The sequence below is a fragment of the Physella acuta genome, unplaced genomic scaffold (assembly GCF_028476545.2).
Source record: "Physella acuta isolate Inbredline_101_S28 unplaced genomic scaffold, ASM2847654v3 ptg000255l, whole genome shotgun sequence".
Taxonomy (NCBI): Eukaryota; Metazoa; Mollusca; class Gastropoda; family Physidae; genus Physella; species Physella acuta.
In genome coordinates this window covers 136,090-208,178 of record NW_026731774.1, presented here as the reverse complement: position 1 = coordinate 208,178, position 72,089 = coordinate 136,090, and the positions used below count along the sequence as shown (strand labels likewise).

At 35.1% G+C, this 72,089-nt stretch overlaps 4 protein-coding genes and 3 long non-coding RNA genes across 7 annotated transcripts; 2 read left to right on the top strand and 5 right to left on the bottom strand.

The window, feature by feature from the left end:
- Positions 1–19,564: 19,564 nt before the first annotated feature.
- LOC131938694 (mucin-2-like) lies at positions 19,565–24,040 on the bottom strand. Its single transcript, XM_059296824.1, has 3 exons — positions 23,857–24,040; positions 20,645–22,282; positions 19,565–19,773 (listed from the first exon to the last, which is right to left on the bottom strand). Exons 1-3 carry the CDS (start codon positions 24,038–24,040, stop codon positions 19,580–19,582), a joined length of 2,016 nt encoding a protein of 671 aa, XP_059152807.1. The 3' UTR covers positions 19,565–19,579.
- A 729-nt stretch (positions 24,041–24,769) lies between these two features.
- Positions 24,770–27,173, bottom strand: LOC131938671 (uncharacterized). Its single transcript, XR_009386335.1, has 4 exons — positions 27,080–27,173; positions 25,894–25,958; positions 25,646–25,793; positions 24,770–24,832 (listed from the first exon to the last, which is right to left on the bottom strand). It is a non-coding gene; the product is annotated as an uncharacterized LOC131938671 (long non-coding RNA).
- A 6,296-nt stretch (positions 27,174–33,469) lies between these two features.
- LOC131938693 (uncharacterized) lies at positions 33,470–41,700 on the bottom strand. The gene is made up of 8 exons (XM_059296823.1): positions 41,659–41,700; positions 37,262–37,417; positions 36,632–36,797; positions 35,986–36,023; positions 35,606–35,636; positions 35,375–35,461; positions 35,114–35,203; positions 33,470–33,573 (listed from the first exon to the last, which is right to left on the bottom strand). The coding sequence occupies exons 2-8, from the start codon at positions 37,412–37,414 to the stop codon at positions 33,470–33,472; spliced, it is 669 nt and encodes a 222-aa protein (XP_059152806.1). The 5' UTR covers positions 37,415–37,417; positions 41,659–41,700.
- Positions 41,701–45,022: 3,322 nt separating this feature from the next.
- Positions 45,023–46,008, top strand: LOC131938662 (uncharacterized). The gene is made up of 3 exons (XR_009386321.1): positions 45,023–45,132; positions 45,331–45,439; positions 45,844–46,008. It is a non-coding gene; the product is annotated as an uncharacterized LOC131938662 (long non-coding RNA).
- A 6,014-nt stretch (positions 46,009–52,022) lies between these two features.
- Positions 52,023–54,349, bottom strand: LOC131938692 (uncharacterized). The gene is made up of 4 exons (XM_059296821.1): positions 54,316–54,349; positions 54,185–54,230; positions 53,821–53,979; positions 52,023–52,376 (listed from the first exon to the last, which is right to left on the bottom strand). The coding sequence occupies exons 3-4, from the start codon at positions 53,974–53,976 to the stop codon at positions 52,149–52,151; spliced, it is 384 nt and encodes a 127-aa protein (XP_059152804.1). The 5' UTR covers positions 53,977–53,979; positions 54,185–54,230; positions 54,316–54,349; the 3' UTR covers positions 52,023–52,148.
- A 10,516-nt stretch (positions 54,350–64,865) lies between these two features.
- On the bottom strand, positions 64,866–67,527 carry LOC131938709 (uncharacterized). The gene is made up of 3 exons (XR_009386339.1): positions 67,444–67,527; positions 67,198–67,323; positions 64,866–65,121 (listed from the first exon to the last, which is right to left on the bottom strand). It is a non-coding gene; the product is annotated as an uncharacterized LOC131938709 (long non-coding RNA).
- A 1,595-nt stretch (positions 67,528–69,122) lies between these two features.
- LOC131938711 (uncharacterized) lies at positions 69,123–70,428 on the top strand. Its single transcript, XM_059296842.1, has 2 exons — positions 69,123–69,278; positions 70,087–70,428. Exons 1-2 carry the CDS (start codon positions 69,132–69,134, stop codon positions 70,270–70,272), a joined length of 333 nt encoding a protein of 110 aa, XP_059152825.1. The 5' UTR covers positions 69,123–69,131; the 3' UTR covers positions 70,273–70,428.
- Positions 70,429–72,089: the final 1,661 nt, after the last annotated feature.

Sequence of the window (72,089 nt, the reverse complement as noted above, 5' to 3'; positions counted from 1 at the left end):
TGTAAAGAGGGATTTCCTATAGATCTGTAATGAATTAGACCTTTTTGACTATGACTTGTTGCCAGGTGTTGACATGATACACTTTTTTGAGATACATGTACACACACACACACACACAGACAGACACACATGCGCGCGCGTGCGCGAAATTCATACTAGGTCGGTAAAGGCGGAGAGAACTTATAGGTATACATTATCATGGCGACAACAAAAGCGACCCTTATTTTATTTACATGAAAGCGTGTTTTCCAAAAAGTCTCACCAGGCCGTTTAAAAATTAAAATTATAATTAAAATCCACCTCCCCACCCACCTCACTTAGGTTATGGAATCTTTTACTATATATCCTTTACTCCTACTCCTGTCCCCCTTCACCGACCTGCTCACCCCTTCACCTACATGCTCACCCTTCAATCACCTGTTCACACCGTCACCCGCCTGCTTACACCCCTCACCCATGTTACTATAAGCGATTATGTATTGAACATTTGTTAAATTTATCTGGCTCAGGGTGGTCAAATGGTGGTCAGATCAAAAGAAAATCGGAACGGTCATAAAAAAACGTAATTACTTTTCCAGACTTGTAAAAAACATGTCTACCCCGCATACCTCACGTACCAACGCACCCAAGTCGCCCTGTCGCCCGTTAAAAAAAAAACACGAACCTACGGAGACTTCGTTTCGTCTCAAAACCTGATTTAACGGTGGTTGAAAGAAAATTCCAACCCTTAAATATATATTTTGTTTTCGCTGACCCTCGCTATAAGCGAATAGTTACAACCAAAGTCCTTACTCAGCGTAATTACAGCACCAGCTGTTACGTGATGGTTTCCCACTCTAGTAACCGAGCGGGGAAAAATCAATTAAAGTGGTACAGCTGTTACCACACTTAACGCGGAGACGCGCTTAATGGACCTCATTAAACACCGGACCCTACGGTGTTCGCTTCCGTGAACAACACATAAAATCGACGATGCGTAACAAAATTTAATTAGGCGGGACATCATGCTGTGATGGCCCGTGGGTGCGATCAATATTAAAAACTTTGCTGGTGAATCGATACGTAACATCTGTTACATGTCTGGATAATGGATGTTATTCACAAAGTACACGCTAGCGCACCCCTACCCTCAAACCCCATCATTACTCCCCCTCTCATCCACCAACACCCCTATCCGTTTACTATTAAACATACATACAATCAAATAAACAGTGTCTTTTATTTTAAATACCATACATCAAAGAAAAGAAATATATCCAATAAATAAATTAAACAAAGTAATTAAAATCAAATTAATTAAAATGAATTTCAAACAAATAATAAATTTAAATAATTAAAATTTAAAAAATTAAACTAATTAAAAAATCAAATTTAAATAAAAATCAAATTAATTAAACTTATTAAAAATAAACATACAAAACATAAACAAAGTAATTAAAATCAACTTAATTAAAATCAATAGTTACAACAAGGTAGTAAAAAACCCCGTTTGTTCAGCCTAATTACAGCACCAGCTGTTGTCAGTGAACCCACATAAATCGCTGATGCGTGATTAAATTTAATTAGGTAGGCTCTCATTTGATGGCCCAACGGGTGCGATCAATACATTCCCATTAAAAACGCGCAGCCCGGAAAAATTCGCGGGCGGTCGATACGTAACAGGTGTTACATGACTGGTTAATGGATGTTATTCACAAAGTACACGCTAACGCACCCCTACCCTCAAACCCCCTCATTACTCCCCCTCTCATCCACCAACACCCCTATCCGTTTACTATTAAACATACATACAATCAAATAAACAAACCAACAAATAAATAAATAAACAAAAGTAATTAAAATCAAATTACGTAACTAGTTAATAATAATTTAACTAATTATAAAATAAAATTAAATTAAAAATAAACAAAATAAAAATAATTAAAAAGTAAATAAATAATCAAATTACGTAACTAATTAATAAAAATTACAAAATTAAAATTTAAAATAAACAAAATTAAAATCCAATTACGTAACTCGTTAATAAAAACTAATTAAAATTTTAAAAAAACTCATTAAAACTCATTAAAAAACGCATTAAAATTACGTAACTAGGTCAATGATTACGTCACAAGGTCACTGATTACGTCACAAGGTCACCGGAGATTACGTCACAAGGTCACCCCCACCACCTCTCCCACCCTAGGGTGGGGGAGTATTTTACTATATGTCATTGTCCCTCCGGCTCCACCACCCTCACCCACCTGCTCCCCCAGGTGGGGGAGTATTTTACTATATAACATGTTTAACCCTCACCATCCACCTCCCCCAGGTGGGGGCGTATTTTACTATATGTCGGTGTACCTCCACCTCCCCCAGGGAGTATTTTACTATATCTCGTTGTACCAGGCTGCGGCAGGCTCCCTCTCCACCTCCGAGTATTTTGCTATATTTCATTGTACCAGGCTGGGGGAGTATTTTCCTATATAGCCTTTGTTCCACCTCCACCTCCACCTCCACCACCACCACCCCCATACGCTCCAAAAGTGACCTAATATACTACTTACATGGAAGTAAAGTTTTGAAATTACCCATTAATTTATGTTTAATCCAATGGAAAATGTGAATATACATAGATGTAAAGTATTTAAATTACCCATTAATTTATGTTTAATCCTATGTAAAATGTGAATATATATGTATAGATGTAAAGTATTTAAATTAACCCTTAATTTATGTTTCACCCAATGGAATGTGTCAATATACTACGTTGTGGCTGAATATGTTGTTGTTGAAGGTGATGGCTCATTTGTTGTTGAAGGTGATGGCTCATTTGTTGTTGAAGGTGATGGCTCATTTGTTGTTGAAGGTGATGGCTCATTTGTTGTTGAAGGTGATGGCTCATTTGTTGTTGAAGGTGATGGCTCATTTGTTGTTGATTGTGTAGGCTCCGTTGTAATTGAAGGTGTTGGATTTGTCGTAATTTGAGTTGTTGGCTTCGTTGTAATTAGAGGTGTTGGCTCCGTTGTAGCTAAAGGTGTTGGCTTCGTCGTAATTTGAGTCGTTGGCTGCGTCGTAATTTGAGTCGTAGGCTGCGTCGTAATTTGGGTCGTTGGCTTCGTCGTAATTTGAGTCGTTAACTTCGTCGTACTTTGAGTCGTTGGCTCTGTTGTAATGGCAGGTGTTGGCTCCGTTGTAATTGGAGGTGTTTGCCCCGTTGTTATTGAAGGTGTTCGCTTTGTTGTAATTTCAGGTGTTGGCTTAGTTGGTTTTGCACCTGATGACCCAGTTGTTTTTGAAGCTGTTGTTGCTCTAGCTGAAGTAGTAACGATCTTCTTTGTGGATGATGGTACATTTGCATTTAACGATGAATCTGAAACAACAATGCAAATCTAAATATCCTAGTTTTGTAACCTAGCTTGTGTACATGTTCAAATGCATTCCCATTGTCAGTATTTCATCTCTCAAAAGTCGAAAGTAAATGAACCAAATAAGCAAATACATATAAATCTGCATTGACACGTCCACGGACACTCACACACATAATACTAATATACACAAATAGCATAGTCAGTTATTGATAGGTATTAAACTAGTTGTATTAACAACCGCCACCATCAAATAACTGGACTAAGTGTTTTCAAAGGATAAATGTCATCCACTCACCTAACACAATGTCCAATTATATACTTGTATGAGAGATGCAAATGAAAACAGTTTCGGAAATAAACAAAAAAGATGGTGCTGGATTGGGCATGTCTTAAGAATGAATCCAGATGATATCGCAGGATTGGCGTTAAACTGGACGCCCCAAGGAAAAAAAAGCAAGGAAGACCAAGAGAGACATGGAGGTGTACGGCGGGGAAGCAGCTGGCAGAGGCAGGACTGTCTTCTGGCATTGCCAGGAATAGGGCTGGTAAGTAGGTCACCAACCAGTTCTACATCTCAATAAAACCTGCATGAGCCATAAACCTGGTTGGTGACCTACTTACCAGCCCTATTCTGCCAGAGACCGCCAAAAGTGTACAGCTCCGTGCTGTTTAATTCGTATGTTGAAATAATTTCCCTTTGTGCCACCCACTTGTCTCGAACGATGTAGGCAGTGAGGTCTAAATCCCCTGCATTCATTACTTCCCTTTGTAAAGTCTCTCTTATCAGTGTATGCTATTGCGGACAGCAACTCCTCTAGGAGAAAAAAAACTCCAAAATCAAAGAACTACTACCTTGTAGTTTGTTCCCGATTTGTAAAAGCTGTTGGGAAGTCTTGTTATATCAGATTAGTTGCTGTTTATCACTGATTTTAGTTTTGAAATTCTATATTCAAGTACACGAGTAACATCTTTCTGCGCATCTAGCATATATTTTAATAAAAACATCAAACTGGCAGATCATATAGGATCTGCCACAGTCTAGCAAAACACAAAGTTAGACTACATTGGTTTTACCTATCATGATCACCAAGTACACAAATGAATGTAATAGCCTCATCCTTGAAGAAATGTAACCGATGGTATTAGTGTTGCTGCCCAGTCCTCAGGCAAGTAAACACAAGCGTCTGACGTCAAGATGTGTTTTCTTTAATGGCAAGCCATGGGCGTGTCTTCAAGAATTAACTTTACTGTTTCAGACGACGTTATATTTCAATGGTTAAGTATTTTATTTTTACAAGATAACCTATTCACTTTGTGATCTGTAGAATTAAAATAGTGTTAAACTAAATTTATTAGATTTAGCTAGAGAATTTGAAGAAATATATAGCCAGTGTTAGTAGTCATAGTTTTAAAACGATACAAATAAACCAATGGTTTATTTCGCTTTCCAGACTTAAGTAAAACCTAATTGATTTCAGTTGTTATAAGATTTTAAAATTATATTTTAGATTATTATTATATTATAATATTATTTTAGATGATCATTGAATATAACGCCAATCTTCATTTTAAACATTGCTATTTATTATTGATCTTTTAATTGCTTTTTTGTCTTTATTTTTTCTGTTCTAATGACGATATTAAAATAAATGATATTTATCAATAAATGTTACATTACCTCGATATTTTACTTCTTAATTATTATATTATTCGTATTTGTGTTTTAGAAATAAGCCTCTTATGGTAGCTACATAAAATATTTATTAAATATCTAATTATGTCACAATTTTGTCACGATGCAGTTTTATCAAGTCTTGTGATAAGCTTGAAATAATCGATTCGATTGAAGTAGTCGAAATTTCGTTCTCAACTTTTAGACCTTTACAGAGGAATCAAGTTAAATTAATGTGTAGGGTTTTTGTTTTTAAGGAAATCACTCACAATTTTATAAAAACCAGTGAAAAATATCTCATACCAATGTAAAAAATTTCATCCGCATAACTAAAACGGTACGCAAAATATCGGCATTTTAAAAATCAAAAATAGAGTAAAGAACCACTTCTTGTTATCAGAGGTCACTCGAAAAGAAAAAGAAATCAAAGAAAAATAACTTATTTTATATGTGAAATTTTGTCTACCTAACTGAAACAGTACTATAGATATCGTGTTAAACGAAAACAGAGTCAAGTTCCACTTCCGGAAATTGAAAATAGATAAAATGCTGAGAGAAATCTGCACATACAATGTTATATTTAAATGTTAAACTTAGACCCGTTAAATCAAACGGTTCTATAGATATTGACTTTTGATAGACCTGAAATAGAGTAAGTACCTCTTCCTTTTAACGGAAATCGCTCAAAAGTTGAAAGAAAACTACAATTTGATTTAATACTTATACATGAAATTTCGTCAACCTATCTAAAAGGGTACTCACGTCTTCGTGTTTACATACAATTAAAATTGCAAAACTAAGATTTTAGGACTCCTGAATGTAGAAAAACGTAGAGATTTGTCAAAATCTCGATTTCAATTTTTTACACGATTACAATACTTCCTTTATGCGCATTACACGAGAAAGAAAAACAACTCAAAAGCTGTCAGTTTATTATAAATAATTATTTGCAATAGTTGCGAATTACATTTTTTTTCTATTATGCTTCCTTTATGCTCAGTACACGAAAAAGAAAAATCTACTCAAAATCTGTCAGTTTACTAACGAGCCAACCCGCAGCGTATCATACTCTATTTAGTTGTTTTATTTTCTACTTTTCAGTAATTCATAATTTGTGAATCGACAGTACCACTGCTGTCACTGAAAATATTTGCTTAAAACACTATCAGTAAGTCGTTAAGGACGAAAACACCCACGCCCTTTCCACCAACCCCTAACCCCCCCCCCCCCCAACCCGTGAAAGCAGCCTCCTCTTAGCTACCTCCCCTAAGTTTAAAATCGTTTCAAACTAAATTGCCTGCCCCTAATAGCCGTCACTAAACCCGGCTTTACGATTGTAAACATTTAACGTGAACACAGCTCACCAGACTTCGTAGAGAGGAAGAGGACTGCAATGCGCGCTTACAGCTTCTCCAAGAAGAGAATTATATATATATAGATTATTTGCAATAGTTGCGTATTACATTTTTTTTTCTATTATACTTCCTTTATGCTCTGTACACGAGAAAGAAAAACAACTCAAAAGCTGTCAGTTTATTATAAATAATTATTTGCAATAGTTGCGTATTACATTTTTTCTATTATACTTCCTTTATAATATGTACCCGAGAAAGAGAAACTACTCAAAAGCTGTCAGTTTATTATAAATAATTATTTGCAATAGTTGCGTATTACATTTCTTTCCGTCCAGACCCACCACCTGACAACGACACTGTGTCTACACCTGTTTTTGTGTAGCCAATAAACATAATGCTAATATTCTTCTTGGTGTAGTGACAAGATAATACATTACCTGCTGTAATTATCTTTTGTATAGCAAGCGGCCGTTCTATTACACGTGGAATACATTTTAAAGATTTTCTCGCATTAGAACGTACCATTTAAAATTTACAGTTTAAAGTTGCTGTGTTGTTTTTTTTTTGGGGGGGGGGGGGGGGGAGGGGGAATTTCTTAGAATTTTTTTTTTAGTGAAATCAAAAGACAATTTGACTACAGATTATATTTTTATATTACAAAACAAATTAATCTAAAGCTTATATCTCTGTTTAGTGTAATGTAATAAGTATATATATTGTCTATCCATATATCCATTATATATATATATATATATATATATATATATATATATATATATATATATATATATATATATATTGTCTATCCATATATCCATTATATATATATATATATATATATATATATATATATATATATATATATATATATAAAAGTATGTGTGTGTGTGTGTTTCTCTTTTATGCATTACTACACCTTTCATTCGATCGCCATGAAAGTTGTTGAGTATACTCCAGAATAGGTTTCAATTTTGCAGTGGCGGCGCACCTGCAGTGTTCGATTTGGTGCCCCGGGCTTTCCCGTGATCGATATAGCCCATTTGTTTCTTTTAAACTGCGATAGACCATGGATAAGATGTGGCGTTATAGTCGTTCACTAAATTGAATCATGCGGGTCCCCCGGGCCCGGCAGGGTGAGATTTAGCTCCCCGGACAAACCTGTGAGCACTATGGTGCCTACGTTCGTTTTAAGGAGCACCCTACAATATTGACAAGGTGGCACACGACATTCAATGATTAAATCGAGACAGGGACTGTACACGGTGCCACTGCCGTAGTTTAACCGACGGGCTACATCCTTGACATCTATGTGGTCGCAAAAGTGTGTTCTACCTCAATATTATGGAGATTGATTGACGTACACTGCAGGCTTTCATACAGCGCAGGCGTGTTGGACGGTAGTGTAGTCAAACCCGTGCCCCAACAAATATGATCCATATAGCGCAAGCATTGTTAACATTTAAATAACTCAGTTTTAGAAGACAAGGTCACACGTCTAAGAATATAGGAATGGTAACGCATTGATGAAACCCACTTAAAATATTGCGTCAGACTTTCTTCTGAGACTGCGGCAACGTACGTGGACGGGCATACCAGAGAGAGAGAGAGGCAGACACAGGGAGAGAGAGAGATTAGCATATGTATATGTAGTGTATACATATGTATATATACTCACAGATATTTATATATATATATTTATATATATATATAATTATGTATATATATATATGGGGGGAGGCGCCAAATTGAACGTTCACCCCGGGCGCCGGGATGGGTCGCTCTGCCCACTCGTCTCAAAAGATGTAACCAGTGAGGTCCCGATCTCCTGCCTTGCACTTTCCAACATAAATTCTCTGTTATCAGTGTATGCTATTGCAGACTGCAGCTCTTGTTGGAGAGAAAATTCCAAAATCAAACAACTGCAGCCTTGTAGCTTTTTCTCGTTTGCAAAAAGGCTGAACCAACTACATGTTGGCACGTAATACATAATTGTCTCGGAGAAAATCGCTTCCAAAGTTACCATTAAGAACGAAGAAGAAGATTTTTTGCCATTTAAAAAAAAAATCATCCACACTCTTAAATTTGAAACGGAGATTTTTTTAAAATAAATATAAACTAGGTGAAAATATTGTTCCTATATTTTATGCGTTATAATTACTGACCAAACGTGCAGAAAAACATTGCATTGTTCCCCTGATAGTTGGCACTGACTACGCCATCTACGGTAGCCAACAAATTGTAACACTCGCGGAAATAATTGTAAAGTAGCATCTCGGATTAGAAGCGCATTTGTGAAAGCAATCCTGAATAAACTGTTTTCTTTAAAATTATATAACTATTAAGTAGTTTAAAATAATTGTAGCATTGTGTCATTAATTCATTAAACAATCTTATAAAATTACTTTACATAAACCACGTATGCTGCTAATTTTTAAAACTAAATTGACATAACATACATAAATTTGTCTATTGCAATTAGATTCAACACCGAGGCTAATTAATAAGTACAATTATAAAAATTGACAACAGGCGCTTCATTAATAAATTTAATATAGGACAGTCCAAATCTTTACTTACTTTGAGTTCAAATCTACATAACAAGACCACTTAGTACACAAAAGATGTAACAGAAGAATTGTAACCGATGGTATTAGTGTTGCTGTCCAGTCCTCATGCAAGTAAACACAAGCGTCTGACGTCAAGATGTGTTTTCTTTAATGGCAAGTCATGGGCGTGTCTTCAAGAATTAACATTACTCTCTTCGACGACGTTATATTTGAATCGTTAAGAATTATTTTACAACAAAACATAATCATTTTTGAAATATTTAACAGCAATTTGGTGTCGAATTCACAAACTATGACGTACTGAAAAGTAGAAAATAAAACAACTAAATAGCGGCGTATGATACGCGGGTCAGTTTTTGTTCTTTGAACACCGTGAGGTATATGCACGCTTCTTTTTGCGCAACAGTTAAACATATCCCAATATTATTGTTAGCGTTGTACCGCAATAAAACACAAAGCTGTATGTGTAATCTAATACAGTTTATTTTAAACCTATTTTATTCACATAATTTAGAAATGCAAACGTCTACAACGTTTTTGTATGGAGAAAATATTCAAGACTTTTTAAGCCAAGTCTATATTGTGACCATGTTTCTTGTGTTACAGCGGTCTCCAGTACAAAAACACATGAACATAAAATTGTGTGTCAGACAGTTGTTTGTAGGTCTGGACGTCAGGTCAGGGAAGGCACCAACAGAACATCCTCGGACAACATCTGGAATATGACAATTTTTTTTTTAAAAGGCATTAGTACTTTTCTAGCAGACAATGGCTATATGTTAGATGTGTGAACATTAAAATTGTTTTTTTCCCCATAGATGACATGGTGTGGCTTATGTAGCTACTAAAAACGTGTATTTCCATTGCTATGAAAATAAATGAAATTTTCCGGATAAATGTTACCAGTAATTTTCGCGTGGTCGGACCGTAGAACGTATGGCTACTAGCCCGAAGGTCTAAGGTTCAGATCTCACTCCGGACTAAAGGACTAAAGACTGTAACATGCCCCTGATTCCGTACAGTTATGATGGGTACCTGACTCTCGCTGGGGAAGTAAGGGCGGAATGGCGTAGTGATCCCCACACCAACTTTTCATACGCGGAGGTCAAGAAGTATCTAGTTCATTTTCCGTATTGATCTTTAGGTCTGAAAGAGGAACCTACATTTATGAAGTCGGGAGGTTGTTTGGGTGGTTGTTTCCAACAAAAGTAGGTGACAGATTGGGGTAATTATTTTACCTGTCTCTGACAACTAAATTTTATTAGCCTTATATTTATTAAACTTTATTATTAACTTATGCTTTTCTATTAAGCTTTTAGTATTAAATGAGTATTACGCTTATTCTTAGTCGTCTTTTAGAAACAAAAAAGTTTGTCATATCCCTTTACGTTTATGAATAAAGTAGTCTATATTTATGTACAGTATGGCGATTTAATATGTATGTGAGGTGTGTGTCACAGGTGTGTATCTTTATTATATTGTGTTTTACATGAATTTGCATGAATGTAGAGTACCTGGCTAGCGGAAGGACTGTCTGAGCGACTCGTCATGTATTTTCCCATGCTTTTGTGAGATCGCTCATGTACGTAAGGGGAGAGAATGGACCGTATAAAAGGGGGCGCAATGTGAACGAAAGGAGCTTGTGCTTGCTGTGAATATGATGTAGGATGTCACCACGTCACTTTGATTCGTGATTGTGATTGTACTTATACCAGTTGTGACTATGGATTTACTATGGATTTATTAATTCTCTGTATAAAGTGTAAATAATGTTATAGTTGAAGTTACTACTATTGCTCGTGTGAGTTTATTAAACGTACCCACAATAACAACAATGAAATTGATGTTGTTACAGTGTGTAAGTGGGGCGGAGTGTTATGTGTTTTGTCAGGTTTATTGACGTGTGTATCTATGTACACCTTACTAGTATGTTGCGCGGCAGTGCCGTGTCCATGCTTGTTGACTTGTAAGTTGTTGTACGGAGTGAATTATGGTAACAAGGGAAGCGACTGGTCGAGTGACAGCGGGTGTGTCGTGAGCGGGAGGAAGAAGATGTGTAGTGGGACCGTTCTAGGTCACGGTTGGAAGTGAGAGGTAGGATGATTGTGGCTTGGAACAGACAACTAGATCATATTCCACTGAGTTTAACCTCAATTGATTTATATTGGTTTGCACCTCCTGGTGTTGGTACAAAGAGAGCCCTCACATACATTTTTTTAAAATTCAGATTGATAAACGTTTAGCGATTGTTTAAATAACAAAAAAAAAGTAAATCCATACATTTACTCTGAAGTGACTTTACAAGTTTTGCTAAATACTCCTCATTTACATGAATGTTAACTATTTATTCCACTACAAATCAGCATTATATTCTCTGTATTTTATTTCTGAAACCTAAAAGAATTTATGAAATTAATTCCAGTATATCTAGAAAGCTTTTTTTAATTAACCCACTATACATCATAGCGGTATATTTTATGTATTTCATTTTTTTTTTAATCTAAAAAATTCATAAAATAAATTCTAATCTATCTAGAAAAAGCGGTCACCAAAACAAGTAAACTTCTCCTTACCTGTCAAATGAACCGTATAGCTCGAAATGGTACTTAATTTTTACTTATCTTGAAAAGCGTTATGCTCTGATCGTCAGTTATCAATTTGTATTATCTACTCACTGGTTGTGTTGACAAATGAAATACACGGGCCGGTGCACTTGATGGTCGGTGTGTTGAACTTCATTTTACCGTTGGCGGGACACTTGCGGTTTGGTTTGTTCATGTTGCAGCCACTGTTACATTTGTAACACTCGTATTCAACATTAGGTGGGGCTTGTGTTGTAGTGGGCTTGCTGGTTGTTGCTAGTTTAGTTGTTGTGTCGGCTTTTTTAGTTGTAGTAATGGCTTTGATCGGTTTGGTGGTGGTCTTTGGTATCTTCATAGTCGTGCTCGTCTTTACGGCTACAGATTTTTTAATTTATCAATTGAAAACAAATACGACAGGTTCGGTGTTTTTATGTTAAACTATATTATAGCTTTGTCTCTTGAACAGCTACTTTAATTATTATAATTTTTTAAATCCAAAAGAAAATGTTGGCAAACATAGATGTACAGTATTTTTAAATTTGAAAATTGAAAAATGTAAATTACCTAGTTTTTCAATTGTGGCGTTTGTCCCTGGAGATATGGATTCAGTTATGGTTGTTAGATTAATTGTAGTTGTGGATATTTTCGTAGTTGTTGCTGAATACGATTGTGCTGTTTTTGGCTTATTTGTTGTTAAATGAGTTGGCCAAGTTGTTATTGGATGTGTTGTTCCAGTTGTTGTTAAAAATGTTGGCCCAGTTGTTTTTGAAAGTGTTGGCCAAGTTATTATTGGATGTGTTGTTTCAGTTGTTGTTAAAAATGTTGGCCCAGTTGTTTTTGAAAGTGTTGGCCAAGTTGTTATTGGATGTGCTGTTTCAGTTGTTGTCAAAAATGTTGGCCCAGTTGTTTTTGAAAGTGTTGGCCAAGTTGTTATTGGATGTGTTGTTTCAGTTGTTGTCAAAAATGTTGGCCCAGTTGTTTTTGAAAGTGTTGGCCAAGTTGTTATTGGATGTGTTGTTTCAGTTGTTGTCAAAAATGTTGGCCCAGTTGTTTTTGAAAGTGTTGGCCAAGTTGTTATTGGATGTGTTGTTTCAGTTGTTGTTAAATATGATGGCCCAGTTGTTTTTAGAAGTTTTGGCCAGGTTGTAAAGTATGTTGCCCCGGTTGATGTTGAAAGTATTGGTACAGTTGTTAAATATGTTGGTACTGTTGTGCTTGCAGAAGTAATGGCCTGCTTTGTGGTCGACGGTACAGTTGTGGTTAAAGGTGATTCTGAAACAATAATAAATAATCTGAATATCCTAGTTTTGAAACCTAACGTGTGTGCATATTCAAATATATTTCCTAATGCAATGCATGCTTCTTCTAATGTCAAGCGTAAATTAAATTAATTAACGTATACATATAAATCTACATTTCCACATCCGCGTCCACGCACACGCACACGTAGTCAGCTATTAATAGATATTAAACTAGATGTGCATTTTTTTGTCTTATGTTAGCACCACATCATGTGACCCTTCTTTTCTCGCTAGATTTTGTTAGGACAGAAAGGAATGAGTACACATTTAGTTTACTTTTTCATTTTGATTTTCTAGTTAAGTGAAAGTGAAAATATGCATATCCACACCAACATGTGTATCACGGTAGAGAACAACTAAATTTGGAAGGCTCTTTTAGACAGTATCACTGTAAAGCTGTAGGTCCGAACAAGTCCGAAAGAATATCCATATCCACACCAATGCGACGCATACACAATAGACGTGCTACCGCCACCCGCGCTCAGCGCAGAGCGGTGCTCTGCTATTAACTATGTAAGAACGGGTTTGGGGAGGGTGCAAAATTGATAGTTCGCCCCGGGGCGTCGGTATGGGTCGCTAGCCTCACCCAATATCTACTTTAAAAGGTGATACCCATTCTGGTCACCACCCCTTCCTTTCCTTCTACCATTGTGAAGCTACTTTAATCCAACAACTGAAATATTTTTTTACCATACGTTTGTAGAAGGTGTAAAGAATGTTCCCATTTTTTATTCTACATGGCAACTAACCACAAGTACAGTACATGTAGGCCTTCCCATGGTAACTGGACGGAACAACGTCATCTCCGCTAGCAATATAATTGGTACACCCGGTAATGTAAGTGTAACGATAACATCGTGGATCGGAAGCGCAATTTTGAAAGCAATCCTGAATGTAAAAAAAGAATATATAAAACTGTTATAATAATAAGCTTTAAGATCAATGAAAATTAGACAGTAAAGTAAACTTGCTTTATTTCATTAAAGACAGTGGCGTAGCGAGGGGGGAGGGGGAGGGGGCGGGGGGTGCGGACCGCACAGGGTGACACCGTTTAGTGGGGTGACCCAAGGCAAAAAATAGCAAAATATATAGAGAAAAATCATAACTCCACTTAATTAAGTGATTAATTAAGTCTTTAAGAGCCAATTTGATAAATCCCGACAAGGGTGGAGGGGGGTGTGCAAATCGAAAGCTTGTGGGGGGGTGCCAATCGACCTTTGAAAGTTTGTCCCCGGGAGCCGGGAAGAGTCGCTGCGCCTCTGGGGTTGACTTCATTAAGTGCCGCATCGGGTAACACCCGACCTTGCTACGCCTCTGATTAAAGCATTGGTCGTTCTTAAAATCTCTTACATATTGTAGTTTATCATTATAAAAGGTTGTTTTTTTTTCTACAATTTAGTATTCATAATGAAGTCGACACCACATATGGTTTAAAATATTTGCTTTAAAACTCGATCAGTAGCTTTCCACCTCTGGAAGACAATTAGCTGCCCCTTCTTAGTCGGTGGTCGACTTTCAGGCACAAATCGCGCTATCTCTAGAACTTAATATTGCTATCTCCCCTCAGATTATTGAATTCAGTAGTATTTTAATAAAGAAGTTTTTTGTACTAATCGTATGTATTTGAAGATAAAAAAAATTAGACATCCTTGCGTTGTCAACGAAGTTGAATGTAAATGGAATGTTTGAACTGAATCAAGTGGGTTAAAATTTAGTTTGTTTTATTGTTCGTTTTATTAGAAAACTATAAATTAAAAATAACAAATAATAATCGAAATGTGGTTGTTTAGTAAAAAAATAAAATAAAAAATAAAATAAAGTGTAATCAAATGAACATAAACCGCGTAAGAAAACTAACAAAATTTTCAAAAAATTATTTGATTGTTTAAGTCTCACTTTTTCTAAATTTAAATAAATGTCTAAACGCGGCAGCCCCTTTAATCTATTACATTTTCCTTCAATGCTTATGTTTTATTAAACAATACGTTAACTCGGGTAAAACACAACAATAGAGTTATCATATAATAAAATGGCAAGCCATTTGTTACGATTTACTGTTGTACTTACTGCGTGACTGTTTGCGTTTGATATTCTGCGTTCGTCTTCATTCGACGATGCTTTACAACACTCTTTAACTGTTTATATCAAAATATTTATAACTATTTCATTAATTCCTTTATTTATTAGTTCATTAGTTCATTCCTTCAAGCATTTCATTTATCGGCCACCAATTGATGAAGTCGGCTTTTATTCTATGCACACTGGCCAAAGTGCACCAAAACACAACGCTCTCAACAAACAGTTTCTAACGTGTTTATTCCTCTCCTTTACATTCTTGAAATCCGCCTCCCTAACGCTATCTTTATCTCCACCAACTACCAAACCACTTACAGATCCCAAACAGTCGTTCACACACCTTTTTATATTCTAATCTAACCTCCAAATGACCCGTAACACTCACTACGATTGCAAAAGAGGAAAGCGTCTCCAAATATAGTATCCGTGCTGACTAGGAGTTGGTTTGCAAGTTCGTGGTAGCATACTACGTCATAAGTATAAGCGAGGCACGCTGGGTCAGAAACGCATGCGTCGAAACAACCCTAAAAAGACATTAAGTAAATAAATAAATGTAAGAGTTTTATTTCAATTGAAAAACAGGTTTGTTTTTGTCTTTATATTCGTGTTTGTGTTTATGCGCTCTTTTGTGTGTAAGTGTGCATGTGTATTTTGGTATGTGTAAGCTTGTGTATGTGTGTGTGCTTGTGCATGTATTTGTGTATGGGGATGAATAGTATATTTTTTTGCTGATTCGATATTCACCTGTGCGGAAATTCCATACGTATAACCAAGATTCGAACTGCTTGATGGTTCACAATGTCGTGCTGTAGAAAATATAAAAGGTTACGTTGGGTTTGTGGAACGGCGGGGTCTGATGGTAGAGTAAACAAAGTTCTTGAGTTTAGTCCCCGGAGGTCGAGACCGTAGGACTTCCTTGAGTCCGGACAGCTCTAATGGGTACTTGACTTACTACACGCGGCCGAGCAAAAAACTTACCATATAATTCCTTCATATGCCGCAGTAAACATTAACTGGTGTACTCTTTGATGGCAGGTCTTTAAGATATAGCAATACAAGTAATAGGTGTTTGGCTGGTATTTTTTTTTTAATTGCAAATACCACTAAGTGGTTTAGACATAATATAAACATCAAAGAATGTAAATGGCGATATAGTTATTAGTGTTGCAGGTTTTATATTTAATTACAGTTTGAACAACGCATAAGATTTAGTGTAGAAATAAAAGAAACAGAAAAAATAATTTAGAAACTCATGTAGTTTCGATTAAAACAGGTTTACGTTTATATATATATATATATATATATATATATATATATATATATATATATATATATATATATATATATATATATATATATATATATATATATATATATATATATAAGTGAGTGCTAGAGAGTGAGCTAAGAGAGGAAAAGAGAACTGTTTCTATTTGCTACTTACCAATCGCTTCTGATCTACAAACATAGTCCGATGCTGTAACTATAGCAAAATATATCTTTAATTACACATACAAGTTATATATAACTATTTTTTGTTAATCTGTTTACATCTGTTTACATTACATTATGCAAGAACTTTAATAGCGTGATTTCATAGTACTGCTACTTGGAAATCAGTTTACTCTTTTCTGAAAATAAGTTGTTATTTTTTTTAAAATTATGCGTCCAACTAATTGTACATATTGTAAAACAAAAAAAAACCCACTAATAATTACCTATCCAAATCACTAAGTATGCAAGTAAATTTACTAGCCTCATCATTGACAGATTGTGACGCTGTTCAGGCCTCAAACTAGTTCACACCAGTGTTTCTTCCAGACTTTTTTCTCCGGGGGGGCACTTGAAATCTTCGGGGGGGGCGGTAAACTTTCTTCGGGGGGGCGGACACTGTTAAAAGTATATATTTTCTATATAAATTATATAAATTTCATTTCGTTCAGGGGGGCGGTAAAAATTTTTCGGGGGGGCTTCGCCCCCCCGAAGAGATGCCTGGAAGAAACTCTGGTTCACACAAACGTCTGACTTTGAGCTTTGTTTTCTTTTTTATAGACAAAACAAAGGCGTGTCTTTCAGAGGAAAATACAGCTGTTTTCGTGAAAATGTGTTTAACCAGACACATTTTTCACTTATTCATATGCGGAGTTAATGTGTCCCTAATCTTGTTTTCTTACATTTAGTTTGGAAATATCAAATAGCTACAAAACTAGTTTTATTGTCTAGGTTAAGCTTACGAAAATTTTGATGGTAGTTTTATAACAGTAAAAAATAACCCAATGAAGATTCATTTGTAGATTTTAAGAATTTAGAAATTTCTAAAAAAAAAATTAAAATTTAGTTTATTGCAAAACAATCTAAGCTACTGTTTTAGTTGTGGGTTAATTTAAAAAAAAATCAAAGTTAATTTTTTAGTTGTTTATATTATATGCGCATCTTTTTTTCTTAAATCTCAATGTTTGTATTGATGTTAAAATTTTTTTTTTCCAAATCGTAGAGTTTTTCTTCTCTATTAACGATATCTATATTTGTAATAGTCATAATTGCACATTAATATATCTGTAACAGCAAAACTACCAAAAAATCTATGAGACAGACAACGCCTCTGTCTCTACAACTGTTTTTATTTGACCAATGAACAAAATGCTAATTTTCTTCCAAATGTTATAACAAGATAATACATTACCTGTTGTGCTTTTTTTAACTAACGTGTGGCGTTTAATTACACGAGGAATAAATTTAAAAGACTTTATCTTGCATAAGTACGTAAATTCTTCACTTTTTGGCAATTTATTTCATTTTTTAAAATGTTAAATTGAATCAAAAGGAAATTAATTTGACTACAATTAAATCTTTGTTTTGCAAAATGAAATTTGTCAAGAGATTATGTTTTTGTTGTGTAATAAAATGTTCGTTGTATATTAACATTTATTTCACTAAAAGCACAACTATAAATCTGTTGAGTTACTAAAGCAAAAATATAATCTTTTGAGCTACTGAAGCAAAAAATAATCTATTGAGCTACTGAAGCCGAACTATAATCGAATAGGCATACTTCCGAGCTTCGCATAGATTTTTTTTTAAAAATGATAATTTGGAAGCTTAATTAATTGGTTATTAGATGTTATGTGGAATGCTTAAGTTTAAACAGTAGTTTAATTTTTAAATAAAAGCTTGTAAAAACAAAAATGTATTACCAAAATTATTATTTGCAAGGTAATTAGAACTACTGAGACTCACTTAATATTATAACTAGTATAATTTATATTATATTTATTTTTTAAGTTCATTTCTACAATTTTATTGGGATACATACTTTAATGAAATTCTAACTCAAACGAATGCTAAATTGTGTCATATTGTGTGCTTAAAATAGTATAAAGTCGTTAAACAAATTATTATTTTAGAAAGTTACCTCCCTTCTGCATAGACCGAATGACGTCGTCTTTGTTTACTTTTTTTCACCAAACATTGCTAAGTTAATATAAGAAAATACAGCATATGGTCGGATCTAATGGTCCTCAACGATTTTCCCGACGGGCAGACATTTTTTTTTCCCCCCAGGGTCGGTCTACGACCTCGCGAAGCGGCATATGAGGTCGTCGAGCAATTTGTTTTTCGATGTATAGCACATATAAGACAAATTTCACTCACGGTCACTTTTCCCAGAAATGACATATGACACGTTATTTCTGGCATTCATGGTCATTGGTCTGCAAGCTCACGAAATATCAGGGTTGGGGTGAGGGGGGTTTCGGCAAAAAAACATCTCGGTATATAGCTCATTTAAGGTGAATTTTTCTCACGGTCACTTTTTAGCCCTTATCTATATATTATCTTTCAATTTGTTGAATCAATACTAGACTAAGCATTTTGTTTAACATTTCCAAATGTATTAATTCTTGCTTAAATTGTTGTTAAGCATTGCGGAGCTTTAATCGTAAAAATTAATGCAGAAAAAAAACGTTTTACTTAATCATCAACGACATTTTAAAAATATGTTAATATGTCGAAAAGGCTGTACCAAAGTGAGCTGTACGTCTGTGTTTATGACGCGGAAGTATGTTGACGTAAAATAAAAACATTTCTTGATTTTTGCTGGTGTTTGTCTAGACACCGTAGCTAGGTTGTGTCCTGACTAAATTATATTTTGCTGCACTAAACATTTCGTTTCATCTGACGCGAGGTTGTGCAGGTTTTGTTTGTGTAAATATTCTAAGACATGTGTTTTAGTTGACATTACATTGGTAACAGTCGGTGTCGAGGTGTATGTCTGCATTTACAATGAACCTAACGTGCCCCGATTGTTAATTAGACATTGTTTTGTCCTATAGCCGTGAATATTTGCATTATTATTCTCATTACTATGTGTTGAAATAATCATGTAGCCATGATAATGAATTGTTATTTAAAAATAATAATGTGTTAATTAATTTCATAATCGACTATTTCAGCTATTTTCTAAATTAATAACTGAGGTCATTGATTTAAATTAAGTGTGTTTAAACATTTCATTTAATTGTGTTTTAATTTTAGAAAATATGTTGGATACTTTTGTTTTCTTAGTATACGATTTAACACAAGTAATGAATGGTTAGCTGATATGTTTATTATTTGTATTTAGTTTTTTACACATTTTCCGTGTGCGCTTATCTTAACACTTATAAGTTGTCACAATATCAAATGTATTTTCTGCGCTTTGAATTCTTCTCGTGACGTTCCTCTCCCTTTCTGCTCTGCTCCTGCACCATGTTTCTAGTGTTACAGCGGTCACCAGTACAAAAGCACGTGACTTCCTTCTTGTAAGTCAGGCAGCCATTGGCTGGGATACGTAGACCTGGGAACTTGCCGTCTGAACATCCACGGACCACATCTGGTAAATAGGAAATAAAAACGAAATTTGGTTGTTAGTATATTTTTAAGTCACAGTGGCTGTGTATTTATTCACGAGGTCAAATATTGTATTCAATTTCGACCTGATTCAACTTTAGTAGTTTCTTTCTTTGAAACACTGAAGATAATTCTATAACCTATAAAAATGAATGAAAAAAAGGTGCTAGCGTTCAGTAAAATGAGCTGATGTTCACGATCTTTGTTTACAAATCTCAAAAACCGAGATAGATCATAAACAATGGGTAATAAATAAGTATTATGTAGAGTAACTTTCGTAACTCAATATTGTCAACATAACATTACAATTTCAAGTAATTCATAAATAAGCATACCCTGTTAATACTGGTATACAATCGGTATACAATCGAATGTAATACTTTTAGTTTGAATTAGAATTAAGAATTGTATAGAATATTGATGAGATTTTCTTTTTGTAAATCAAATTTTAATAAATGCAGTCTAAAATTACATAAACGATGAGTTAATTTGCTTCTTAATATAATGTTTGACACGTTTTAAAGTTCCAACTACTTTTAAGTAGTTTAAAAACAATAACTTTTTTAATAAAAATTAAATGTGTTCAGTTAATAAAAAATGTGTCTAAATGGACAATCGTTTTATTTGCACTGAAACATGTAGCCTACATGATCAATATGATCCAAAAAATAAAAATGGTTGGCTTATATTTAATGCCTTCTTTTATTTCCATTTTAATGTATAATTAATATCTTAATTGTTAAAAGTACAAAACAAACTGAAATTATTTTTAATTTAATTGTTTTTAAATATGTTTACCTTTATTTTAATCTAGGGACTTTTGATAAACTTTGGTATAAGAAAAAAGTACTCACAAGTGCCAAGCAGGGTGGGGGAAAAGGTGGACATGCAGGGCCCACGACATGGGGTCAGCTTGGTAAAGAGCTGGATTTCTGCCTTCATAGGGCAAAGATCTTTGAAAATCAAACCACTGCAGTCGAAACAATTGAAGCTGCTAGTAGGTGTCGTTTGTGTGGTAGGCGAAGTGGTAGTCGTTCTTCTTGGTTTTCTGCTGGTTTTGGTTTTTGTGGCAGGGTTAGTCCTAGTCGAACGTCGTCTGGTGGGTGATGTTCTTGTAGGTGTGGTTATTGTCGTAGTTGTGGCTGTTAGAGGTGATGTTGGTGTGTGTGTGGTTGTTGTCCTGGGTGTGGTTGTGGTAGATGTGGTTGTTGTTATAGGTGTGGTTGTGTGAGATGATGTCGCTGTTGTAGGTGAGGTAGTTGTCTTGGATGTTGTTGTAGTAATTGTTGTTATTGCGGGTGTGGTTGCTGTGGAGAGTAGGGGTGTTGACGTTAGTATGGCTATTGCAGATGTGTTTGCTGTTGTTGTCGGTTCGGTTGTCGTAGATGTGGTCGGCGTCTGTTCGGTTGTCGAGGGTGAAGTTGTTGTTGGTTCTGTTGTCAAGGGTGAAGTTGTTGTCGGTTCGGTTGTCGTAGGTGTGGTCGGTGTCTGTTCGGTTGTCGAGGGTAAAGTTGTTGTCGGTTCAGTTGTCGTAGGTATGGTCGGTGTCTGTTCGGTTGTTGAGGGCGAAGTTTTCGGTTCAGTTGTCGTAGGTGTGGTTGGTGTCTGTTCGGTTGTCGAGGGTGATGTTGTGGTCGGTTCTGTTGTCTTAGGTGTGGTCGGTGTCTGTTCGGTTGTCGAGGGTGAAGTTGTTGTCGGTTCTTTTGTCGTAGGTGTGGTCGGTGTCTGTTCGGTTGTCGAGGGTGAAGTTGTTGTCGGTTCTTTTGTCGTAGGTGTGGTCGGTGTCTGTTCGGTTGTCGAGGGTGAAGTTGTTGTCGGTTCTTTTGTCGTAGGTGTGGTCGGTGTCTGTTCGGTTGTCGAGGGAGAAGTTGGTGTCGGTTCTTTTGTCGTAGGTGTGGTCGGTGTCTGTTCGGTTGTCGAGGGTGAAGTTGTCGTCGGTTCTGTTGTCGAGGGTGTGGTTGGTGTCTGTTCGGTTGTCGAGGGTGAAGTTGTCGTCGGTTCTGTTGTCGAGGGTGTGGTTGGTGTCGGTTCTGTTGTTGTAGGTGTGGTTGGTGTCTGTTCGGTTGTCGATGGTGTAGTTGTTGTCGGTTCTATTGTCGTAGGTGTGGTTGGTGTCTGTTCGGTTGTCGAGGGTGTGGTCAGTGTCTGTTCGGTTGTCGAGGGTGTGGTCAGTGTCTGTTCGGTTGTCGAGGGTGAAGTTGTTGTCGGTTCTGTTGTTGTAGGTGTGGTTGGTGTCTGTTCGTTTGTCGAGGGTGTGGTCGGTGTCTGTTCGGTTGTCGAGGGTGAAGTTGTGGTCGGTTCGGTTGTCATAGATGTGGTCGATGTCTGTTCGGTCGTGACAAGTGTGGTTGTTTTCGTAGAAGTTGTTGTTGTCGATTCAGTTGTCGTTGCTGTGGTTGTTATAGTAGGTGTGGTTCTCGAAGATGTGGTTGTTGTAGGTGCAGTATTGTCACTGGTGGTAGTGTTGGCGCTTGTCTCTGCTGTAGTAGTTCCTGTGGCAACAAAGTGAAGTATATGTGCATGGTAACCATTCGTTTACAAATCTGTTCTGTAATTAGTATAAGCTCAAATGATATCTTTACATTTTATATGGCTCAAGATTAACCATGAGAGTTAAAACAATAAACCGGGAGTGATCTCCCCTAAACTTTCTCGAATATTCTTATATAAAACAACAGGGGATGGGAACTCGGGATATAGTTATGATTTTTAATCCATTTTAAATACATAAACTTTTTAAAATAAAATAGAATCTCATAGAAAAAAGTATTGCACACCAAGTGAACGCCGAATAAAGATGTTCATAATGGTGCGCAATATTATTAGTACTTTATAAATTTAGATGCGTTTTTGAGAAATCGGAAATAGCGTAAATTAGTACTTCCCGTCAACGGAAATTACTCAAAATTTAACAGAAGGTAGAGAATTAGATCTTTTACTTACATGTGAAATTTCATTTATCTATCTGAAATAGTACTCAAGTTATAGGCCTTTGAAAAATTCAAAGTAGAAAAAGTACCACTTCCGGTTATCGGAAATCGCTCAAAAGTTGATACGGATCTACGATTTTGATAAAATACTTATATATGAAATTTCATCAACCTAGCTGTAACGGTACTCAAGTTATCATGTTTACAGTCACATAGACACACACACACAGACATACGGACAAGATTGCAAAGTTATGTTTTTCCGTATCAGTGAGGTGTAAAACGTCGAGATTTGTAAAAATCTCGATTTTTTTTTTGCACGATTACAATACTTTCTCTATACTACGTATATACGAGAAAGTAAAAATTAAACTAATTTAGTTCTTAATAAGGTGAAAAGTGATTTTGAATAGTATGATATTTAGATAAATTGATAGATAGTATGATTTTCCTATAACATTAATTTTAAAAAAACATTGTGGAAATATTTATGGACTTACGACATCAAAAATAAAAACAAATAAAAATCATGGATAAATTTTATACTGTGTTTGTTTAGGCTATGCAAACAGAAAAAAACATGACATTTTACTGTAAATAAGTTAAAATAGCAAACAACAGATTTTTAAAACTGATGTCAACTACCATCTACGTCATCAAGACACTTGGGGCAGAAGAAATATAGTTTAATTGTTTCGATGACATCATCATACAAGGGTCAGCACTTAGCCCAGCCAGCTTTGTTTCCCTAACTTGAGCCCGGGATTCGAACTTGATATTTTCGGGTTAACAGTCGTCGGTAGCTCTACTATTAAATGTAGTATAAAAAGTAGAGTAAAGATTCCTCTTTAGACCTAGCGATCCGTTGAACAGGGTTCATATGTATCTTGACCTCGACATATGAAGGGATAATATGATCAGCACAATGCCTGGCTGTTTTTACTTTGCCTAACGTGAGTGAGAACTCAGAGACGTTCCACTTAGTTTAACCCGGATTTAAACTCGAGACTTTCGGGCTAGCAGTCTAACGCTCTACCGCTAGGCCACGCCTTGACACATGTAGAATGGAAGAGGTGCACTGTCCACGGTACGGATACACCAAAACTGGGATTTACACATTGTGTAGAGGTACTCACCCATGTAGCAGCCGACGTAAGCGTTGGTGTCCTGGTTTGTGCTGGTGTCCACTACTTCACCTAGCACAAACCACAGGCTGCACTCGCCCTCACTGTACAGGTACGAGAAACACTGGGGGTCGATACTGCAGGCGATGTAGCAGGCCTGTATGTTTGATGGGGGAGAAATCAGCTTTAACAACATGTAAACATCCGGTTTGGTTAGACTTTACGTGTGTATAGAGCGGAACGATTTTTTCTTTTTATGCACTTAAAATTTTATTTATAGATTCTGTTAATATGCGATATACAATACAGAATTTTTAAAGTTGAGAGTTTATCAAATGATAGTTTCAGGGTTTTTTTTTCACTTTTGACATTTGAAACTTGAAACGAATAATTAATTCAAACTAAACGCAAATCAGGTTTTTGAAAATTCATTGGTTTAGCTCTCCTATAACCACGTTTCTGTGTTACCTTTCGGACTTTTCGATCAACATGGTAGTTGAAGTAGAGATAACCTGGCCGCGACAAAGATAGGCCTACATAGCATGTTTAGTTCCACACGAAATACATTATACTTTGATCATTTGAGTCAGATACCTATTGCAGGTAGTTAAACTCAGCTATGCCATAAGGTAATCCAGTCCATGATGTACTTGAAACCTTACGGCAAGTAATCGAACGCTCTATATCCCGACCACACCGTCTTATAAGGCTCCTATAAGCCACCTTCTACCTAAATTATGGTGGTATCTCATCTGTTAACTTAACTCTTGTTCTATGAACACAAGGTCTCATAAGCCACCATCTACCTACATTATATTGGTACCTCATCTGTTAACTGTTGTTCTATTAACACACCGTCTCATAAGCCACCATCTACCTACATTATATTGTTACCTCATCTGTTAACTGTTGTTCTATGACCGTACCTGGTTAGTAGCAATCTCTGGCTGGACGACATTGACAATCTGATAGGCTGCACACTGAAATTCTTATTGTAAAGGGTGTAAATATATATATATATATATATATATATATATATATATATATATATATATATATATATATATATATATATATACAATAGCATAAAAGTAATATTTGCATCTTTATTTAGGAGTGAATAAGAGAAATGTGTATATCTATTAAGTTTATTGCTGTAATGGAGTAACTCGTTGTGTATCGGCTGAGGTTAACAACCCCGTCAATATAAGCTGCAGTCAACAGCAGGTTTCGATACGGTCATTACGTCCTGTGTAGCTAGCTACATCATAGCAAGGTTTAAGTTCGCTACAGCCATTACGTCCTATGTAGCTAGTTAAAGATCAGAGCAAGGTTTAAGTTAGGCACCAGCTAATTTTGAGTTCGCTCAAGTGGACAGCTAGATGAAACAATGCAATTAGTTCATATTGAAATTGATGCACACAGCTAGGTTGAGTTAGCTAAAGTATGCCGAAACAGCGTTAAATTAACCAACGTACACATCTAGGTTTTAGTGAAGTTTATAGCAAGGTTTAAGTGAGACAAAATACTCACGTAGCTTTATGTTAGCTAAAGTTTTTTAGCTAAAAACAAACAAATTAGTTCATCTTAAAATTAACGCACACAGCTAGGTTTTAGTTAAGGTTTTAGTTAAGTTTAAAGCAACTTTCAAGTTAAGCAAAGTGCACAGCTAGATAGAACATTCTAATTCGCTTATCTTGAATTTAACGGTTTTACTTAAGTTTATAGCAAGGTTTAAGTTATGCAATTTACCCATTTAGTTTTAAACACTAGCATTTGCCCATCTTGAAATACTACTCACCATAGTAATCACAGAGAAGATAGGAGAATGTGAATTGTTCAGTCACTGTATCCGACAACCAACCGTTAAACATTTCTATGTAACAGTTGTTCTCAAAGTACGTGTACAGGTAACAATTGGGCATTGACACGCAGGCATCGCAACAGTCCTGTCAATGTTTTAAGAAATTAGTGGCCTTTGACAGTTACAGATTTTTATTCGCATTATGTAGTAATATATAATTTAAAAGTATATTTTAATTACGATACCTTGTTAGTGTGTGCTGTTGCATAAAGTTCGTCGATAATTTCCATAGCTATGCATTTGCGTGCAACTAGTTTAGAAATTATATATATATATATATGTATATATATATATATATGTATATATATATATATATATATATATATATATATATATATATATATATATATATATATATATATATATATATATATATAATTTTTTTTTATAAGCAGGTTAAATCAACACAAACGAAGTTTTGTTCATTATCACACCTAAGTAAAGATATAAATATTTATATAATTAAAAAAACTATTAATCACATTAGTTTATCTAGTGATTGGTTCGAAAGATATATTGCACTTCGTCGTTTTAACTCCAGCACACGGTTATGCCTACTTCTTTGCACTAAGACTTATCATTGATGTAAATTTGTCGATATTGGCTTTAGATATGTGCGTGTATGCGTGAATAACTGCGTAGAGGCTTTAGTGTTGTTGATTTAGTGTTGTGTGTTTGTGTGGGGGTAGGTTTGTTATTGGATTTATTGCTGAACAGTGTGTGGGTGGGAAGTTGAGTGAATGTTTGTGTGAGTGAGTTGTTTTAAATGTGTGTAATTGTGTTTTAAAGTTATGTATGTATACTGTAGTCGAATGCTAGAGCTTACGGCTGCTAACCCGAAAGTCATGAGTTCGGATTCTGGGCTCGAGTTTGTAGGACGTCCCTGAGTCCACCAAGCGTTGATGCGTACCTGACTCGCGTTAGGGAAACAAAAGCTGCTGAGCATAGAGCTAACTTAATTATCCCCCCTGTATAACGAGGGCATTAACACTTCAATAAAATCGAGATTTAAATTGCTTTTCGTGCGGGCTAAAATGACATTTTATTAATGCTCTAACTATTTTAAGGTACAGATTGGACTAGAAATGTTACTCCGATACAAAATAAAGAGGTTGCACTCTATTGGAATATTTAATCGTGTGATATTGAAGGGTGATTGATGGGCCCAAAATGTCTTATATTAATCAATATATATATATATATATATATATATATATATATATATAAGCTCAAGACACGATTTCCTACTAGACATGAATTATTGGTGGACGGACCCAAATGTCGTATATCTATGCTAAATGTTACGTGTATTGTCCCCTAATGAAATCAACTCTACATCTATATAAAAAGAAAAACAATGTACCAACTCACCCGCACAAGCTAGGCCTAGATGTAAACACATCAGACACACAACCGCATTCATGTTCCACTCAGTTTTCTAAGAGTGCGGACGGTTTGAAAAAAAAACGTTTCCGGAAGTATTTCAACAAAGCATCTCCTCTCTTTGAATAAATTAACTCAATGTTCAATCCTGACATGATATCTAAGTCAGTAAAAGGAAAATTGTTAACTTCAAACGTCCTGCCAAGCGAAAGTAATGTGTTTCAATACTTCATTGATTGTCACGTACAAACAAAGTAAAATCAATCGTGACTTGTGTATTTGAAACAAGTAGATACATGAGGGTTATTAGATCGGCGTGTAACATTTGCTGATGTGGCTTGTTGAGATGAAACTAGTAGTCGGTGATGTATATTCTTTTTGGTTGTCTCAAGCAAGATATTTCTCTGTTGTTGTATCTTCTACGAAAGTCCAAATAAAAATATAAGAAATTAATCTTGAGGGGGAAAAGTATTGTTAGTTTGCATTTTAAAACACTTGCTTTAAGAACAAATAATACTTTGTTTGACGCGTATTTTCAAGCAAAGTTTGAATTTAGTTAAATGTAAGTAACTGGAACAGTAAATGATGAATGTAGGCTTCTGTAGTATTTATCGCGGCCCTATACATATAATCATTTTTAGTCCAACTTCTCAAGAAACGGATAAACGGGAGCTGCCCCTCTTCTGTTGTTCACCCTTTGTTTCTCGTTAGCCCAGTATACGTCGTTTTTTACCCAGTTTCATCAAAGTCTCATTGTTTTTGTCTTGATAGACTATTTGATATAATAAAATTTTAAAAGCCTTGCTAAAACTTGCATTTTAAAAAATAGGGTGGTCAACATCCAAAGTGAAGTTTGAACAATAAAATAAGCAACCAAGTAAACAACTAAATAAAACACCCAAATACACAACCAAGAAAGCAAACAAGCAAGCAAACAAACACATAAACAACAAAGCCTGGACTGTTCCGAGTTTAAAATAACACAGCAGTTTGTGACTTCAGACGTTTCGTATGTAAATATTACTGCCCGCTTTGTCGATCACAGACCAGCTAAATGTGTGGTTAGGTAAGCGGAACGGCGATAACAAGACGGTTTTCAGAACATGATGTCATTGTGGGAGACAGGTGTTTAGTTACTCTGTGGGAGGGCGGTAAAGTGGGGGGAGGGGAGGTGACATGCTAAGTGTCGATTCGACAAGCACTTTTAAAACTTAAGGGTGATCGGCATTCATCTCGATCATTTCAATCAACAAACTTTTTACTTGTAGCATTTGCAAGCAGAGAACGCGTAGTATGGCTTAATACAATTACAATGTAAACTATACATGCAAATAGTAGTACATATTGCCAATTGTATAGCTTGTAAAATGGTCAATGACAGAATTTGGCAGGTACACTAACACTGAGCAGGTATCGAGAGGCGTGTTGACAGGTGAAAGAATCGCATGAATACGTCGAGGAAACCCCCTGGTCGCTGACGTGGCGCTTAAAGAAACTGCAGGTGTTCTCGTCACTTTGACACGTGATGATTTAGTTAATGGGGTGGGGGAGGGGGGGTCATTGTTTGACCCAGCTCCGTGACTAGCGATGATTTGTACATCTGGGTGGGCCGCCATGAAGCCTAAATGTTGTGTGAGTGTAGAATACAGTGGTACCTCGACATACGAGATTTGAGATACGAGCTGTCGACCGAGCTCAAATTTGCTTTGACATACGAGAACATTTGAGATACGAGTAACCTGATTAGCGGGTTTAACAGTTGCTGGGAAAGAAACATCCCGAAAAAGTTGCATTTCGTTCTGCATCGGAGCTATTGAATGACACATATCTAACTCATTTCCGAAACATTCTGAAAGAGAGGAAAAGAGAGGAAAAACAAACCTCCATGGAAAGCGGGGGCGAAAAAGTAAATACCAGTGAACAGAAAAGCAAGACTAAAATTAAGTGGAAGTGGCAAAACATTGTATAGTACATGTAAATGAAATATGTCAGGTGAAGTTAAAGTTCTGTTAGGTTTAGGGATAAAGAGTAGCGCTAAGAGTGTAAGGCAGGGGTCTCCAAACTACGGCCCGAGGGCCGATGCGGCCCGCGATGTCCTCTCATCCGGCCCGTGGAGATCTTTTTGTCCACGGAAAAAAACGTTTGTTGGTGATGGCTGAGGAACTTTGCCCAGAAAAATCAAAGACATGCCTGGAACTAACTGGCCCTCGAACTGAAAATTGATAGTTAATGCGGCCCTCGGACTGAAAATGATGTCACGCTATTTTTTGACGATTTTTACCTCCCCCTCCCCCCCCCCCCCCTCCTCCCCCCTCCCTTAAACCTAACTCTAACTGTAAACTTAACCCTAACCATAACCACAACCAACCACAAAACCCAAAAAAAACACAAACGCAAACACAAACACAAAAGCAAACGCAAACAAAAACGCAAACAAAACACAAACCCAAATATATATAGACACACAAACGTAAACACAAAAGCAATCCTAAACGGAAACAATAAATAATAAAATAATGCAAAATTAAACGTGAACATAAACACAAACTTAAAGGCAAACATAAACGCATAGTGCTGGTAGTATAGCCTGGGGCGCGAAATGGCACCCTTTCGTGGCGCCGGCCGATCCGCCTGATTTTTACAATAAAATACAGTGTTTTTGTTTTAAATAAAAAAGCAACGCAATTATATTTCTAAGTCAATAATACTAAATATGTCTTAGTAAAACCGTTTTTACGAATTCTTATTTTATTTTAATGTGTACTCAATTTCTTAAAATTGTATCATAAGTATATAATTTTTTTTTCTAACATCAATGGAATATGAGTGGACAAAAAAAAAATAGCAAGGCAAATTATGAAGAAGAAATTGCGAAGGATTGGGCACACGCCTAGGAAGAACAAACCCTGGAGTGGAATCCCTAGGACCAGCGAAGCATGGGGCGACGAAGGGTTCGATCCAGGGAGATATGTCGACGTAGCCTGCTGGAGGACGCTACAATGATAGGAAGGAATGGTAAACAGAGTGGCGGGAGACCGTGGAGAGTGGATAGCTTTGACAGATGCCCTATGCTCCACCAAGAACCAAAGGGCAAAAAAAAGTTGTTTTTTCACAATACGTTTATTTTATTTTTTTTTTTTTTTTTGTTAAAGTGGAAGTGGTTGAGGCATCTTACTCTTTCAATACAAGCAGAAATAACTGAACGATATACGTATTAATAAATATAAATTAACCAAAATCATTATTATAAAATAATTCTTACTTATCCTAAACTTAAAATAACAGTTACTTCCCTTTGATTGTGAATTATTGCTAGTCGTCAATAATCTGTTAATAATCTGTTCTGAACAAATAATCTTCACTTTTATTTGATAACACCAATTCAATTTTAAAAGGATAACATTGAGGCGGTAAATCATTCTAAAATAATATAATTCATATTAAAATGAACGAAAATATAACGATTTTCAGACGGATTAAACGCAAGAGCACAAATTTATCTGAGAGACACCTCTCTTCTTCAAGTATTTTAATTTAAATAATAATTTTAAAAAATGAGTTGCTATAGAGAAAAAAAACAAAAAATGATTGAAATTTTCGGGGGGGGGGGGAGGGATAGCGGACTAAAATTTCCATGGGGGTGGGGGGGTAACACTGTAAAAAGTATATATTTTCAATATAAATATTCCATTTCCTTCGGGGGGGGGGGCGGTAGACTTTCTTCGGGCAGGGGGCTGAACCCCGAAGAAATACCTGGAAAAAACTGCAACCAGCTACAAAACATTTTAACGTAATTTAGTCACACTGCATCACGAAAGTGAGAAATTCCCCTTCAAAAATATGAAGCAAAGTTCTGTTTAACACACACATATAAAATAAAGTATAACAACTGAGTATACTTTGTACTGTATACAAGCAGATGTATTGATTATATTCATATTTTTATCAAAATTAAGAAAAAGACAATCAAATAGCTTTAGATCGACAGGCATGTTTCGTTGTGTAGAGAGAAAAAAGAAAGATATGTTGACATGGATTATAACATTGTTTCATAAAAAAATATTTATTAAGTAGTTTCATTAAGTAGAATTGGTGAATTGTTTTAAAGAATTTTATATAATTGAATAGTTTTAAAGAATAGAATTATAGAATGAACACTTATTTTTAAGAATAGAAATAGTGAGTAGTACTAAAGAATAGAAATTTATTGAAAAGAATAGAAATAGTGAGTAGTACTAAAGAATAGAAATGTGTTGTATAGAATAGAAATAGTAAGTAGTACTAAAGAATAGAAATTTGTTGTATAGAATAGAAATAGTAAGTAGTACTAAAGAATAGAAATGTGTTGTATAGAATAGAAATAGTAAGTACTACTAAAGAATAGAAATGTGTTGTATAGAATAGAAATAGTGAGTAGTACTAAAGAATAGAAATTTGTTGCATAGAATAGAAATAGTAAGTAGTATTAAAAATAGAAATTTGTTATATAAAATAGAAATAGTAAGTAGTATTAAAAATAGAAATTTGTTATATAAAATAGAAATAGTAAGTAGTACTAAAGAATAGAAATTTGTTGTATAGAATAGAAATAGTGGGTAGTACTAAAGAATAGAAATAGCAATTTATTTTAAAGCATAGGACAGTTTACATTAACATAGCTTAGCTTAATTAAAAGCATAGAAGAAACAATGCTAGTTTTATTTTTTAACAGGATAGAGAGACCCTATTTTTTTCAGCATGCAGGAGGGTACTTCGATGTTATCATCATCTGTCGTTCTGCCACTCACCAGATCTTTGTAGAAACAACAACACAGTCGAAACAGAACTTTACTGTGGAGAAAATAATACAATATTTTAGTCAATATAAAAGGTAACTTTTAGGTATTTTCTTTAAATAATGAAAACTGTATGGTGTTTGGTTTTAAAATAAATCTTGTGAAAGGTAAATGTATTAATAAGTAGTTAATCTGTGTTCCTCTAGATACAGATGTCCTAATTACTTAGCAAATATTTTGTTCATTTTTCTAAATAAATATCTATCCATACTGCTTTCCATAAGCCATTCTAAAAGCTTCAAAAATAGAAGGTATTTTATACTTTGTATTAAAATCAATCAATTACTTATTATTTTCAGGGTTGCTTTGGGAATGTTTCTTGTAATTTTTCTCTTTCAAGAGAAACTTTTCCTTGAGAAAAGAAGCTACTCTTGGCCATTTAGTGACACACATATTGTTGTCGAAATTCTTGTTTGGGTTATTGCTCTTTATCTGCTTGAAATGATGAAAACAGCACACTTGCTTCGCTTTTATACTTGTATCCGAACAATTTCCACACTTACACCAGCCTGTAAATTTAGAAACAATAACACAATTATTGGTATAACAAAATATTCAGATTACTATTCGAGTGAGGATAAAACGCAAAACGCTGAATGGAATGATGGTAAAAAAAGAAAATGGGAGACAATTTGCAAAACATGGATAGACTACCAAGCGGTTGGCTTTAAAAGTGTGAAGTACAAAAGTGAAATAACTAAATGATTTCGTACCCAACATGCATTGTACTCACTTTGCATTTACACTTATTACATATTACCTTCACCCATCCAATTTCAGCAAAGGCTCACAAAGTAGCTATGTTCTGCTAACAAATTATCTTTGTCAAATTGAACTGTGATTTTCTTAAAAACGAGCCAGAAAGCCGCCTATTTACGTTTATAACAAGTGGTTAATATAATTTGTTAGTATCCAATTAGTTATGCTACTTAACTGCAAAACCTTTTTGATGTTATCGACAAAGTTTAGCTCCTCGAGCTGCTTGCTGATATTTTTTGTCGAATTACTACGAGTATATTGTAGTTGCTTTTTTATTTGATGTGGGCTTATAAAACATTGTAAAGGAATTTGAAGTTTCGTCAACATTTTTATACATACCAAATTTTATGCATAAATCTACCATTATATTTAACAGCTAGTAATACCTGGATATATGATATCATAATGTAATACAGCTACAGGTAGAACGATTACTTACTTAAGTTATGGATTCTCGATTTTACTGCTTGAGTTCTTTTTTCATTTTTAACTTTGCTTGCAGCTATAAGTAAATATATATATATATATATATATATATATATATATATATATATATATATATATATATATATATATATATATATATATATATATATATATATATATATATAAAACACATTTCAAATAAATAACCTTATTTGTGAATAAACATAACAGGTAGAATAAATGTCTTACCTGAAGCACAAAGACACACTTTTTTCGAAAGGATACATACAGCAGATTTGCCACTGTGTTCAATAGCTTGTGTAGGTTCAAGTAATAAATTAAATGTGTGTCTATGTAATTAATACTTGCCACTCACTTGGTTTTTTCTTGACGTTTCTTTATCCGTATTCCCATTGGCGCTCAACCTTTTACCTTTGCCTTTACTTGTAGTCGGCATATTGTCTTATGAAAAATGTTTGAAATTGTAATAGACTACATAAATGTCTAAAAATTAACGCATGGTGTGTAAATACGTCTGTGTATGTAGACCTATGTATGTACATTTGTAAAAAAATACTCTCTATTGGTGAAAGACTAAGGTTTTTAAACTTTAAATTTTATACAAATTTGTCTCTCTATTTTACCTAGGTTTCCACAGCAGGCAAGTAGATATTCTACACTCTACGCATGCGCGGAAAATGGACATAAGCTGTAAAAATGCTCAGAGTTGTAATAATATAAACGATTTCTATGATGGCAAGTTAACTGGGTCTTCGTTTTTGTAAAACTGCTAACCCAGATATTTTAAACTCAATTTTTTTCGAAAAATCGATCCTTAAATCTGGAACTCCAGGATACCCAGGGAAAGTGTCACCCCTTTATAATGTATTGCCCATTTATTATTTGATTTAGGTCATTACACACTTTAATTTAACTTGCTTTAGTCTTTTTACTTTCTTGCAAACGGAGTATACGGGAAGGTATTGTTTTGACAAAAAAAAATTACATTTACTCCTTTAAATAGAAAAAAACTTATTTTTACATTTGTGTCTGTCTCTCTAAAATGGCTGACAAAAATTGCACATAAAAATATTACATGAATTTTTTTTTGTTTTTAATCAACTTATAAACGATTTTGGGTAGCCTGAAAGCGTACATATACCTACTTCCTGTTTTTAAAAAGCTTATGCTTTAAGTACCATTCAGGCTAGATGGACGGAATTTCACATAAAGTCTAAGTATTAGTTAATATGCGCAAGTTTCTATCAACTTTTGAACGATTTTATGTAAACAAAAATGGTACTTTATTCCCGTAAGATCACAATCACTTGAGTAATGTTTACATTTCATATAGAAGATCGTATACTTAAATTACATTTAATTTCCGTTATCCGAAAGTTGTACTTGACTCAATTTTCGGTTTCTAAAATAAAATAACTTCATTACCGTTTCGTTAGGTGGGCGAAATTTCATATATAAATAGTGTTATCTGCTGTAAGTAGAATTAAATCGATATTCTATCCGGTAAATGGAAGTAATATTTATCAAAATCTATTTAAATTGGTCATGACTATAACTTCGTTATAAGCTTGTATTTTTTTTTCTTATAAGTGCATATATAGGCCCACATTGTTATTACAAATGACTTTTAATCTTTTTTAATCAGTGGTTGTTTATTAATATATTTAAAATTGTGAGTGAGATGGAAACGCCATAACTATATGTAAAAGAATGGATATGTATACCTTTATTTAAAATATATAAAAGTTCATTTTTATGCTAAGAATAATTACATGCCATTTCATTATATATAATTGTATTGGTTTAAGCATTAAAACAGATCTAAACTTACTCACTTTTAAATGAATGGCTGAAACCTGTGAGGTCTTTAGCTTTATGTAATGTAAATAATTAGAGCAGATTTGCTACTGTGTTCAACAACTTGTGTAGCTTTAAGTAAGAAATTAAATGTGTGTTTATGTAATTAATACTTGCTACTCACTTGTTTTTTTCCTCAACGTTTCTTTATCCGTATTCCCATTGGCGCTCAACCTTTTACCTTTGCCTTTACTTGTAGTCGGCATATTGTATTCTGAAGAAGGTTTAAAATTGAAATAGACTACATAAATTGCTGAAACCTGTGAGGTCTATAGCTTTATGTAACGTAAATACATACAACAGATTTGCCTCGGTGTTCAATAACTTGTGTAGGTTCAAGTAAGAAATTAAATGTGTGTCTATGTAATTAAAACTTGTCACTCACTTGGTTTTTTTCTCAACGTTTCTTTATCCGTATTCCCATTGGCGCTCAACCTTTTACCTTTGCCTTTACTTGTAGTCGGCATATTGTCTTATGAGAAATGTTTGAAATTGTAATAGACTACATAAATTGTTAATACTTTATGTTGTATTTCGGAAATTGCTTTAAAATATATACAAACATATACATACATACCTAACCAGCCAATGTTAAGAGTGAGTTTTATATACATACCATCATCTGAACTTGAATTGTAGTGTTGGGACTGATGATTACATCAATTCAAATTATCTTTTTTTAATTTACAATTTATATAAACCATATGTTTTCTTAAAATATAATAAACATTAATGAAATGTATATAACAATTAGTACTATACAGATAATCAATTATAAAGTATTTTAATTAGTAGAGATTAAAGTTACTTTGCTAATATCTTTATCCATGAAAACAATTATTTCCATAAGCAATAAGTTGTCTTACATTTACTCTTCAACAAGTATTTTATCCAAACTATCTTAGTTTACTACAGTGGGTATTTACTTACAGAACGGTATTCCAAAATAATAACCTGTATACACAGTTCATTTGATATTTAAAAATAAAATAATACCTGTATTTCACCTTTCTTGAGTCTTTGGTCAAACTCCTCTGATGATGAATTTAAACATTAATCCTTATGAGATTATATAAAATTTAAAAGAATAATATTTATATGATGTCAAATATTTGGAAATATGTTCATTTATAGACAATATCTCTGAACAATATTGGGTTAATTTTGAATAGACATGTAATCACTGTTGTGGAAAAACTTTACTGATCGTAGTTTCAAAATATATGTATGTGTCATTGAGTGTTTTGGGTATAAATTGACAGAAATGATATTGTGAAGCTTTCCAAATATTGTTATATTTTTAAAATCTGATACAATTTTACATATATAGGCCTATTGTTCTGAATATAACAAAATCTTTTGCAAATCATTTTGGTACTTAAAACTGTTTTAAGTATTTTATCATGAGTTTTTAGAAAGCTAATGTAAGATACAGGACTTTTTAATATACATTTTTGAAATCTCAAATGTTAAAAACGCACATATAAATTTATCCCAATGAGTCCAAATATTAAATATGCCTTTTAAGTTTAAGCGGTAACAAGATATTTTAAATGAGCAAGTGTAACAAAGCTGGTAAAAAATGCTCCTTGTTTAAAATATAATGAACTTTCTTTAAAATTTAAAAAACATAGTGATTTACCTTTAAGTTTTAATAGCTTATCCGCTACAAACTCACTGCATATTTCTTTTGTGTTCAGTATTTTAATAACAATGTCAAACCAGCCATTCTTTGAAGAGAGCTTATAAAGCAATTGATCCTTTACTTGTTGTTCTGATAAAATCTCCATCTTTTTCTTGAATTCTTGCTAATTATAGGAATAATACAATTTAGGTAATCAACATATATAAGGAACCAATTACTTTAAGACGTGTAAACGATAAGAGTAATCTTAACAAAGTGACTTCTGTCAAAGGAGGTCGAGTAGATTTTTTGTGCGGCAACGATAATTTATTCAATTTCCTAAAGATGATAATGGCGGAAGCAAATGACAGAAGTACCCAAAAGAGCAAACCGTAATAGCTGACAAGGTAACTGACGAACTCTACTCTTTTGATATAATTTATTAAATAACTTAATACAATCATTATTTGAAAAATAAACAAATATAATCAACAAATATTATGAGATAATTAATCATACGCATTTGAGCTTTTAAAACTATTAATGTAAGACCATGACTAAGTCCTACCAAATGTTGAGGTCCTTTTATTCTAAGCCGTCTTATGACATAATCGTAAAATGAAAATATTTCTATACATTTAAATTTACCGTAGTGCAGAAAGAAAAAAGTTGAGGTGAATGCTGGATGACTTGGTTTAAGAATTCCGTCAAAGGAACATGAAAAGAGAATTCGGACTTGATGTAATTTGCTAGTCCAACATTGTATGTAGGACTGTTCTCCTCAATTTTTTGTTCTTTCATTTTCTGAAAATAAATATTTACACTATATAAAATTGTTACGATAAATCAGAAATAAAATCTGGAATTACCAACGGTCAAAGTGTGGAAACAATGCCAAGCGAAAGAGAGACATAAAAACATGTGAAAATTTATTAGCTAAAAATAAAATAATTTTACAAATTCTTTTATTTTTGTAGTTATTTTATATAGGTTATCAATAAAAAACGTATTTTTTATTCATTAAAAATCAATTCAAATGATTATTTAAAATACATTAGTTTACCGAATGTTGTGTAAAGTAAATTCATCGGATGATCGGATTTTAAACCTCACCCCTACCCCATGGACCCCTATGTAAAAAAAATATTTTTGTTATTATATTACTGTAAGTTATTTAAATCTATTTCTGAATCAGTATAAATGCATATGTATGTTTATAACAGCCATCTAAAAACTGACGCTATGTTCACTTTGGGTTGGTTACTTTCGATACTTGATAATAAAGAAATTAACAGTACCACCTCAGTTATTTGTCTAATCTTAATCTGCGTGCAGATTTTCTATCAGGCATCTCTTTAGGTTCTTCCGCCGAAGAACATCTATCGCCCCCCCCCCCCCCCCCGAACAAAACACAATTTATATTTAAAAAATATATATTTTTACTAGTATCAGCCCCCACCCACCCACCCGAGATTGTGGTTGAGGCCAGTATTTCTTTCAGACTATTTCGTCCCCGGAGGGGAAGGGGTACTTGAAATTTTCGGGATTGCGGGTGAACTAAATTTTATGGGGAAGGGGCATACACTGGTAAAAGTAAACATATATATATATATATATATATATATATATATATATATATATATATATATATATATATATATATATATATATATATATATATATATATATATATATATATACTAGCGTACCCGCCCCCCCCCCCGCCCGTTGCCGGGGATAGAAGAAAGTTTGAAGAAATATATTAGAAGGATTTCACCAACGCGTTACCAATCATATGTTCTTAGACGCGTGACCTTTTTAAAAATGAGTTATTTAAATGTAAACAATGCCCGCGCTTGGAGCATAACTATCAGGACACGAGTTTACCTACACTACCGCATGAAAACCTTGGGTGTACATTAATCACTCACCGAAATAATATGGTAGAACAAACTTCGGTGACCGCCCATGTGTCAGAGACGTAGAGGCCCGCTCTCAGGAACCCCCCCCCCCCCCCCCATTACACTACCGCATAGGCGCGGCGTACGACCCCTGGCTCCTTAAAACTAACAGGCGCCATCGTGCCAAATAGCATCCTGTTAACAATGATGCAGATTGCGTCATTCATTAAAGTGACACAAATGAACAGGATTTGTTATTTAACACGTAAAAAATTATTTGACGCGTTTTAAACATCAGTGTAGCTGATGCAATATGTTAGCGTTACTAATGGTCTATTCTTAGATGCTCGATCTCAATTTCTGTCTGGATTATCTAAAAATAGATGCTAATTGCATCATTCGCAAAGTGGCGAAACTGTTTGGTTAATTTTTCTGATTATTAAATTATTAAATTATTAAATATTAAATATTTCTGATTATAAAATAAAAACGTATTACATGGCCCTCAGCGGCCCATGTGAGCCTTTGGAGGGCGAAACAGACATTTTTATTTGCAGCCTAATCGCACGCTACCAGTGCGCCAGAGGACACGCCTGATTCAATTTATTAAGCGTTTGTAACGCACCATCCTATCCATTGTCTATTACACTGTTTAGACCGAACGTATTCACCATAGCGCTCACGGAAAAGACCTGGGCGACAATTTGCATTCTGCCGGGGGGCCGCCCATGCAAAATTAAATCCCCCGCCCCCACCACCCACCCACCCCTATTCCCCCCCACCCCAAAAACCTTCTCGGGAGTATTCATCAACTCCCTAAAGTTTTATGGCACCGGGATAAATTGCGTCGAACCGCAATCGTCTTTTATTTTTATATACCGTATATTGAGAAAAATCCCACCATTCCGTGGCGCCGCCCTTGCGAATTTTAAAAATGATTTTTTTATAGAACCCTTCCCTGGGGTGTTCTAATCAAGTCCCTAAAGTTTGATGGCTATCGGATGAGCCTTGTGAGACCGCAATCGACTTTTATTTTTATATACCATATATGTAGAGAAAACAAATCGCGCCCTCCCAGGGCGCCACCCCTGCGAATTGAAAATGTTTTTAGCGCAAAAACCTCCCCCGGAATATTCTTAACATCCTCCCAAAGTTTTATGGCGATCGTGTGAACGGTGTCACAGCAATTCGATTTTATTTTTTTTATATACCGTATATAGAGAAAAAACGCACCCTCACGTGGCGCCGCCCTTGCGAAATAAAGAATTATTTTTTTAACAGAACGATTCCCTAGAGTGTTCTAATCAACTCTCAAAAGTCTCATGGCTATCGGGTGAACGCTGTCAATCCAAAATCGACTTTTATTTTTATATACTGTATAGAGAACAAACAAATCGCGCCCTGCCGGAGCGCCACCTCTGCGAATTTGAAAATGTTTTTAGCGCAGAAACCTCCCCAGGAATATTCTCAACATCTTCCCAAAGTTTCATGGCGATCGTGTGAACGATGTCACGGCAATTCACTTTTATTATTGTTTAATACGGTATATAGAGAAAAATCGCACCCTCCCGTGGCGCCGCCCTTGTGAAATTAAAAATGATTTTTTACAGAACCCTTCCCCAAAGTGTACTAATGAACTCACCAAAGTTTGATGGCGATCGGGTGAATGTTGTCAAACCAAAATCGACTTTTATTTTTATAATCGTATATAGAGAAAAACAAAACGCGCCCTGCAGGGGCGCAACCCCTGCGAAATTTAAAATTTTTTTTTTTGGCAGCAACCTCCCCAGGAATATTCTCAACAACTTCCCAAAGTTTCACGGCGCTGTGATTAGAGGTGTGGTAATGCGTAAAAGACACACAGACAGACAGACATACATTGCTTTATATATATATATATATATATATATATATATATATATATATATATATATATATATATATATATATATATATAAATTTCGTTGTATGCGACGGTAGACGTGCTTCGGGGTGAATAGAGGCAAGACTTGTGTCCTGTTCCTGTGGTTAGGGGCCAGACTTGTGTCCTGTTCCTGTGGGTAGGGGCCAGACTTGTGTCCTGGTCCTGTGGGTAGGGGCCAGACTTGTGTCCTGGTCCTGTGGGTAGGGGCCAGACTGTGTCCTGTGGGTAGGGGCCAGACTTGTGTCCTGTGGGTAGGGGCCAGACTTGTGTCCTGGTCCTGTGGGTAGGGGCCAGACTGTGTCCTGTGGGTAGGGGCCAGACTTGTGTCCTGGTCCTGTGGGTAAGGGGGAAGGTGTGTCCTGGTCCTGTGGGTAGGGGCCTGACTTGTGTCCTGGTCCTGTAGGTAGGGGCCAGATGTGTGTCCTGGTCCTGTGGGTAAGGGGGAAGGCGTGCCCTGGTCCTAAGGGTAGGGGGCACATTTGTGTCCTGGTCCTGTGGGTAGGGGCCAGACTTGTGTCCTGTGGGTAGGGGCCAGACTTGTGTCCTGGTCCTGTGGGTAGGGGCCAGACTTGTGTCCTGGTCCTGTGGGTAGGGGGCAGATTTGTGTCCTGGTCCTGTGGGTAGGGGCCAGTCTTGTGCCCTGATTTTCCAGGTTGGGGGTTGTGCGACGAGCTACTCGTCCACATAAAACAAAGTATATTCACAGAAACCGAAGACATATCTAAAATTAGCCCAGTCCTTTGCAGAACCAGTGCTTTACTTATCTTTAACCAAGTAAGCAAACACATAGAATATATTATTACAAATAATCCAACCTTAGTTCTAGTAAAGTAAAGGGAGGGGGTGTCAGTCACATGAAGCATAAATTAGCGAAAATAGAACAGATTTACCAAATCCACCTCACATAACACAGTATGAAAAACATTGTAAGCCATCACCCTCTTGATGTTGTGTAATATGCACAATTCCATACCAAACACAGCATTGGACCACGGACCAGTCCAACACATTCCTTCCAGGCTTACATTAACTTGCAGTTACGGTGACCTAGATCTAGATCTACTTTGTTTTAGACAGACTGTGCTGAACCTAGTTAAAATCCAAGTCTGATGTAAACTTGGCTTACTGTATAATGTATTTCCATGGTTCTAGACCTACAGTCGTGCTAAGTATACGGTATATTTTAGTCGAGTGTTATACATCAGAAGAAATTAACTTACTTGGACCGGTCAGTTTCTTGCCCGCTTTTTTTTTCAAGCTAGCGTCGGAAGGAAGTAGATTTTAGGGTCATGTACTCAAGGGTTCAAATTTTAAATACACCTGCATTTAAAGGGTTGTTTATTTTTTAAATGCCATAGCTAATTCCTTGGAAAAAATTATTTTCTACTTGTTTATTAAGTAAATTACAAAAATATTTGATAGCTTTAAATATTTAAACAAACGTTTACATTTTAATATAACTTTATATTTATGGGTATTTAAATTATTTTTAAACTTTCCGAAATTTCCGAACCGGCTAATGGCAGGATTTCCCGATATTATTTCATACTTTGCGGTTTCACTATTACGTAAAAGAGGGAAGATGACTTGATCAAAATACATTATTATCTTATAAGGGACCAGGGTTTCATTTAGACATTTTTCTCTTGGAGTAGGCTGGGGGCTCTGGAAACTTATGGAGACAGCCAGAGGCGTAAAGGCCCTTCCTGGCGCCCCCCCCCCCCTCAAACTTTCAATTTTACACTCCCCCTTCTCCCCCACCGATATATTTTTTTTATATTTATAATGCAAAACTTCAGCTAGAATGAGATTTTAATTTGTTTTTCCAACCCATTTTGGCGCCCCCTAAGGTCGGCGCCCGGGGACATATGTACCCTCCGCCCCCTTCGCTACGCCTCTGGAGACAGCTTTTAAAACTTCCGGAGGGGCGTGAAATTGTTAAAAGTATGTTTTTAATGTTTAAATTATGTTTTGTTTCTATTTCAACTGGGGAGAGGGTGGGTGGTGGAAGTGCTCTGGAAGGGTGTGGGGCAATAAGGGGGGCTAAGAGAAATAGCTGAAAAATAACTTAAAAATAACTTAAAAATAACTTAAAAATAACTTAATAAATAACTCTTGTGACGTCATTTATTGCATTATTAAAAAAGCAATGTTAGAAAACGAGTTTTAGCCGTTATTGCGCGTTTTAGAAAACGGTTTTAATAAATTGTAATAGTAATTGATTAAAATACTCAATGTTGACAGAGTTTTGACACGATTTTGAAAAAATATCGATGTTTTAAGAAAAATTAAATTGCAATTTTGAAGGGGTTGTAGGCTGAGGTGTGAGGTCATTTTAGGGGGGGTTATGGCTTTTTGTGACGACGTGTGAAGGAGGGGAGGGGGGGGGGGGTAAAAATCGTCCGAAAAAGAGTGACGTTATGTATAGATGATCCCCAAGACAGCAGTTGTTTGATTTTGGAATTTAGTCTCCTAGATGGCATGCTGTCCCAAGCTATCGAGCTAAATATCTCTTATTTTCTACCTTTTAGAAAATCAGTTTATCTTGAAAGTAAACGAACCAGATTAGAAGTGAGTCTGTTATAGTAAGCTAGCTATGTTGGACGTCTGTTATAACAGGCTAGGTATGTTGGACGACTGTTATAACATGCTAGGTATGTTGGTCGTTTGTTATAACAGACTAGGTATGTTGGACGTCTGTTATAACAGGCTAGGTATGTTGGACGTTTGTTATAACAGACTAGGTATGTTGGACGTCTGTTATAACAGGCTAGGTATGTTGGACGTTTGTTATAACAGGCTAGGTATGTTGGACGTCTGTTATAACAGACTAGGTATGTTGGACGTCTGTTATAACATGCTAGGTATGTTGGTCGTTTGTTATAACAGACTAGGTATGTTGGACGTCTGTTATAACAGGCTAGGTATGTTGGACGTTTGTTATAACAGACTAGGTATGTTGGACGTCTGTTATAACAGGCTAGGTATGTTGGACGTTTGTTATAACAGGCTAGGTATGTTGGACGTGTTATAACAGGCTAGGTATGTTGGACGTCTGTTATAACAGGCTAGGTATGTTGGACGTCTGTTATAACAGGCTAGGTATGTTGAACGTTTGTTATAACAGGCTAGGTATGTTGGACGTCTGTTATAACAGGCTAGGTATGTTGGACGTCTGTCATAACAGACTAGCTACAATGGACGTCTGTTATAACAGGCTAGGTATGTTGGACGACTGTTATAACATGCTAGGTATGTTGGTCGTTTGTTATAACAGACTAGGTATGTTGGACGTCTGTTATAACAGGCTAGGTATGTTGGACGTCTGTTATAACAGGCTAGGTATGTTGGACGTTTGTTATAACAGGCTAGGTATGTTGGACGTCTGTTATAACAGGCTAGGTATGTTGGACGTCTGTTATAACAGACTAGGTATGTTGGACGTCTGTTATAACAGGCTAGGTATGTTGGACGTCTGTTATAACAGGCTAGGTATGTTGGACGTTTGTTATAACAGGCTATGTAAGTTGGACGTCTGTTATAAGAGTCAAGGTATAACAGTGGAAAAAGCCGTCACCGGTAGGTTCGAGACTTGCTTCAATACCAGTCGAACTGAGCTCCTGTGAAGTAAATGCTCCAGGTTTTATAGGATGAAAGTGTCCAATCAAATTAATCTCGCGCTGGGTTGGTGATTGAGAACTCGCGAGATGACTGAGATAAGCTAATGAAAGTCACGTGTCATGGTAACATTTTGGTTTATTTTTAGCTAGCTCGTACCAGGTTTACGTGACACATTCAATGTTAGGACTAAGGGATTTTTTTTTCAGTATGTGTTTCAGTTTTTAGACGATTTCTTTATCTCCGGGTATTTTATAAAGATTGCGAACATTACAAAACTAAACTGATAGAGATTTTAGTAGAATTCACATGGCCATATTTTTAAACAATAACACGCTCAAATTGTGTAGTTATTTGGATAACTACAAACTTCGTGTGTCGAAAATACTAAAGAACAAGCCTACCTAGCTTTTTCGAAAAGCAGCCGAGAGTTAAAATTCGTAAACAAACACTTGCGCATTTACGCTCATGTAAAAGTTTACATACGTATTATGTATATATATTTATATATATATATATATATATATATATATATATATATATATATATATATATATATATATATATATATAATATATTTAGGATTCTCTTTATTGAATTAAAAATCTGAAGTAAAGATAGTATCTAATACAAATTACTTTGATTCCAGCAATATTTTACACTAATTGTTTTCATCAGCTTTTTCTTTTTGGTTGAATTTTTTTTCGTTTTAATTTATTGATCGAAATTTGTTTTATAAACATATATTTTTTAAAAATCTTCTGAAAGGCGGCACGATATTCCTTCTAGCAACACGTTTATAACGAAACTCTCTTCATTTCCAATGTTTGATATGTTTAGTTACAGATCGACATGAAATATCATTTATTACCGAGGTAGTTCAAAAAACGCTAATTACTTTTTACAAAACCTGATCCTCAGGGAGATTTGATCACGACAAAACCAGCATGGGAGATATCACTCTGCCACCTCGAGGGTATATAACCTAAGATATCCTCGTATGTTTTAGTTGCAGAACTAAGGTCTAAAACTACTATACAGCTGATTTATGTACCTTGTATATTAAAAACAAAAAGGTAAATATGTCCTTTCTAGGAGAATTTTTTTTTCAAAATGTTTTCGTACTTTTTGTGTAATTGCGAAACTAAAGAATACTTATTTTTAACAGGACGACGGGAACTTAAAAACATTGATTTTGTATTATGGAAATGAGGTAGATTTAAGGTTATGTAAATCTCAATGCTCTTGTGGTTTTAACTTTTGAATTATTTCAGTGACAGAAAAATGCGAGCTGCTTATTTCGCCGTAGCCTTGTGCCTGCTAGCATGTCTTGTCCAGGCTGAACATCACAACCCTCGAGATAGAAGAGACCTCTCAGAGAAGGTAAGGCTGAGCTATTTTTAGACCACTCTCTGCTCGTTTACTTTGTTCATCTCTTGGTGTTAAATATTGTCTGCGCCACATAATAACGGTGTTCTAACTTATTATATAATACAACTCATTGAATTTATTTTAGATAAACTGCAATAATTTCGACAAACTATCATGGGAAAGAGAGGGGGAGTACTTGTCTTGAGATTTGTATGTCCATGGCAGATGTATCATTAGTTAAGGGCTGTTCTTATTATATGGAATTTTTCATATCGTTATCAAAGAGGAATACATTCGTTCATATTAACTTGACCTCAGGTTAAACTACAAAGCATCGTAGTTGGATTTCGCGTGGGGTGATCTCGAAGATTGCAACTTTCACAAAATGTTGAATATCTATTTTTTTTGTTTCTCAGTCAAACGAACAAGAATCAAGATCTGTGTCAAACATTGAAAAACGGAAAGAAAAAAGAGGCTTCTGGGGCACTGTTGGGGCGATAGCTGTGGGAGCCGCCCTTGGATAAAGGAAACTTTAAAAATGATATATTGATGGGTACAATAAAAATATAAGAATAAGCTAACATAGTGTTTGTTGTTCTAACCTAGTTTGTTTTTTTTCTATGTATCTAAGTAATGCGGTCCCCTGTTATATAGACAATCTAGTTTTCATGTGTCGTTTCAACTAGGAAAAGTTTCAGACAAATTTTTTGATTAGAATTGATTGAAATTTCGCTTGCCACTTTCGATTCGATACTACAAAAGCACGACAGACAGAAACACTACAGAAGAAGCAAGTTAAATAAAAGTTTGTAAAAATAGATTGTTTGTTCTTTTAATATCTCTTGACTGGGTGATTCTACCTGGCTAAAATAACAGAATTCAGTCTACACCATTAGTAGAGTTGATGTAGCGAAATGGGTGTTATTTTAGGGAGTTGACGTTGAAGATTAAAAACATCTAATAAACTTTTTTTTAAGAATGGAAATAATTAAAGAAAAACTGTAGAATTTAAAAATAAAACTGAAATCGTATCTTTTAAATTGTTTTTTTTTTTAAAAGGCTCTTTTAAAATGTTGATTAAAAACTGCAAATACCGAAACAAAACAAAAATATCATCGGTATTAACAAATAGTGTATTTTTTTCACTGAAATACAACTTTTTCAACTTTTCAACTTTATGCAATAGCGGTAATGACAGTTGGCACTGAGGCCTTTTTCACATTGCCGTTATTTTTTTAATTAAAAAAAAACATTAATTGCTGTATTAAACATAAGAAAAAAAGTATTTCCATTATTGGCAACATATTTCATCAAAATATCTATTAGACAAACGCGTGTCAAATTTTTCATAGTCGTAATTATGGGCAAACTTGAAAATTTGCAAATATAAAAAAATTACATCCTTGCAAAGGTTAATTTTTATATATATTCTCGACTTTCAAACAAGTTTCCTTATGATCTATAAATAGACTAAAGCAGAGAAAGCACATTTGGCAAAACCAAGAGCAAAATCAATTTTGTGTTTAACATATTTAAGAAGTTTTTCCTGGGACGCTATGGTAAAATCGTGACTTAATATCTAAGAACAGACATATGGTTTTGTGTAAGCAATGAATCGTTATTATATTATCACAAAGAAATATGTTACATAAATGTTACAAAATATATAACTTCATCACATTAAAGACAGTAAAAAAGTTTATGTATTGCGGTCTAGTTGTGCTTTCTGGCTTGCTGGTTTCATATATATATATATATATATATATATATATATATATATATATATATATATATATATATATATATATATATGTATATACATTGTCTATGAGGTCATTTGTCCTGAGACATTTTGTCCTTGAGATATTTTGCCCTTAAAATATTTTTTCTTTGAGAAATTTTGTCTTTGAGATCATTTGTCTTTGAGATATTAAGTCCTTGAGAAATTTAGTCTCTCAGAAATGTTGTCTTTGCTATATTTTGGGTTTGTGAGATTTAGTCCATGAGATATATTGTCCATGAGATATATTGTCCATGAGATATTTTGTTAATCATATTTGTTCTATTCACATATTTTCTTTGAAATATTTTGTCAATGAGATATTTTGTCCATTTGATACTTTGTCTATGAGTTGTTGTTTTTTTTTGAGGTATTTTATATATGAGATATTAAGTGTCGTTGAGATATTTCTCTGAGAACTTTTGTCTATGATATATTTTGTCTCTGGTGTCTTATATCCTGTCACCTTTAACTTAGTTACGTAATAGCTGGAGGGGGGGGGGTAAATGTTTGTTGCCAAACTAGATTTTGTTGGACGGTTGAATGATGTTTGATTAGACTGTACTAGCTGCATAGATGTTTTCTGATAGGTTGTATAACTGGCTGGCTGGTTGGTGCTTGATTAAATAGCTAGTTGGTTTGCTACTGGCTGTCAAATTGTTGCAGTGTTGTTGGATGGCTTCTAGAGTATTAGACTGTTTCTTTTCGTTTTTATGCATTTAGATGAGTTATAAATGATTACTGAATGTTTAGATGGTTGCTACGAGAATGGATTCTAGTTGTTTATATGGATACACTGCTGACTGTCAAGAAATCGTTTGAGCTTTGGCTTTCTTCTCTTTCTGTAGCTAGACAGTACAAACTTCCATTACAAGTGTATAGATAATTATGAACAGATGGTTATTGTATGGGAACTGGTTGAATCAAGACTTGATAGGTGATACCATTCCAAGTTCCGCTAATGTAAAGAATTTAAATCTGGAGTCCAAGTTTTAAAAGTAAACTAGAAGCATAAAATAATGTACAGAAAATTCTATATCAACATTTGTGTTACATCAAGAATTGATTATATATCAATAAAATCTCCAATTACGTGTTTTTGATCATATCTAGAAAAACAAAGCATAATTAGACATCCGCTTGAAAAAAGGACACCTTGTCATCAGATAAAATGTAGCGAAGTGTTAGAAACCACACCATTTTTAACATGTAACTAATGAGCTTTACACAATATCTGATGAGGAAATCATTCTAGTATAATAGCTAACAACTGGATATAGAGTGTGATATCCAATCGTCAATTACGGGTATCCAATCCAGGAGAGGTGTTGACAATATACAGTGAAGGGCGATAGCATCCTTGATGACATGGCCGGGTAGAGGGTGTTGAATACACAAAATGGGGGTGTTGAATACACAAAATGGGGGGGGGGGGGGGTGTTGAATACACAAAATGGAGGGGGGTGTTGAATACACAAAATGGAGGGGGTGTTGAATACACAAAATGGAGGGGGGTGTTGAATACATAAAATGGAGGGGGGTGTTGAATACACAAAATGGAGGGGGTGTTGAATACACAAAATGGAGGGGGGTGTTGAATACATAAAATGGGGGTGTTGAATACACAAAATGGGGGTGTTGAATACACAAAATGGGGGGGGGGGGTGTTGAATACACAAAATGGGGTGGGGGGTTGAATACACAAAATGGGGGGGGGGTGTTGAATACACAAAAATGGGGCGGGTGTTGAATACACACAATGGGGTGGGGGGGGTGTTGAATACACAAAATGGGGGGTGTTGAATACACAAAATGGGGAGGGTGTTGAATACACAAAATGTGGGGGGGGGGTGTTGAATACACTAAATAGGGGGGGTGTTGAATACACAAAATGAAGGGGGAGGGTGTTGAATACACAAAATGGGGGGGGGGGTGTTGAATACACAAAATGAGGGGGGGGTGTTGAATACACAAAAATGGGGGGGGTGTTGAATACACAAAATGGGGGGGGGTGTTGAATACACAAAATGGGGGGTGTTGAATACACAAAATGGGGGGGGTTGAATACACAAAATGAGGGGGGAGGGTGTTGAATACACAAATAGGGGGGGGGGGGTGTTGAATACACAAAATGAGGGGGGGTGTTGAATACACAAAATGAGGGGGGGTGTTGAATACACAAAATGGGGGTGTTGAATACACAAAATGGGGGGGGGTGTTAAATATACAAAATGGGGGGGGGTGTTGAATACACCAAATGGGGGGGGGTGTTGAATACACAAAATGGGGGGTGTTGAATACACAAAATGGGGGGTGTTGAATACACAAAATAGGGGGGGGGGTTGTTGAATACACAAAATGGGGGGTGTTGAATACACAAAATGGGGGGGGGGTGTTGAATACTCAAAATTGGGGAGGGTGTTGAATACACAAAATAGGGGGGGGGTGTTGAATACACTAAATGGGGGGGGGTATTTAATACACAAAATGGTGGGGGTGTTGAATACACAAAATGGGGGGGGGGTGTTAAATATACAAAATGGGGGGGATGTTGAATACACCAAATGGGGGGGGGGTGTTGAATACACAATATGGGGGGGGGGGTGTTGAATACACAAAATGGGGGGTGTTGAATACACAAAATGGGGGGGGGGGGGGTTGAATACACAAAATGGGGGTGTTGAATACACAAAATGGGGAACTGTGTTGAATACACAAAATGGGGGAGTGTTGGATACACAAAATGGGGGGTGTTGAATACACATAAATGGGAGGGGGCTGTTGAATACACAAAATGGGGGGGGTGTTGAATACACAAAATGGGGGGTGTTAAATATACAAAATGGGGGGGGTGTATTGAATACACCAAATGGGGGGGTGTTGAATACACAAAATGGGGGGGGGGGTGTTGAATACACAAAATGGGGGGTGTTGAATACACAAAATGGGGAAGGGTGTTGAATACACAAAATGGGGGGTGTTAAATATACAAAATCGGGGGGGGGAGTTGAATACACCAAATGGGGGGGTGTTGAATACACAAAATGGGGGGGGGGGTGTTGAATACACAAAATGGGGGTGTTGAATACACAAAATGGGGAACTGTGTTGAATACACAAAATGGGGGGGGGGGGGGGGGGGGGTGTTGAATACACAAAATGGGGGTGTTGAATACACATAAATGGGAGGGGGCTGTTGAATACACAAAATTGGGGAGGGGTATTTAATACACAAAATGGTGGGGGTGTTGAATACACAAAATGGGGGGGTGTTAAATATACAAAATGGGGGGGGGGGGGGTATTGAATACACCAAATGGGAGGGGTGTTGAATACACAAAATGGGGGGGGGGTGTTGAATGCACAAAATTGGGGGTGTTGAATACACAAAATGGGGAAGGGTGTTGAATACACAGAATGGGGGGGGGTGTTGAATACACAAAATGGGGGGTGTTGAATACACAAAAATGGGGGGGTGTTGAATACACAAATTTGGGGGGGTGTTGAATACACAAAATGGGGGGGGGGGGTGTTGAATACACAAAATGGGGGTGTGTTGAATACACAAAATGGGGGGGGGGGGTTGAATACACAAAATGGGGGGGGGGGTGTTGAAAGCTTGAAAATGTATTCACAATAGCGAAGCTAAATGCTTGTTTTCAGAATTTTAGTGCTTCCCAACCAACCCTTTACATATATTTCAAATGTAAAATTGTGCATATAAGCCTATTCCAAATACAAATATCATGAATTAGGAAATAAATTCACTTCCTATAATTCTGGATACTACATTCTAGCATTATATTATATATATATATATATATATATATATATATATATATATATATGGGATAAGGCTTGACGTAAACTACGTGACCAATTCTTCTTTCTTCTTCTTCGTTCTTAATTATTAGTGTTGAAGGGGATCGAGATTTATCTGCCAGTGGGTTTGAACTCGAGACTGTTCGAATTTTGCAAACCATGATCTTTTTGCCGACTCGACCACGCCGACCCCCCTACGTGACCAATAATTTAGAACAAGTGGACCATCAACCCGATGCACTTAGATCTGGGCGATTCCTTTAAGTTGCGGCATGACATTCCAGATACTTGAAACTTCTTATCTTTGTTTATTCCATCCCGTTTCCCTTGGTAAGTTTACAGTCTGTAGATGTGTATTAGTTAACGCGTGGTATGTCTAATTGTTTTTTTCTATTATAAAATACTCCTTTAATAAATGAATCAACGTTTTAATGCGTGCACCGTCGATATCATCGTTGTGGTCTAAGTTGTAATTACGCACAGAGATACTTAAAACTTGTGTCAGTATTATGGTTAGAAACAAGATAAACGTAAAAGCTGGATATAAGGCAGGGATGAAAGTTATATTTAACACAAAATTACTTGCAAACTGATTAATGATGAGGTTGAAAATAGTAGAATAATTCGCAGTAATGGTAGTTTCAGTTTTAAAACTTCTGTTAAGTTGTGTTAAGTTTAATATCGATTAGCTTAAGGTTACATGATGACAAATATCGGTGTGTCCGTTAGACATTGCAATGAAGAATTCTATACATTTGTAGTTGACCAGTCAAAGTAATCTACATTACGTTGATTCATATGAAGTATGGCACTGAACGAAGCTATATGAACCAAAATACGTATATCTAAATATACGAATCTCCTATTTTACTAAGTGAAGTATGTTTTAAAATATTACTAATCGTGGATATTTAAAAAAAAATTGTTTGCTTGAATCGTTAAAACATAATTATGTTTTCAACAACCACAAATAAATGAAACTAAACAACGATACTCTATTTGTCCACATTTCATTTTGTGTTACCGTTTATTTCATCCAACAAACCATCTACTACAGCAAATATTTTTATTCAGGTGCCCAAAATATGTAAAGAATTAACTGTTATTAACTCGTATTCGATCAATTAGCTGCGTTTTTTGCTGCATCCAACGCATCCCTTGCTATTTGGGATGCCTTAGCCAGAACGTTAACGGCGTCTTCAGCTTTCTTCAGTCTGTCTTCAAACGCATCGGCGTCCGCATCTCGTCTGCCGTAGTACAGGTAGCCAGTGAGGGCACCGTTTGCAAAGTCTGCGGCATCATCCCAGAACCCGCGTCTCTTGAGGGATCGTCTTCTGTTTACCAGCACCTGGTGGTATGTAGGTATATATGCATATATATATTTATATATATTTATTTATTTGCAGATATTTATATCGATATATATATATATATATATATATATATATATATATATATATATATATATATATATATATATATATATATATATATATATATATATATATATATATATGTTACGGTCAAGTAACAAGTAAGTATAATATACGTTAATTTAACTATTTATACTTACAAATATACAGATAAGATATAAGATATTTTAAAAACGTGTATATATATATATATATATATATATATATATATATATATATATATATATATATATATATATAAATGTATACACATATACATAAATCAATAGATATATAGATACCTATAAATATATGTGTGTATGTTTGTGTGTAAGATATAAGATTATGTAATATTATGTAAGTAGACATGTATTTATATGTAGTATTATACAATTATATATGTTGTTTATGTTGTTTATATGTATTTTACGTACTTGCATATATAATATATATATATATATATATATATATATATATATATATATATATATATATATATATATATATATATACATTATAATGGAGAACAGTGACATACTTCAACATCTGCACTCCTATATCTTTCTATAATTTATTATTTCAAATGGGCAGTCAAAAATGTTTTTCATACAGTTAAAAAAATCGTACGACATTTTTTTTGCAAGGAATCTAGGTGCTGTTTGTCCATTCAGCGCTCAGTTTTATTTCCTCTTATGCGAAATATAAGGGAAGCGGTCACTCATGTTTTACTGATGTTGACGAAATAAATATAACCACTTTTGAAAATTATTTCGACAGCGTGGTCTAAGCGGTAGAGCGCTAGGCTGCTAACACGAAAGTCTAGAGTTCGAATCCGAGTGCAAGTCAGTAGAACGTCCCTAAGTTCACCCAGCTCTGTTGGGTCCCTAACTCACGTTAAGGAAAGTAAAGGCGGCTTTGAAAAATGCTGAACACACCTTCTCTATATACGCCGAGGTCAAGAAACATATGAACTCTACTTCATCTGCCCAATAGATCGCTAGGTCTGAAGATTCTTTACTTTGCTTTTAAAAATAAAATATCCCCACTAATACTTAAGACTGCGAACAAACGATACATAAGGAATTTTAAAGCTATGGGTTATTTGTTTTTTTTTCTTCTTACACTGTTCAATGTGCCAGTATTTTTGCTACTTACACTGTTCAGTGTGTCCAGTTGTTTTTTCTATTTACATGTTCAGTGTGTCCAGTTTTCTACTTACACTGTTCAGTGTGCCAGTATTTTTGCTACTTACACTGTTCAGTGTGTCCAGTTTCTTTTTTCTACTTACTCTTTTCAGTGTGTCCAGTTTTCTACTTACACTGTTCAGTGTGTCCATTTTTTTCTACTTACACTGTTCAGTGTGTCCAGTTTTCTACTTACACTGTTCAGTGTGTCCAGAGCATCTTCAGTCTTATCTTGCAGAGCGGGAACGATGCTATTGACCAAATCATTGACTGAGTCCTCGTCCAAAGCTGCTTGAGCAGATACCAACACGCCCAGAAAGCAGGCAACAAAAACTATGTGACTGACAAACATTTTCTGCAAGAAATATACAAACTGTAATATTTACGAACGCAAAATATTTTAAGAATTTCTTTTTAAATGTGAGGATTTGTTCAAGCAAAGAGATGGCATATTTAGTCTTATATTATACTTGGAATTTCACAGCTCTTTCTATTTGTAACACGTTTTTTGTGAATTTGCCTAAATTCTCAAAACCCATTTCGAAAAAAAAAGTACTTACAATATATTGAGATCACTTGAATAGTGTTAATGTAATATGTTGAAACCTGGGGTAAAATGAATCAATAATTAGATTTTTTAAAAACATAAGAAATGTATAATATGAAGAAAATTTAGGAAACTAGTTATTACCTGTGCTGCAGTATGGAATGATTTACCTGTGCCAACTTCTATATTTATAAGAGGTAGGTGCCTGGACCAAATTTACCGCTTGCTGTGTTGGTAATTAAAAAGTGAACTGTTCGTGTAAAAAATGACATCTAAGGGTGTGGTACAGATTCAACGCATCGATTACACTTCCGAAAAAAATTGTGCCTTTAATTAAAAAAAAAATAATAACTTTTTTATGTTAATTTCCGATAAAATGATTTTTTTTTATAAAATAATAAACTTGTTATATTAAAACGTAATTTCCAAAACAAAAAGTAGTAATTTTACTAAAAGTAAAATGTAGTAGTTTTACTTAAAGCAAAACCAGTGGTTTTATCGAAAGTAAAAAGTAATGGTTTCACTAAAAGTAAAAAATTCTGGTTTTATCGAAAGCAAAAAGTAATGGTTTCACTAAAAGTAAAAACTTGTGGTTTTATCGAAAGTAAAAAGTAATGGTTTCACTAAAAGTAAAAACGAGTGAAAGTAATAGGTTACATAAAACGGTAACTAAAAAGAACATAATTTTTACTTTTAAATAAATTTAATTGTTCAGTTCTCTCAAAATTGTAGTTATTGAACTAACATATTACAATTAAAGTAAATTCATACAGAGCTATTACATTTTTATGGATATCCAATCAGTTTAGGAAGAAGAATGTTGGCACAGAATGGATGCGTGGGGACATAGAAGTTGTGGTTTGAAAATTCCGAATTAGTGCGTAGTCATAAATGCATGACCACTATATATATTGGCTTGCACTAAACGTTCAGTTGTAATATGCAATTCAGACATCTGATGCACTAAATGAAAACTGTTGAAAGAAAAATTAGAAAACAGTTATTGTAAGTTTGTGTACACATATTAAAAATAAGTTATGATAAAGTGCCTAGTAACATATTAAAACACCATACTAAAGGAGTTAAAATTTTCTACGTTGGACGTACCAGTTTCCTTTAAAACGGACTTTTGGGGTGGAGATTCTGACAGTCAACGAATTTCAAAGAGGAGACAACGCGTCAAAACCTCGTAAAAATTACTGAGAAAGAAAATGATACATCATGAGAGAGAGAGAGCAAGAATCAGGGGCGGAACTACAGTGCCGCCAGACCCCGCAATGCGGGGGGGGGGGGGGGGGGCACGCCATTTAGGGGCCCACGGCCGACCATAAAAAAAAATTTCTTGCATTTTTGACTTAATGTTTGTTTTGTAAAAAAGATTACCGTAGCTGCGGTTGGATTATCTTTATTCTATAGACACCATCCCACGATAATTTTTCCTTCGTTTTTAAACCACTATCAATCAAACTTATCAAAGATAAGCAAACGTTCAAACCACTTCAATGACTTATTTCCCTTTTTTTTAAGTTAAATAGTGATGCTCATAAGCCTCTTTTTAATAGATTTGTACTAAACAAATTAAAAAGCAATTACTTCTCTTTATTATTATTTGTTTATAAATTACTTACTAAAGAATGCCACTGTACTAAAAGAAAATGTATTTAAAATTAATAAAATAAATACAAAAAAAAACATAAAAATAAACATGACACGAGGCACCATTATTTACAGAAAGCTTTCATGTTTTATATTCTTTTTGACCGGTATGTTGTTACAGGTCTTACGGCAAACATAATATAAAACTGATTTTCACATAACAGACTAATGAACTTACACACATGACATGATGTTGTAATTTGTTTCAATTAAAAAAAAAACCCACGTATTTCTCAAAACACGAACAGGCCAGCAATGAGTATCCTTGTTCGTATTTTGTGTTTGAGTATATATATATATATATATATATATATATATATATATATATATATATATATATATATATATATATATATATATATATATATATATATATATATATATATATATATATATATATATATACATATATAGGCCTAAATATTTATATGGGTGGGGGGGCCTAAAAAAATTTTTTGCGGGGTGGCCCCTTTTTTCTAGTTCCGCCACTGGCAAGAATCCTAACCCAGGAGTCTCAAAATCTGCAACCCAGGGGTTCGTTGATGGGGACAACGATCCATCTACAAAGAAAACAAAAATACAAACAAATGCTGCCTTGTAATTTGTTTTTGGAGCAACACTAATGGAGCAAATTTTCTTTGTGACCGAGTTGGCTACATTTCCAATCAGTATATTAAATTCCTCTTTTAAAACATGTTACAACGGTTGGATGGCTCAGGGGACTAAAAACAGATTAAAATGTCTAACCGACTCATTGGCTGTGGGCTTTATTATGAACTCTGGTTTAAATCGTATGGTTACAAACATTATTAGGTGGAGGGCAGAGTTTCTTTCAGGCATCTCTGGGGCTCTGTGCCCCCCCCCCCCCTGAAAGAACGGCTACCCTCCTCCTCAATTGAAAACACCCCCCCCCCCGGAGAAATAAGTCTGAGGTGGGGGACGCCTCGATTGAAACACCGGGCGACACCCCACCCACTGATCAATAGCAATCCTTTGCTAAGTGTCAAAAGCTGATGAAAAAAATTTAAGTAGTTTCACACCAACGGTAAAAAAAAACGTACTATCAGTATCACACAAAACCTTCATAGTTCTAGATGTCGTCAGGCGTCCCTGCTGGGGGATTATTTGTTTTTTCACCTTGCTGGTGAACATAAGGTTCCACTACCACGCTGTTCAAGTTATTGTCTTCGATGACTAATACCTTTTTTTTCCAAGGCCATTGACCGAAAAATTACTTTCTTTTAAATTTGTTGTCTTTAAATCTATACACTTATTGAAAAAAAAATACATTTAGCTTATTTATTAGACACTTCATTATAAAGTTTTCTAGACGTCAAGCGTGAAAGACGACACACTCAATTGGATCTGGCCTTTTGTATTGACATGCAGTGATCTTAAACGAGTGGTGGGATAGAATATGTGCGGCCACTCTTGTATTTTTAAAAGTAATTTTAACACTGAATTTTGTTAGCAATTTTTAATATATATAATCAATATTGTAGAATGAAAATTAAAATAATTTAAATGTGGGGTTAGGCTGAAGTGTGACGTCGTTATAGATGGGTCGGCCTTTCTCGTGTCGATAGGGAGGGAGAAATATTAGCAAGAAGCTTGACGTCATGTACAGACGACCCCTGAGAAAATTCATTAGTTCTTTCCCTTGAGCTTATTTTCATTATAAAACAACTACATTAAAGCCATAGGCTGTGATTTTTCTTTCCTTTCACTAATTAGATAGAGACTGATTATTTCTTATCTATGTGGGCAGTTGCAGGACATAGAAGAAATATTTAGACTGATTGGTTGAACGGTCAGCAGTGTAGCAATAGCAATGTTGCTTCGTAATTAGCAAACGTTTGCCTCAATTTTCATTCAATGTTGGTTGCTGCAGATCTATATGCTATAACTCACATAAAATATTTTATAGATATTTTTTGAGGTTTCTGGACATCAGCGGTAAAGACAGCTAGAATGAAGGGAAGAAGCACTTAAAGCTCAAGCATTATCTACTCTAATTTTAGAAATAGAAACGTTTTAGGGCTTTAAATTCATGTTCGGATTCTTTTTAACATAAATTGCATCTTGAACAAATAACGCTGCATTATTTTGATAACTTAGACTTAATTGTCTGCTTACAGTACAATATTCTTGGACGGTTATACATTCAATAAAAACATAATTTTAAAATTAAATGAACATAATAACACATGAATACGTTTTTCTTTTTCCAATAAAATAAATATAATAAATAAACGTGATCGTAATTTTAATGGAAATGGAAACTATTTTAGATACTTTAACGAAATTACATGGATGCTTTGGTGTTGACCAAAAACAATAACATATTGTTTCTGATCCTAAGCATTTCACTGTCGGTATGAGCAGATCTAACAGAGGCTTCTCTGGTGTGCTTTCTTGAAACCCGTCTCTTTTGTGTTCTCTTACAATTTGATCATAAGGCCATTGAGTTTGTGTCTATAGATTGTCTATACAAAGTACCATGTTTTTACGAACTTTTTCGGATTTTTTTTCAATTCTTCTATTACAATAACAGGTATTCGCACTTTGCCGGTAACATCTGTAATAGATGTCCCCTATAGGAGGGAGATTATCATGGTGAAAACTGACAGGAAGTAATTGATCTGGCAGGGGGTTAAAATCAGAGTGTGACAGGTGGATATTATGTCCTAGACACCAGTTGGTTAGTCAGCACCATTGCAATACTGGATGATACTTACCATACGTCTAGATTATAGCATTAAATTAATACTGGATAATTTATACCCAAACGTCTAGATTATAGCATTAAATTAATACTGGATGATACCATACGTCTAGATTATAGCATTAAATTAATACTGGATAATTTATACCCAAACGTTTAGATTATGGCCTTTAATTAATACTCGATGATATACTCAAACCTCTACATAATTGCATTAAATTCATATATAAATATAAAACCAAACTCTTAAATAATTGCATTAAATCAATAATGAATTATAATATAACAAAGCGTAGTTTATAGCATTTAATTAATTCTGGATGGTATAGACCCAAACGTATAGTTTATAGCATTTGATTAATTCTGGATGATACATACAAAAGCGTCCAATTTATAGCATTTAATTACTACTCTAACTCGGACCAGGAAATATTTTTAAGCTTCAAGACAATGGCAAAACTCCATTTTGCCTAAGTGTCAAATATAAAAAAATTGTTATTAAATTATTTTTTAATAACATGCAAATATCTAAAATAATGAAAAGATATTACACCTTTTGCGTGACGTGTATTCGCCAAGTCTACAGCGATTTTTACTTTCTCGTATATACGTAGTATAGAGAAAGTATTGTAGTCGTGCAAAAAAAAAATCGAGATTTTTACAAATCTCGACGTTTTACACCTCACTGATACGGAAAAACATAATTTTGCAATCTTGTCCGTATGTCTGTGTGTGTGTGTCTGTGTGTGTGTCTGTCCGTATGTAAACACGATAACTTGAGTACCGTTACAGCTAGGTTGATGAAATTTCATATATAAGTATTTTATCAAAATCGTAGATCCGTATCAACTTTTGAGCGATTTCCGATAACCGGAACTGGTACTTTTCCTACTTTGAATTTTTTAAAAGCCTATAACTTGAGTACTATTTCAGATAGATAAATGAAATTTCACATGTAAGTAAAAGATCTAATTCTCTACCTTCTGTTAAATTTTGAGTAATTTCCGTTGACTGGAAGTAGTAATTTACGCTACTTCCGATTTCTCAAAAAACTAATGTAAATTTTAAAAGTACTAATAATATTGCGCACTATTATGCGCTTTTTTTATTTGGCGTTCACTTGGTGTGCAATTAATTTGTCTACGAGATTTTATTCTATTTTTAAAACTTTAAGTATTTAAAATGGATTAAAAATCATGTCTATAGCCCGAGTTTCCATCCCCTGTTATTTTATATAAGAATATTCGAGAAAGTTTAGGGGAGATCACTCCCGGTTTATTTTTATAGTCTACACGATTATAGAATATACAAACAATATATTTTCTTTAAACCTTTTAGAATGAAATACAATGAGGTGAAAAGGTCGATGTTGAACTAAAGCAACACATTTTAAAGGGTGATTACAGTAGCAGGATATCTAGTTTAGTACTTTTCTTTGCCATCTTTACTTGAACTTAGTGATGTTCTTGCAACATTCATTATCATGTGCTTCATTTTTTAAAATTATTTACTTTCAGTCAAGTATATTATCATTTTAGATTTACAAGAAACGTTTGAACTTCCTTTTTTACTTTCTCGTATATACGTAGTATAGAGAAAGTATTGTAATCGTGCAAAAAAAAAAATCGAGATTTTTACAAATCTCGACGTTTTACACCTCACTGATACGGAAAAACATAATTTTGCAATCTTGTCCGTATGTCTGTGTGTGTGTGTGTCTGTGTGTCTGTCTGTCCGTGTGTAAACACGATAACTTGAGTACCGTTACAGCTAGGTTGATGAAATTTCATATATAAGTATTTTATCAAAATCGTAGATCCGTATCAACTTTTGAGCGATTTCCGATAACCGGAAGTGGTACTTTTCCTACTTTGAATTTTTCAAAAGCCTATAACTTGAGTACTATTTCAGATAGATAAATGAAATTTCACATGTAAGTAAAAGATCTAATTCTCTACCTTCTGTTAAATTTTGAGTAATTTCCGTTGACTGGAAGTAGTAATTTACGCTACTTCCGATTTCTCAAAAAACTAATGTAAATTTTTAAAGTACTAATAATATTGCGCACTATTATACGCGTTTTTATTCGGCGTTTGCTTGGTGCGCAATGTTTTTTTTATGAGATTCTATTCTATTTTTAAAAGTTTAAGTATTTAAAATGGATTAAAAATCATAACTATATCCCCAGTTACCATCCCCTGTTGTTTTATATAAGAATATTCGAGAAAGTTTAGGGGAGATCACTACCGGTTTATTTCTCTTTGTGTTTACGAGTTTCACGATATGGACTTTACATATCTATAACCTATATAGTACAAAGTTGATTATCACAATCACCATATGTAACTGCGCAGTCAATACACATGAGTAATAGCTGTAACAGATTTTTCATCATAAACTCTAAAACTTGTATTAAGAGTACATTACTATCAGCTTGCTTCCGGATTCATTGCGTAATGCCAGAACAAAGGCACTTTACCTGAAATAGATATGTGTATGCAGTTATGGAACAGATGTCAGCTTGGGATACAAGGTAAAACTCCGCCATGATTACAGATATACATCTCTTAGTCATTATATAACACCGGCAGTAACATCTGTAGAACAATCGAACTACCAATGATTCAGCCATCACATGATGTAGTAACATAGAGTCGATGATGAGTTGATGCTCTTTTAATAAACATACACTGGCAATAAACCATTAACCTTAACCAAAACCAATTTTTTAAATAATGTTTTTTTATGTAACTCCACAACTACCTGAATCTAAACTTTAACTTCCCTATAAAATAACCAAAGCCTTACATTAATATATCACTAAAACTGCATTTTCTAAATATTATTAAAACTATATCTTTTTTTAAAAACACGAAAGGTTTTAATTCATTTATTTTTCAGTAAACGTAACCCACAGTATTAGAAAAAAAATATTTTAACAGTATTATTTTGATTTAATAAAGACCGTTTGAACCGTTTATTTATTTATTTTTCAGTAAAAACCAAAATAAAAATTTACTTATCAACTATAGTATATAAATTTTTGTTTCTCGGAATAAAATCTATAAACAAATGGTTCAAATATTGCATTGAACTAAATTCGACTTTTTAATAAATGCTTAAAAAAAAAATTCATAAAAAACGTTTTAATAACAAGCTTTTATGTAATAATGCACTAAACAGTAGAAAATAAATTATAGACTACTATTTAAATAACTATAAAGAAAAGCGTGGGTCACTTTAGTATCTATTGGATACCTTTACTAATGTTAAGGAAGACACCCACGCTTTTCTTTATAGTTATTTAAATAGTAGTCTATAATTTATTTTCTACTTTTTACTTTCTCGTATATACGTAGTATAGAGAAAGTATTGTAATCGTGCAAAAAAAAATCGAGATTTTTACAAATCTCGACGTTTTACACATCACTGATACGGAAAAACATAATTTTGCAATCTTGTCCGTATGTCTGTGTGTGTGTGTGTCTGTGTGTCTGTCTGTCCGTGTGTAAACACGATAACTTGAGTACCGTTACAGCTAGGTTGATGAAATTTCATATATAAGTATTTTATCAAAATCGTAGATCCGTATCAACTTTTGAGCGATTTCCGATAACCGGAACTGGTACTTTTCCTACTTTGAATTTTTTTAAAAGCCTATAACTTGAGTACTATTTCAGATAGATAAATGAAATTTCACATGTAAGTAAAAGATCTAATTCTCTACCTTCTGTTAAATTTTGAGTAATTTCCGTTGACTGGAAGTAGTAATTTACGCTACTTCCGATTTCTCAAAAAACTAATGTAAATTTTAAAAGTACTAATAATATTGCGCACTATTATGCGCTTTTTTTATTTGCGTTCACTTGGTGTGCAATTAATTTGTCTACGAGATTTTATTCTATTTTTAAAACTTTAAGTATTTAAAATGGATTAAAAATCATGTCTATAGCCCGAGTTTCCATCCCCTGTTATTTTATATAAGAATATTCGAGAAAGTTTAGGGGAGATCATTCCCGGTTTATTAGTGCATTATTACATAAAAGCTTGTTATTAAAACGTTTTTTATGAATTTTTTTTCAGTACTTTACATGTTTTATTTACAATAGAGTTACATGACTAAAAACCATTGCGCGCCTACTGAACATCACGTTCAGTAGGCGCGCAATGGTTTTTGAACGCAGCCATTGAACGTGATGGCGCAGCTATTGATGGTGATGACGCGTGTGGTGTGGTTGGCTAGACATGCCTACTAATTCGGTCCAAATTTTTATTAATTCATAAAAAATTAATGAGGCATCCAATTAAGTCAAATTTAGTTTCAGATTGCATTGTCTTCATGTCTTGACCCACGTGTCAAATGTGAATCGTATCGGTCAAGTAGAAGTTTCCGAATTTTCACTCCTGCGTTTCGATCTAGACTGACGACAGACAGACTGGCGACGACAGAGGAAGTGAGTTAAATAAAAGCTTGTAAAAATGATTGCATTTTGCTAGATTAGCTAGAACTATGTTGTTCATGAATACACCAACACTGCAGGTCGCTAGACTGCTGCTAACTCGAAAGTCTCGAGTTCGAATCCGGACAAGTCAGTAGAACGTCCTTGAATCCACTCAGCCCTTATGGGTACCTAACTCCCGTTAGGGAGGGTAAAGACAGATGGGCATTGTGCTGACCACGCTATCCCTTCATGTGCCGAGTTACAGAAACATGTGAACTCTACTTCACTTGCCCCATGGACATTCAGGTTTGAAAAGGGAACTTAGCTTATTGCAGCTAAATTAGCGCAAAGATTTTATTAATTACCCACCTTTTAAAACCACCTGCACCTACGCTCGCAAGAGTAGTCTCTACAAATTATGGTGGCTCGTCTACACTGAGCTTCACCACTTTAAAGCTCTTCAAGTCTCTATAAATTAGGTAACGTTTTTAGTTGGCATATTTATATATGTATTTTTGTCTTTACGTACTGAGCTAAATATAGAAACGTAGAAAACATGTGAAATTTGAATATTTGTGAAACGAAATTAGGCGCTTTTTATATTATTTTTATACGATCTTATTTACACTTTTATTACTTTCTCGTATATACGAAGTATAGAGAAAGTCTTGTAATCGTGCAAAAAAAAAAAATCGAGATTTTTACAAATCTCGACGTTTCACACCTCACTGATACGGAAAAGCATAATTTTGCAATCTTGTCCGTATGTCTGTGTGTCTGTCTGTGTGTCTGTCTGTGTGTCTGTCTGTCCGTGTGTAAACACGATTACTTGAGTACCGTTACAGCTAGGTTGATGAAATTTCATATATAAGTATTTAATCAAAATCGTAGATCCGTATCAACTTTTGAGCGATTTCCGATAACCGGAAGTGGTACTTTTCCTACTTTGAATTTTTCAAAAGCCTATAACTTGAGTACTATTTCAGATAGATAAATGAAATTTCATATGTAAGTAAAAGATCTAATTCTCTACCTTCTATTAAATTTTGAGTCATTTCCGTTGACTGGAAGTAGTACTTTACGCTACTTCCGATTTCTCAAAAAACTAATGTAAATTTTAAAAGTAATAATAATATTGCGCACCATTATGCGCTTTTTTATTTGGCGTTCACTTGGTGTGCAATTAATTTGTCTACGAGATTTTATTCTATTTTTAAAACTTTAAGTATTTAAAATGGATTAAAAATCATGTCTATAGCCCGAGTTCCCATCCCCTGTTATTTTATATAAGAATATTCGAGAAAGTTTAGGGGAGATCACTCCCGGTTTATTAACTATCTTGGTTACGATACGGTCCAAACACAAGTGCATATATATGATTCAACAGTAAAGTTAAGGCAATTTTAAATGTATTGTTCAACATGGGATTATTTACGTGGGTTTTTATTTTGTTGTTAACAAAAAAATCAACAGGACCTACACACGCTATATTCTACAACAATAATTTTAAAACTATCAAAATGACAATTTTAGTAATTCCCCAACGTAAGACCGGAAGTAGTCGAGTATTTAATAACTATATTGCTAGCTACTGTAGAGTAATGAACATTTGTAGCTTTTCTGTTCACTATAACGATGTGCTCTTTAATATTTATGTGCTGTAGCAATATGTACATATTCTTTCCATTTTTTAAATCAATTTTTTTTATTAATTACACCATTCGTTTTTGTAACTAACTGGTAATTTTATAATTTATGAAGCTGTTTAATAAAAATCGTATTCAGTTTTATGAAGATAATAAAGACAGGCTGAGCAAAAATGTGTAATATCAACACAACAATATATGCATTAATGAAAAAATAAACAAATGTTACCTTTTTTGTGATCTTTTATTATTTAATCATAAAACATCTATTTCTCATCTTGACAAAATAAAATATACTTTTCATTAACGTATTTTATGGTAATAAATTACCATAAAGTCAAAACTAGTTTAAGGCTGGGTCTGTTTAGTTATCGATCTATTGATCTCAGCGACCAAGCAGGGCCACTGCAGCTACTGTGCCGAGGGTTCCCCAGAAGCCACGTTTTGTTTTCCTCTTCTCCACATTAGACTCTGCGTTGTCCTGTTTAGGAACACACAAAAAACATTTATTGAAAGCGAATTTAATAGCTATCTAGACATTATAAAGTTATTTAGACGTAGTTCTGATTTTCCTGTCGCTGTGACTCCTTCTTGCATCTTGTAACACATGCGTGGGGGCATTGTTTCTTACAGACTTTTTTCTCAGAAGGATGGGGCACTTAAAATTTCCGAGGGGGGGGGGGGGGGCGGACGCTGCTAAATGTATATATTTTTATATAAATTCCATTTCGTACGGGGGGGGGGCGAAAAGATGCCTGGAAGAAACTCTGTGTGGGTGTGGGGATAAAGTAAATCTTGTCATATGATCAACACAGATTTGAGCATCTGATAGTTCATTTGATTTTATACAGCATTCACTCCTCTCGGTGTAGCGAGCAAAGATTGGGGAGCAGATGAGGTCATCAAAAGCCGCATTAGCAAGGTGAGATACACATTTAAAACCTTACGCACAATCTGGAAGTGAAGAACACTGTCTACACTTTCCGAAATACAACTTTTAACAGCGACCTGGAATTTTTTTTTTCTGGTTCTGAGACGTCAAGAGTGACACTAAATGATAACAACAAACAATAGATTGTCTTCGGCAGATGACTTCCTTGTAATTTGAACATCATTAGTCTGAAAAAACTATCGACTCCATACTAGGAAAAAATGGACAAAACCATGGTGGCAAAAAAATATTTTAAAAAACCCAACTGGTTAGGGATTGGGCACACCTTGCGCAAATCAACAAAAACAAGTAATTAAAAAAAAGTCTAGTGACAATTTTAGCGCAATTTCCTTATGTTATCTAAAAATAGCTCTGTCGTAGCGTAAATCAAGAGCAGGGTTAGTAAAACCATTGGTTAGTTATTAAAACGATTTTTATTAATTTTTTTTTCAGTATTTTACATGTTTTATTTACAATAGAGTAACATGACTAAAAACCATTGCGCGCCTAGCTACCGAACGTGATGTCGCAGCCATTGAGCGTGATGGCGCAGCTATTGAACGTGATGACGCGTGTGGTGTGGTTGGATAAAATGCCTACTAATTCGGTCAAAATTTTAATTAATTCAAAAAAAATGTTTGTGACCGAACGAAAGGATATTTTTGAAAACTTTCTTCGGCAATATTGTTCTAAATTATGACAGGAATCGATTGGTACATGTTTCAAGTCGCTAAGTGGTCTGGTTGCCGAGATATGGGGAAAAAACTGCATTTTTTTTGAGTTTTTATTGCTTTTCCGGGAAATCCATGAAAGAAACCCGGAATTTTTATGGCCTATGCTCATCATCGTAACTTGCTTAACATAATTGCTTTTGGAACTAGTCATCGATATTGCTTCGTTGAGGAGGAGATACGACTTAAAGCTGCGGACACACATTCATCCATTCATCCATCCATCCAGAAATGACGGGTTAATAAACGCAATTCTCCAGAATGGAAATTGCGCTAAAAATATCATTATATTGGAATCCACAAGGGAAGAGGAAAGTAATCAAGCCAAAACAAACTTGGAAAGATAAGAGTTTAGTGAAGCATAAGCAGTTGGAATGTCGTGGAGTAATTGCCTAGAACCGAGTCAGGTGGAAAGGTGTGGTCCATATGACGATGATTAAAATGATGATGACGTTAATGATGATGACGATAATGATAATGATGATGAAGATGGTGATGATGGTGGTAATAATGATGATGGTGATGATAATGATGATAATGATGGTAATGATGATAATGATGATGGCGATGATGATTATGATAGCGATGGTGATGATGATGATGATGATGGTGGTGATGATGATGGTGATGGTGATGGTGATGGTGATGGTGATGGTGATGGTGATGGTGATGGTGATGGTGATGGTGATGATGATGATGATGACGATGATGATGATGATGATGGTAATATTAATGATAATGACTTACACAAAACTCCAAAACGTGTTACGGTTAGGTTTTCATTTTGATTTAGTGTATGTACCAGCTTTATAAAGATGTGACACAGACAAGCATAATAAAGCTAAAATAAAGACAGTAAAATCACTGTTCCAGGTTGCAAACAATGTGTACCCACCTTTTTCTTTAGACCATTGTAGGCGTTGACTGACCGAAAGCCCCTAGCCGATGCTGCGTCAGCCACAATTACACTGGCCAAGAGGCAGAGAACCACGAGCATATAAGCAGTACGCATTTTGCTTTACTGAAACAATTTTATATTTTAAAAGTTGACTATGTTAACATAGTTTACAATACAAAATATAAAAAAAAAATTGTAAAAAACTGTATTAACTAAATTGTATAGCCTATATACAAATCATACCTGTGATGAAGTTATCTAAACTTTACAATATGGTGCTTAATCCAAACCTTGTCCGGGATTATATACACTTAGCGTGATTACTTCACAGTTACACCTGTTGGCTTGTAGGTGTAAAGAGATTATCTGATTTTATCTCTGGGGTGTAAGATTGGTTGTCCTCTGAGCGCTAATCTCACGCTGTGTCATAATTACAAATAATCTCAGTGAAGTTAATCACTGGTCTCTTGTAATTTATTTTTAGCAATCCAGCACAAAATGTTACCCAGACACGTGACACCCGTAACTGTATCTCGATTACCCGCTCAGCGTGAGATTAATTTGATTGGACACTTCTAGCCTATAAAACCTGGAGCTTTTACTTGAGAAGAGTTCAGTTCTCTATACAGGTAGGGCGTGTGTTGGTTTGTTAGGAGCTTTACATTACTGTAAAATATTCTGCAGCTAAGCGTCATTTTTTTCCTTGTTTGCCTAAATGTACATTCTCCTGCGGTGTAGATAGCTTCCTTTTTTTCTTCTTCTTCTATTTCGTTTTTAATTGTAATGTTTGAATTAAGTACTACGTGTCAACATGTTTTGTGCCTTATCGCCTATTTTTTCTGGATTTGCTTTTATAGTCTGTGTCCATAAACCGTAGAAGCTGTTTAATTTATCAGTGTTCTCTGTGGAGCCTTGTCAGCCCAGGGGTTCGAACTCGCGCCGTTTTGGTTTAGCAACTTTACCGACACGACCACGCCAATTTTTTTCTTAATTTAACACTCCATCCTAACTACAAGCACGTCAGTAATTACTAAGCATCCTGCATTCATTTCACCCGTCTGTGGGGCAGATAAAGTAGGGTTAATCTGTTTCAAAGACCTCGGCATATGAAGGGATAGTGTTGTCAGCACTGTGCCTAGACGCCTTTATTTTTCCCTCGGCTGACACAGGGAGGTTCTACTGACTCTAACCCGGATTCGAACTCGCGTTTTTCGGTTTAGCATTCTAGCTCTCTACCGCCGTATCTTTAGTAAACGGTTTAGCATTCTAGCTCTCTACCGCCGTATCTTTAGTAAACGGTTTAGCATTCTAGCTCTCTACCGCCGTATCTTTAGTAAACGGTTTAGCATTCTAGCTCTCTACCGCCGTATCTTTAGTAAACGGTTTAGCATTCTACCGCCGTATCTTTAGTAAACGGTTTAGCATTCTAGCTCTCTACCGCCGTATCTTTAGTAAACGGTTTAGCATTCTACCGCCGTATCTTTAGTAAACGGTTTAGCATTCTAGCTCTCTACCGCCGTATCTTTAGTAAACGGCTTAGCATTCTAGCTCTCTACCGCCGTATTTTTTAGTGAACGGTTTAGCATTCTAGCTCTCTACCGCCGTATCTTTAGTAAACGGTTTAGCATTCTAGCTCTCTACCGCCGTATCTTTAGTAAACGGTTTAGCATTCTAGCTCTCTACCGCCGTATTTTTTAGTGAACGGTTTAGCATTCTAGCTCTCTACCGCCGTATCTTTAGTAAACGGTTTAGCCTTATCAGGACTATCCAACAATAGACATTTTAAGTATTTTAACGTGCATGTTTTAGGACCACGGCAGTAAGCTTACAATATATTACACTAATTATGATTTAACTTATAAACCACCTAAAACCGAATAAAGTTTCAATATAAAAACTAATATTTTAAAATTACTATTTCAGCTATAAAAATGATTGCCGTTCAACTAGCTCTAGCCGCCTGCTGTTTGGTAGGAATCAGCTACGCCCAAGACGATATCCCCCAAACGGGTACCACGGCCATTCCGGTCAGCGATCTGGAGTCTCAGGCGACCGATGCTTTGGCTACACTCAACGATGTAAGTTTGAATACGTTTTTTAGGTTTCAATGCGTTATGTTACACTTGTAGCTTTGGCTACACTAAACGATGTAAGTTTGAATACGTTTTGTTAGACTTGTAGCTATAGCTACACTCAACAATGTAAGTTTGAATACGTTTTGTTAGACTTGTAGCTTTGGCTACACTAAAAGATGTAAGTTTGAATACGTTTTGTTAGACTTGTAGCTTTGGCTACACTAAAAGATGTAAGTTTGAATACGTTTTGTTAGACTTGTAGCTTTGGCTACACTAAACGATGTAAGTTTGAATACATTTTGTTAGACTTGTAGCTTTGGCTACACTAAACGATGTAAGTTTGAATACGTTTTGTTAGACTTGTAGCTATAGCTACACTCAATGATGTAAGTTTGAATATATTTGTTGACTTCTAGCTTGGACTACACTCAACAATGTTAGTTTGATGGTGTAAGTTTGAATACGTTTTGTTAGACTTGTAGCTTTGAATTAACTATGATAATAACAATGGCGTAGACAGGTGGTGTTAGGGAAGTAACGCCCCTTATAGATCCCCGCCCCAAACTGTTGTTTTGTGTTAAGATATATATATATATATAAATCTGTGTGTGTATTTGTGTGTGTACTAGAGTGTGTGATTGCGTGGGCGTGTGTGTCAGTGTGTGAATTCTAATGTGTATAAAGTCTCTGTGTGTAAACTGTAACGTTCTTAAATACCAACCTACCACCCCCCCCCCCACACACACACACACACATACTGAGAGAATCCTAGCTACCACGCTGCACTGTATAATTTACCTTCCATGCCCAGATACTGCGAACGAAAAAAGAAGAACAAATTGAAAAGAGAATACTTTGGACACGAGACGATGCGGCCAGCGCTGACCTCCAGGACTTAGAAGACAAGTTGGACCAGGTGGACGCCGCTATCGACGTCTTGTCCAAAGGCCTGGAGATTGCCAGAGAATCGTATGAAAAAGCCCACGGTGCGCAGTAAAAAGCACCAGCAATTTTTTGTTCTCGTTGGACGAAGAATCAAAATACGCAGCAAGATTTGTTTGTTATTGAGTTAACTTTCATAACCAAACCATCTACTAATTCTGTCAAATAGTTGCAATGTTAAAATAAACACGCTGACTATTTATAAAGCGAATTATAATATTTTTTTTAAATTATTTGTAATTTTGTCTGAGTTTACATTTAAATTCAATTTGGATGTAGCAAATATGCACAAACATACACACGTACATTCCACACACACACACGTGTGTGTGAGAGTGAGTGATCGTGTGTAAATGTCTGTCTGTGTGTCTATGTGTGTGTGTGTGCATGCGTGTGAGTGTATATGTGTGTGTATTGACAAAACATTCATCCTAAAAATGTTAAGTGTACTAGCAAAACAATGTTTCTTCCAGTTTCATTAAAGGCTGGCTAATTGTATAAATTACAGAATGCCGTACAGCGACCAGTTTGATTAATAAGTTTCTTAAAAGAACACATCTATATCAAATTTTAACACCGTCCCACACAAAAAACGAAATGAGCGGGAAAAAAGTAAAAGGTTACACATTTATTTACAACGAAACAAATTGTTTTATCGAGTGGTTTTAAATACTGGTTATAGTTAAATATTTTATTATCCGATTGGAGGTGGGGGCGACACTATATTGATAACTCCCCTGTGGAAATCGATTTCATTGAATCAATAACTGATTAAAGTTCACTGACAAGCATAGACTGACATTTTCTGACACTCTTGGTGACACCAAGATAAAAGATTGTATCTTTTATGAAGAAAACAATGCTTCATCTAGCTTAAAATTTATATAAACTGTGCACAGTTTCGACGTAATCGGGGGGAAAATGGCGGAGTTCCTGTGGCACACAGTGGTGGCTAAAGGCTAATTTTTACCGAGAAAATTAACTAAGTGTTCATGATTGGTGGGGGAGGGGGGGGGTATTTTTATATGCACTTTTTCTCTGACATTTCATGAGAATACAGTTCGTAGCTTCAAATTGTGTGATCTCTTATCATGTATGTTTTTAATGAAGAGACTGTTATTAAAAATGTACTCAAGCTGGCAGTTTATACACCGTGTCCAGTTCACCATCATGTGTCAGGGTTTCTTTCTGACAATTTTCTCCGAGTGGGCAGTTAAAGCTTTTGGAGGGTGGGGGATAAAATATTACGGGAGGTGACGACACTGGTTAAAAAATGTTTTCTATATAAATTATATATTTTTAATTCCAACCTGGGGGTGGGGCGCTAGACGTGTTTCAGTGGATCCAGCACCCCCTACCCACGAAGAGATGCATCAAAACAAACGCTTTAATGTGTTGTGTGAAGCGACCGAACTCGTGAAACGGCGCAATAGAGAATCAGTCATGCGGAAACACGTGTTAACGTGAAATGTCGCACTGAAGTATTTTATTACATAAGCCACGCTCAGTGCTGTGATTCAGTCGACACCATTCAACACGTGTTGCCAGGGGCGTAGCGAGGAGGGGGGGTGCGGACCGCACCGGGTGACACCATTTAGGGGGGTGACACCAAGGCAAAAAATAGCAAAATATAAAGAGAAAAACTCGAGGGGGGGGTGCAAATCGAAAACTCGAGGGGGGGTGCAAATCGAAAGTTTGAGGGGGGTGCAAATCGAAAATTTGAAAGTTTGTCCCTGGGAAGGGTCTATATGCCTCTGGGGGGGTGACACCATTAAGTGCCGCACCGGGTGACACCCGACCTCGCTACGCCACTGCGTGTTGCAACTAGTCATGTGAATTCTCGGGTCAAATAGAAGCTTCTAGAATGTTATT

Excerpts from the sequence above, each read along its gene's own strand:
- LOC131938694 (XM_059296824.1), bottom strand. The coding sequence starts at position 24,040 with ATGTTGTTAAAGCTGATTTCTCCCCCATCAAACATACAGGCCTGCTAC. Across the intron at positions 22,283-23,856 it reads TTACGTCGGCTGCTACATGG|GAACTACTACAGCAGAGACA; the intron begins GTGAGTACCTCT and ends TTGTTGCCACAG. Across the intron at positions 19,774-20,644 it reads CCCCACCCTGCTTGGCACTT|ATGTGGTCCGTGGATGTTCA; the intron begins GTGAGTACTTTT and ends CCTATTTACCAG.
- LOC131938693 (XM_059296823.1), bottom strand. The coding sequence starts at position 37,414 with ATGAAAGAACAAAAAATTGAGGAGAACAGTCCTACATACAATGTTGGA. Across the intron at positions 35,637-35,985 it reads TCAAGAAAGGTGAAATACAG|TCCCAACACTACAATTCAAG; the intron begins GTATTATTTTAT and ends TGTAATCATCAG. Across the intron at positions 35,462-35,605 it reads CAATTCAAGTTCAGATGATG|ACAATATGCCGACTACAAGT; the intron begins GTATGTATATAA and ends ATTTCTCATAAG.
- LOC131938692 (XM_059296821.1), bottom strand. The coding sequence starts at position 53,976 with ATGTTTGTCAGTCACATAGTTTTTGTTGCCTGCTTTCTGGGCGTGTTG. Across the intron at positions 52,377-53,820 it reads CTCTGGACACACTGAACAGT|GTGCTGGTAAACAGAAGACG; the intron begins GTAAGTAGAAAA and ends ACATACCACCAG.
- LOC131938711 (XM_059296842.1), top strand. The coding sequence starts at position 69,132 with ATGATTGCCGTTCAACTAGCTCTAGCCGCCTGCTGTTTGGTAGGAATC. Across the intron at positions 69,279-70,086 it reads CTTTGGCTACACTCAACGAT|ATACTGCGAACGAAAAAAGA; the intron begins GTAAGTTTGAAT and ends TTCCATGCCCAG.